This window comes from Trematomus bernacchii, unplaced genomic scaffold (assembly GCF_902827165.1).
Source record: "Trematomus bernacchii unplaced genomic scaffold, fTreBer1.1, whole genome shotgun sequence".
Lineage (NCBI taxonomy): Eukaryota > Metazoa > Chordata > Actinopteri > Perciformes > Nototheniidae > Trematomus > Trematomus bernacchii.
Genome location: NW_022987409.1, coordinates 1513027 through 1575629, shown reverse-complemented (window position 1 = coordinate 1575629; position 62603 = coordinate 1513027). Strand labels below are relative to the sequence as shown.

The window sequence follows — 62603 nt, the reverse complement described above, 5'->3', positions numbered from 1 at the left end:
AAAACTCTACTTGCCAGGGCCTGAAGGGAGACTGAAACACCTGCAGCAGCCCGAGTCGATGCTGTAGAGCTCAGGGTTGTCTGTCTGTTCCTCCTTATTTTGGAATAAAATTAATTAGTTAGATGGATACACATTATACAAATACACTGTTTCCATTGTACTGTGAAATACTCAATATGTGTTCAAGCTGGCCAAAAGGTGTCTCCACACAGTGCAGTAAATGTAACACTGTAGATGGTCCAGTAGGGGGCGCCCCTGACTCATTTCTGTGTCAGGATCTGGAAATACTTTCTTAGAGATATTTTATTGCCGTTACACATGATCTTCTGAATTACCTTTACTTTTTGATAGTGATAATGATAACTACATGTTGTCACAAACTGGCTCAGAATTATGTGAGGGAGAACACACATTGTGTTAATAATGTGTTAAATGTTTTAATTAAGTATATTATTCAACTATAAAACAGGGTTAACATTTCTGAAGAAAGACATAATGAAACAATGAAAAAAACCTGAAGCCATCACAATTTAGCGTCATTTCTTATTTCTTTGTCATAATAAACATCTGGCCTCTCCCACATTAGATCACAATACACCACTATTTAATAAAGCATAAATAATCCAATTATAGCGTGCATTTGCAAAGAAAATAGGGGAAACAAGAAAATGGGAAATACACCAGATTGTTACACACACACCTACACACCACACACACACACACACACACACACACACACACACACACACACACACACACACACACACACACACACACACACACACACACACACACACACACACACACACACACATTCTCATTTTGCATAATTCTCGCTAGCTGTGTCCTTTTTCTTGTGTTTGGAAACACACACACACACACACACACACACACACACACACACACACACACACACACACACACACACACACACACACACACACACACACACACACACACACACACACACACACACACACACACACACACACACACACAGTGAGTCACGTCCTTACAACACGAGTGATACATTATGTGTTCATGTTAGTAATAGAACATATCTCTCACTTGTGAGAGGACGTATCAGGTGGGAGGCTAAAAGTAGATGATTTTCTAGGGCAACCTTGAACCTGAATTACGAATGTTAAAAGGAAATTGTGCTGCAGAAGCTGATGGTCGTTTTTGGTTTTCATTTGAGACTGAAAATGCTCCCGTAAATATTTACAGTGTTTCAATGTATACTGTCATTGTACAACTATAGACCAAAGTGTGCACATATAATGTTGTCATTTTCAGTGGTGTAACTTGCACGAAGAAGAGGAACAGGTCTACTTCTAGTTTGTATTATCTTACATCCAGGGGCCTCCTCCAGGTCTTCAGGGGTTCAGGGAAAGAAGGAAGTGAAGTGATGTAAGGAAAAGTGATAAAACTGTGGTGATTTCTTCTGTTGTGTCAAACTGTTTTCCTTCCTGCTCGCTTCATGGCACTTCCTCGCTGATCTGCAAACAGGGAAGCAGATTGCTTTACACTGTTGCAATCATATACCGGGGCCCAGAGAAATGGAAACTCCAGATCACACATTTGTCATGTTGGCAAACTTTAAATCTGAATCTGATGATGAAAACATTCTTCTGAGGTAGAGGCGAGCTTGGGCCTCTGCTTTGTTGCAAACTTAAAGAAAAAACTTTAATTTAAGTCCCAGTCTTTAAACTGTTTTTTTGTACTTTTTTGTCCAAGCCAATTAACCAGAAGTACAGTACATACTAATCCTCTTACACTAAAAGTAATCTAGATTTAGTTCTCATACTTTTGGTCAGCCACTGATTTTTGATACTTTCAGTTCAGACTCAAAATGAAATTATGAATAGATTTGAGACTTACATTAGACAGTATCATAAAACAAGTTGGTCTTTAAGTCAACTCTAATGTCTTAAATGTCAGCGGTTTAACACATTTGTGTGAATACTTTATATAGGATACCAAATGACTGATTAAAAACATATTGATCAATAATGAAAACAGGTTCTCTGTGATGGATGAACTGCTTCAAAAAGTACAATAGTCTGTTACTGTATTTTTCAAGAACAAACTGACATCAAAGGCTGCTTTGAATGTAGCAAGAACTGCACTTCAGTCAGACAACTCACGTGTTTCTTTAACATGGTTATTAGAAGCAGCATATAGTTGAGTTTGGCGTCTAGGCTCGGGCATCATCACTCCACAGATATACATAGCACGATGAGTGATGATTAAATAACTAACCCCCGAGCCTACAGGTGGAAGCTGGGGTGGAAGCTGGGGTGGTGGTGGGGCAGCAAGCAGCAGCGACGTAGAGGTAGCTGCAGCAATAGCAGCAGCAAGCAATGCAGAGAGATATCTGGCAGGTTTAGAGAACCGCAGTGACGCGTCATAAAACCCGGAAGTAAGCTGCGCATGTGTTCCTTCGAGATAGGTAGAGATGGGTAGACATGTGGAGATTATCCGACTAAACAAAACGTGATCCGTCTCTTAAATGTGTCAACCACAGACCTTATTTCGAGCTATTTTCCAAAATCCTATGGAGAAATTGCATTGCATTTTTGTCGAAGGAACCGGAAGAAGTTTACTTCCGGGTTTTAAGACGCGTCACTGCGGTTCTCGGCATATTAAGGAGACTCTGTTTGGTTGGTTGTAGAGTGGCAAGGGGCGTTATGTATGAATGCAGCATAAGTGCTCGAGTTGACTGCCTGAACTAGCTCGCAGGCTTCGCCCCATTTAAATCTGAAAAAAATGAAGTAAATACAACATTTTCGGTTATTGATTAAATCCTGTAGAAGCGGCAGTTTGACCACCTGTGTTTCATACTTTTAATGTGATTTCTCTGTATTTGCTGCAGATACAAACCCAGCAGCTGATAGGTAATCGCTCGATCCCTTCTGCTGCCCAGTTTCATTTAGTTGGGATCATGTGTATTACCCAGTATTCAGTCGGAGCTGCATACAGGTGGTCTGTGTGTTTGTGAGATTACGGCTGGTGTGTTATTGTTTTCAGAGAGATAGAGAGTGATAGCCAGGCATGAGTGTGCTGCTGAAACGTCTCTGCCAACGCATGTCCTGTCCTCCAAACGAAACACCCCCCCCCCGCCGGAGACTTCCTACACCGATAATGAGGAGATAAAGGCAGCTCATGTTTTCATGTTTCACACACTGAGGCCCAACACAATACAGCTTTAAAGAAACAAGCAGGCACACACACTTTTTTTTCTTCTTACTGTTTCCCCTCATCACTTTATCCTTGGCTGCTAAAGTACTTGTTTTTCCTCTGTTTAACACGGCTACTTATTTGAACTCATAACAGAACAATCTTGGAGCAGAGTTGTTGATTGTTTCTGCAGGGAGGGCCGGGTGGAGGCAGATAAGTTACAATTACAGTCCAGGAACATTTTGGACAGATTAAAGACAGATGGGACAAAGGAAGAACAGAGAGAATGTTCTGGAAAAAGGGGAGAAAACTGAAGTAAAAAGAGAAAGCGCTACATCCTCTCCTGATATGAAATGAATAATTTGACAGGAAGCATTGCAATGAGAGGTGTTTCTCAAATGTCCAAATACAAAAACTTAAAAGCAAACTGGAAGCTGGAAGTGAAGTGTGTCCTGTTTCTGTTTTAAATAAATGACAGTGAAACCATTTAAAATTAATGTTTTATATAAACTCTAATAAAGCAGAATACAATCTTCTCCAACAATATACATCAACCATCAAACTTTATACATCCATCTGAAATATTTACACACGTTTTATCTAAAATGGTTTGCTCTGTAGCATAGCAAATACTGTTGCTCTGTTATAAAAAAGATACTATTTAATTCCTATATATAGACTAGATCCTTGTCAAAATGACATCAAACATGACTGTTTGCTAAGTAAATATAATAATCATATATAAATGGATCTTGTAAAAAGGTGGAAATGTAAACAAACATATGGCCTAATAGGAAATAGCCCAAACAAACAGCTACATGTCCTGTATAACTTAATTATGAAATGTTTCCAAATGAAACAAGGATATATTTTGCTACTAAAAAATGCTGCGTGGCCTCCAGGAGTTTACCGAGCGGTGTCAGCGCCCCTGCTGCGTGTCGCAACCCAGGACCTCCAGACGCAGGGCGATATCGTTGATCCAGCCACGCGGGTGGAGGCGGAGGTAGCGGCCAAACAGAGGAGGATCAAAAACATTTAGAGCTTCCTCTTCGAAATCGCTGTTCCCGGTGAATATCTGAGAAAAAGAAAATAAATAAAGAAACAGGAGGTAGATAAAACTGCGCTAAACTCAAACTGAAGACCATGTTTCACATCACACACTTTAATAGAATTCCTATGGTGGGTTGTCAGCTCCATGAGACAGTGAGGGGAACTATGAGTAGTCAAAAATGGATCATGGATTTTATCAGTAAACTGTCTGTGTACCTTTTCTCTCTGGGAGCTCTCCTCCAGCACACTGCTCCAGGAACGTTCATCATGACTGACGGTGACTGAGAACTCTGTCACCATCATTTTGGTCATAATTGATCGCGCTCCTTGCGTTATGACCCCTGTGATTCGTTTTACTCTCCCCAAGTCAACCTGCAGCCACTCGTGGGGGTTGTTGTTCTGGAGGGAAAAGGGCAGAGGAGATGTATGTAGATATCAGCAAGGAAAGTAATGAAAAAAAGCTTGATTCAGATTAAAAGATTGTCCGGACAAAGAAAACAGCAACACAATAACACAGTTTCAGATATACATCTACTTACGTACTTTGTTAACAGCATACTAAAAGTATGTTTACCATGAGTATACCAAATAAATCAAGATCACAAATAGCAAATATCTTGGTCAAAGCATCCACAAGCTAATGTACCTTCATCCAAATCCAATAAAAACAGATAGCAAGTATGTCTTGCATCTATGTCACAGAGCGTAGATGGTGTCTTCCAGCATTTTCAGATGTAAACATGTACATAGATTAGACTGAAGCAAGTTAAAAAACGACCTTTTAAATACGGAGTTGCCAGATGGACAATACAGGCCAACCAACCCTGGCATAGAGGGAGCAATGGGGACCTTAAGATTTGTAAGGAACTTTAATGCTCCATGGTAAATATTATCTAAAGGGGGAAGTCACTGAGAAGACTCATGCATGTATAAAATATTATTGTTGTCAAACTCCTTTTGCATGGCAAGAGAATCAGAACTGCATAAAGGAAATGTGATTATGAAGTAATGTGACAGTGAATTCAAAACCAATAAAATAATTAGGATTGTTCTTAACAGAAAGAAACAGCTACCGGCGGTTGAATTAAGTGCCTGATAAAGGAACGAGAAACAGAAACCAGATGTCGGGATGGCCGAAGGGAACACCACACCACTTCCTCTCCCATATTACTGTTAGGAAACTTAACAACTTGGAAAGTGTTTCTGGCAGTGCCCTATTTTTCCAATGACATGGTGTGGCACCACAGCAAAACCACAAACATTGACCTAATTTACCCCCCATTTTAAATAACTGAATCACCAATAAGGAAACTGTTGCGAGCTCCAGGCTGTGTTGGTACACTTTGACATCAGTGCTGGATGTGTTTACAGTTCTGAAAGAGCCCACTATTGATCCTATCTATCATTGTTATTTTAAATAATTATTCATAAAGGTAATCTCCTTGAGACACAGGGTCGCATTCTCAAGAGACCTGGTCAAGACATTGCAGACAGGAAGACTTTCAACTAGTAAGTTATACATGTTGTTTCCCCCTGCTGTCAGTCTTCATGATAAGCTAACTGTTTCCTGGTTGTACATTCATATGTATCAGACAGATATGAGATCAATCTTTCTCTTGGCAAGAAAGCTATTCATTTGCAAGTACTGGTAAGATGTTTTTAGATTCCTCTCAATCAGTCTCCGCTGACAGCATTGTTTGGAGTTGTTAAAGAAGCTCAACTTCCAAAATATAAATGAAATGCTATTGCGTTTGCATCTTTGATAGCTCGACGACTAATTCTTATTAAATGGAAGGATGAATCACCACCCACCCATACTCACTGGATAAGAGATCTGTTGCAGTTTTTGCATCTAGAGAAAATCCGGTCCACTCTGAAGCTGGATTGAACTCTTTGAAGATGATTGAGTATAGATTTCAGTGTTGCTGAATTACAATTTCTAAAGCAATATTGTAGGTGTTGTATATATTTTGTCTTTTTGTTTCTCGTTTTATTTTACATTTTTGTGTGTCTATTATGAGAACGTGTATACTTATCTCATTTACTCAGTTTTTTTATTTTATTTTATTTATATTTTTTTGTTGTTTTCTTTCATGCTGGGGTGGGGGTGGGGGGTTATATTGATCTGCTTTTTGTCAGTCTGGTTTAAATGTGCACTGTTGCATCTACAGTATGTATTTCACTGCTCAATGATATTCTGTATGATTTTTCTTTATAATGAAAACTTTAAAAAAGAAAGTGTTAAAAAAAAGAAAGCTATTCAGAGTTTTTTCTTAAATGTCAAAAGTCCTTTAGCTTACTCTATCACTCGGGGTGTAAATGACATGGCATTGGGTCAGTATGTGTGTTTTTGTTCACCTTTGGCCTCCAGGCGTTGGCGCTGCCTTCCCGGTGGAGCCGGGCGAGGCTGGGTCTCCAGCTGCGCAGCAGAGAGGAATAAAATGATGAAGCACTAAAGTTGGAGTCAGGAATCAGTCCCCACTGGAGCCCGAGAGGGAGGGAGCAGCCTGATCACAAACACACACAGATGAGTCATTCTCAACACTTAAATAAAGTAAAATGAACTCCATTAATTGCTACTGCTGTGAGAGCAACTCACTGTTGAGATCACAGCCCAGCAGCTCCAGGCGGAGAGCAGGCTTTTGCTCATAGTTTACAGGCTGAATCCTGACATAGCGAGCCACAAATGGGGGAATGAAGGGGTTGTTTTTCACCGTGGAGCTGTCCATGTTGCCATAAAATACCTAAAAACAACAATTAAACCATTAACATAAACAATTGACTGCCTTGACTTTATATATTAGAAAATGAAAAGCATGATATCATGGTTATGCAGCTGCTCAAATGGTCCCCTGCTGAACAGCAATATTTTTTTAATTGCACAATATGTATCAATAAAATGTCATGGGTTGAGTCCTTTTTTCAAAATCGTAACTTTTAACGCTTGCCTACCTGGTTTGATTTTCATGGATCAACGAAAAATAAATAAATCTACAATAAATCTTGTTTGCAAAGGCTAGGCAAGATAAAGTGTTTCAAGATCTTCCCTGAGTCAAGCAGGGGGAAGGAGTTTTTTTGTATTCACTTCAGCCTAATTTCAAAATGCTAAAAAATGAGAAAGGGTTAAACAGGAGAGAACGTACTTTGTTCTGTTTGGTTCTGTTTCCTCTGTAAGTGGTCCAAGTCTCCTGGTCGAGGCTGTAGGAGACGTTGAAGAGTACGATGTATTTGTCTCTCAGTTTGGAGCTGACTCCCTGCGTCTGCACACCGTGAACCAGAGTGGGCCTCTGCAGGTCAACCTAATAACACACACATTTCACTGTGTTCTCTTACTGTTTCACACATGGACATTACACAGAGGATATTCAATTAGGATGTAGCATCACAGAGTACTAAATGTAACGTTTAACTGTTACCTGTATCCATGACATTCGGTTTCTTCCTATCCAAGCATTGATATAACCCGACTGCTTCAGCCTCGCCAGCCTCGGCTCCCAGTCACCTGGACACATGTAAAGATGTTTTATTATCCAACTCAAGTGTGTGTTATCTACAGGGTTTCTGATTTAATTAAGTGGGTGTTTTCTCAGGTGCAGATATTGACACATGAACAGGGTCTCCTTTGTGTATTTGACCTTTAATATAAAAAGGCAGTATTACCTATGTGATCTGACGCTGTTATCTGGGAATCTTCAATCCTTCCAGATTTCATCCCCAGAGGGACAACACATACTGCATGTCAGTGCGAGAAAGGTTCCAGCTTAAAAAATGCATTCCCAAAATTCATTTCTGTGGACTAAATACATCTGGACAGTGAGAGTAGTTGTGGAAAAGTAAACAACAGCTTCCTGGATACAAGTTTCAGTCAGTGTTACAGTACTAAACTAAACATTGTCTATTTGGACAGTTCTGGAAATGATGACTTATGTGACTCCACAAGTTTACCTCAGATCTTCGACTTAGCAATATAGGAAATCCTCATTACACAATAGCAATTTACAGTAAGGAAATGTGTAGAAAGCTACTCAGGTAATTCATACAATGTGATATAACAATTCAAAGTGCAGTAACAAGAGTGTGGGCAAAACATACGACTGTGAGCAATAACAGTATCAAGTGTTTCCTATCAAGCTGGACTGAACTGGTGTGTTGGAGAAGGTTAGACTGATTGGTTGTCCTTAACAAAAGGTCAGGGGCACATCTAAATCAATTGATTTACTACACTACATCTTCGGCTCAGACCTACGTGGATCATAGACCAGGAGTTGGGCCCTCATGCCAGCCAGCTGGTGATCTGCTATAGTGCACTCCACCAGCCACGTGCCAACTGTGGGGGGTCTCATCTCCACCGTGCCAAACACTCCTGGTGATGAACAGCAATACATGGAAAAATCAGAGTCAAGAATATTGTTCTCAATGTTCAAATAAGCTAATAACTTAAATAGAGATAAGAAAGTGATGGCAGCTTTTTAATGTTTTTAAAAGTTTCTAAATATATATCAAGTACATACATGTGAAAAAATGTGTGTGTGTGTGTGTGTGTGTTTACCAGGGAAGAGGTTGTAGACCCCCATACGGTGTTCCTCCTTTGTGTGAACAGTGAAAGGCAAACCATGAAATTGCACAGCGTGGAATTCTCCGTCACTTCCCACATTGAGCAGGTGCCACCTGACACGCTTGTGCTGGGCGATCAACAGACCAGGAAGTGTCTCCGCCACATAACCATTTATTGCTAAGGAGAAACATAGGCATTACTTATGAGAAAGAAAAAAAAATGTGAGGCTACAGAAAGCTCATTATAACATAACACCCAACACTAAACCTTATTTTCCTCACCTGCAAACTTGTTGCTGATGTGGTACCAGGGGTCCTCAGTGTTGGCCTGACAGGGGGGGGCACAGTGCTGCCGCAGGCTCTCTTCCAGGTACCAGCTTTTAGTTTCATCAAAGGTGTGGAAGAGGAGAGCGAACTCCTGGACGTCCCGCTGCGTGTTCTGACGAGTCCGGAGAATACCGGACTTACAGATCACCAGCGGACCAATCAGACCCGAATGAAGGTCCCTCTCCTGGAGCAAAGTAAAGCAATACTTGTTTTCTCTTGATCAAATTACTATAAAATACGTTTTTGAGTCAATTTAAAAAGAAGTCAATTTCTGATAAGATTAAATACAAATGAATACATATATACATTACATGTTGGTTAACCGTGGAAGATAAGGTTCAAGTTAAAGAGTCATCAGACCTTGTCCACAGTGGAGTAGTAAGCCCCCGTCTTGCAGTCAAATTCATCGTCGGTGGGTCCTTGCTTCCTGGTTATCTTCCAGTTATAGGTCCGTGCCTCCCCAGGGGCCACAGGCTCTCCTGGGACCCCGAGGGGAGCCGAGGGGGCCGGGCTTTGGCCCATGCCGGCCCCCTGGCTGCGGTCATAGACCCCCTGAAGGTGAAAGGAGTAAGGCCTGGATGCCTTGTTCTTAAAGATCACCTGCAATAAGACAGAGGGCAAAAGTTGAGTCACCAAGCACAAATAAAAAGTGAGGATTTTGCAGCATAATTGTTTCATAATTGTTGGAATTTCATGAAAGAGAAAGAAAAAGAAAAAAGGTGGAATAGGAAAAAAAAGTTGTTTAATATTTTAATTTGATTGGCAACAGTATCACTCACAGTGAGGAGGTCATTAATCTCGGCTCTGATGAAAGGTCCCATGATTCCCAGGTGTTCGTGGGCCTCTCCTCTGCCTACAGGTCGTAGGAAGTCGATATCGCTGTAGGCTCTGAACACCACCTTCTTGTACTCTGGCAGGAACTTCCTCATCCCTCGACGCATCTCTCTAGAGAGGAGCTGAGTCAATAATGTCGATTGCCCTAAACCTAGTTGTCACAATCCTGGACATTGCTATCAAAAAACCAAAGCATTCACCACCTTCATTAGCATGCTAACGTACCAACATTAGCATGTCAGCATTCATATGAATAGCTGTTGCTTCTAACCTGTTAAGCACTGAGCCTGTTTTTCAGGTCTCAGGCTCGAAAATGACATTCCCAGAACAAATGACCATATCTTCCCTTCTAAAAGGGTTAAATTAATAATCTTTATTCTCAAAGTAATGAAAATCCTGTAAGTTGGATGTAGAAAAGTCAGAATCAATATAGATGTTTTTTATTTTAAAGAAAATTCAGATTTTACATAGTAAAAAACTGTAAATTATAGTGTCAGTCCAAAAATTATTTTTTACTTATAGTGAAAACTACCCTTGGATGATGCGTTAGTAGACTAAAAGCTTTAGGAATCCAAAGTACAACATATAATAAGTACCCTGTATCAAGATTGATGCAAAACAAGTGAAATGTGACCTTTTTAAGAGAGATTTAGCAAAAAAAAAACACTTCTGGGGTCATTTGGGTGGATTTGACCTATCTCTGGCCCCCCTTGCTCGATTTTGATGAATGAAATCTCTTTATAACCGCTAGAGCCAATGGAATCGAGGGAAAGTTCTATACACACCAACACGTTAACAAATAAGGAGTGAGAGTGACGCGTGACCAAAACCGGAAGCTGCATACACTCTGGTGGCTACCATTAGCAGCTAACTTTTTCGCTCCGATCTTTACATAAAAATGGAATTATGGATTATAAATACTTTTTTCAAAGGCACAGATACATTATTAACCTATGGATCAACAGTTGTAGCCTTTCGTTTTAATGCCATTGAACACGTCTTTTGATCAGATTGACAGCTACGGTGAGACGATCTCCCGTAAAAGCTCCGTAAAGGTACGTGTTGTGATGTCTGTGTTTGCTTCCCCTGTTGCAAGTTCGGATCGCTCAGTGATGATACTATACCTATATAATCTGTGGAGTCTCAGCTTTAATCGGATATATTGTATGTGCAGCTACGATAAGTAATAAGGGTATCTTTATCTTGAGTTGTGTGCTAAAGTGCGTTAGCATTTTTTCGCTTAGTGCTAATTCAGAGGCTTGGTATTACCCTTGTGTTTTGTTTTGGTAAAAATGGTTCATATCTTCAGTTAGCTGAGATTCTTCCCGTTAATCTGGTGCTACACATTAATAGTTACATAAATGTTAAGAAGCCCTGAGACATTGTCTCGAAAAAAAAAACGGTGGGAGGGGTCCAATGGGGGGACCGTCGTCCTTAAGAGGCTAAACATGTAGATTTATAGGTTTTTTTCACTCTAAAATTTGCAAATTGATACATCAAAACATTTAGCATTATAGTGTAATAAGGAGAGAAGAGAGGAACAAGTTAAACATAAAGAAAATGTTCTCGGAAAATGTGAAAATTGCTTATTTTTCTGTCTTGGATAGGATTGAAATATCTGTTAATTTGAGGATTTGTGTTTCATTATCTATAGCCATTGATCTTACTATGTTTGTTTTCCCATAGTAGTTATTTTCTCTTAACATCGTGAGTGTTGTCACAGTGGGCTATTGGCTCATTCACCATTGTGTCACCTCATTCTGCCATAAATAGGGACTCAAAATATATATTTGAATGAAAGCTGGGATGCTCCGATCGCCAATTTTGGGGCCGATCGCCGGAATCAGTATCGGCCGATACCGATCGGGGCCTATGGGGATCTTCCATTTAAAGTGATGTTTAAAACTCAGCTAATGGGGCTCATTCACTGGCGCTTCCACAAACAACAACCAACATAATTATTACATTCAAATTAAGTACATTATTCAAGTTTACATTAACTTTGGAAAATAACACGGGAGAAATGAGCGGAAGCACTCTCTTTTCCTCTCTTTCTCTCCTGACAGCCTGTCAGTATCTCATGCAGCTCACTGATCCAGTAATGAGTGACCCAACAGTGAAGAATAAATATATTTATAACTAGTTTAGGCGGCTGATCGATCGGAGCATCCCTAGTGCTGACAGTAGGATTTTTTATTTAACTTCAACAAGCAGATCAAAATTCCTCGTATGTGTAAACCGACTTGGTAATTATACCGATTCTGATTCTGAAAACCGTTTAATCTTTTCTTGGCAAAAGGGTAAGACAGTGAAATAACTCCCCAAAATGGAAAAATGATTTCCACAAAGGTCCAGCATAGAAACCTGGATGAGCTATTATTCCTACGTGAGTTTGATGAGCTGATGGGGCTTCCTGATGCCGTAGTCCCAGCTGATCTCCTCTGCTGCAATGTAGTAGTGGCGAAGTTTGGGCTGTCCGGAGCGCAGGTCCATGTTATCTGTGGCAGATGAATCTAAAGTGCCATTCACCTAAAATAAAAAATGTAGCATTTATTGTGGAAGAGGGAGAAAGCGTTTTACATTTGTGACACTTATGGAATAATATATACTTAATAAATGTAGAATATACGGGAAAGTTGGCTACCTCTTGGCTGTAGTCATCATACTCGAGGGACAGATTGATCATGTTGTGATCAGCAGTGTAGTTGTAATCCAGATCCAGCAGATCTGATGTAAGTCGCTCACGTTCAGCCTTAACGTGGTTTTGTGGTATTAGGTTTTGATGCATTTCTTCTGAAAGGCTTAGCTCTAAAGGTGAGATCTTCTCGTTCAGCTGTGGATTGCTTTTCAGGAAGATATCGTTACTCTCTTCAAGATCTTCCTTCGTCCCGTTACTCATGCTTGGTGTTTCACTTTTTTCCTCTGCTTTTACCTTGACTAGAGCGTCAGTCGTATTTTGCACTTCCTCTCCGATCTCTATCCCAGTTGCCCCATCTTCTGAGGAACCAGAACCGATATCTACATCCGTCCAGTTTCCCTCTGCATTTCTTTTAAACCTGCTGCCGCGTCCTTCAGCTTCAGTTTCATTCTGAGAAACCGTCCAGTCCCCGTCTCTTTCCAATTCCTCCAAAACATCCTGTGGGATTCCTCCCTCTGACACCATGTCAGGATTTTGGCCTTCAGCAGATGATACTATCACTTTCTTCAGCTGACATTCATTATCAGTAGTGACATTTTCACTTGAAGTGTTTACTGATTGAGTATTGTTACCAGCAAGAGGATTCCTACACACTCGAACCAACATTGTGCGATTTTCAGGTCTTCTGCCCCTCGGCTGTTGATCTAACTCATCGATATAGTCAGAGATATCGCCTTCAATCCCATCACGACTGACTAGGTCTCCATCGTCACTATGGACAACGGAGTAACTGATGCTCATCCCTCGGTTCTTCAGTCTGCCATCATAGGCACTGATCTCCCACTCACCTGAAAGAAGACATTAATATTACTGAAGAGCAAAACACAGTGGTGCTACTTGACACTTCAAAACACCTAAAATCAACTGTTTACTATGTTGGTCCACAAATTGTAGGTTTTGTATGATATAGAAGTACCTTTTGTGTCTTGTGTGTTCTAATGTCTAAGTTATTCTGATTATACTTTTTTTGAAAGCCACTTGGGCCACCAAAGCAGGCATTTAATATTCTAATGATCATTTTTTATCAGTGACAGTTAGATTGAACTTAATTCACTTTTTTGGAGGAAAGGACCTGTTTGTCTTTATAGAACCAAGACAAGTGCAACAACGAGGGAAAGAGATAAAGGGCTGAACATGGGACAAAGGTACCAAGACCAGATTCAAACCCAACTCGTTGCAGTTTTATGTAACACACTAAATCCACTCGGCTACTATAGCGCACATGTACTTGGCAATCCTATTGTATGAACTATTGGTGTCAAATGTCATTGCATCCTATCTGCAATTTCAATTAATTATTTGAAAGTCCTACATTATTGTTTACATTGCTGAACCTCCAAGGTACAACTAGCAAAAACTTCAGGCTAAAATTACTTCCATAGAGAGTCTGTGGCCTTTAAGGAAAAAACATTAACTAATGAGCTACTTAAAATTGGATTTCACCTGCCAATAAATTAGACTACAATCTTACCCATCAGCTCAGTCTCCATGGAAACAGTCATGCCTGTCATGGGGAAGAGGGTGAGCACGGACTGGTAGAGGCCTTTGTACTGGAAGAGGTTTCCCGTGAAGTAAACCGAGAGGAAGTCACTCTGGCTGCCCACGTTGGCCACATGCCAGAAGGCAACGTCTGTTTTAGACACCACGAACTGACGGCCGGAAAACATGATGCCGTTAATACCTGAAATTTAAAGGGAAATTCACATTTATTAACTTAATGATTTGATGGCACATTATATATAATGAAAAAAAAAAAAATCATACAATGAAAAACAAGTAATGTAATACAGGAATACCTCTTTGTGTGGACATAGCGGCAAGGGATTTATTTGATATAAACAATATAAAATACATACAACTATAAACAATATTTTTATGATCACAGTGTACAAAATGACAACAGGAAAGAGTGCCTTCAATTATCACTTGAATATGCCTCTTATGGCCAAATAAAGCAGTTGCTGCAGGTTAAAATGAGTCTTTCTTGATTATTCCACTAACAATGGCTTTAAGAAGTACATGTACGGATGTGAGGTGAACTTACTGTAAATGACATTAGAGTCGTAGAATTCAGGATCTGAAGTGTTAAGTGAGTTTTGGCTAGAGTTCTGCATGTTTTCATCGATGTACCAACTTCTGTTCTCATCAAACACAGCAAATATCAGGCTCCACTCTTTATCTGAGCCCAACTGCATGCAACAGTAGATTCAGAGAAAGAGAAATGGTATTACATTAGTGCAGGTTAGAGACAACATGGCAGTTTGCATCTTTTACATTTTGAAAGGATATTAGCAGATAATAATTTAACAGTGTATCCATTTTATTATTATTATTATTATTATTCTGTTCTTCTGACCAGTCGTCCTCTGGTGTCCATGGTCTCGTGCTTGCAGATGAGCAGTGTGCCCACCAGCCCCGAGGCCAGGTCCCTCTCTGGGGAGACGCTGCTCTGATACAGCTGATTCAGACACTGGGGGTCTCCCTCCAGGGGTCCGTCATCTATAGTTAGCCTCCAAACGTAGCCAAAGGTCCCGTTGGGGGGAACTCCCATGGAGCGCAAGTCCTTCTCTGTTTAATAGATCAGATCAGATTAAACTTGTTGAGAACTTTGGGTATTTGCAGCAACAAAAAATGAAGCGAGAATGAGACAACACAGAAGTAACAATCATGGTGCTCTAAAAACATTAGACATTCCCCTTTTTTTGCCAAAATTACAGGTTTTGAAGAGGGAATAAACACTTGCTGATTGAGGATAAAAAAATATTAAATTCCCAACAATCAGTAATACGGTTTCAATGAAGCATGATTTAGACTTTGGAATGGGGGGAAATGTCATGCTTTGTCCATCTAACTTACTAACAGCTTAATAATTTATCAACGTTAACCAAAGCTTTGGTGTGACCTACTCTTGTAAAAACACTACCTACATGTTGTTCTGCCGCTGTAAGCATCGATATCTGCAGACCCGTGACACAATAACATGCTCTGTAGATTTGTCAGTTTCTTATCTAGCTTTGAGTTTTATTGCGATCTTGTATTATTAATAATGATACAAAACATAATGAGTTTCCTCTGGTTCATGAATCATGTCATTGCTTAAGCTTACCAGTTGCATATCCTGGCAGTGGAGAGATGCTGGTGAGCCCATTGGGATAGATGTTGAAAGGGCGACTGGCCATGTTTTTGAGAGTGATCTGGAGATGCAATTCAAACAAGCAGGAGATTAGAAGAAAGCCATTCAAAGTTTACTTCTTTTTTTTCAATGATGGATAACTTTTAGTTTCTTAAATTTGTATTTATTTTAAAATCCAATCTGCATATTTTCTGTCTTCACTCACCTGGATTTGATCTTTGACTTTTCCTTTCAGAAGAGGACCAAGCAAAGATTTGGAAGGGTTCTTTTTCTGAGTGAAAGATCCATCTGTGTACTCCACAAACACCGCCTTTTTATACTTGTAACCCAGGTAATGGGGATGTGAAGGCAAATATCCAGACTGCAACTCACTATTATGTCAAAGAGAAAATAAACAATCAGTTAAAGTTTAACTTTCTGCTATTCTTCTTCTTCCCCTCTTTCTATCTTTCCTACCTATCTGTGGGTTTGAGATGACGGGTGTAGTCCCAGGTGATCTCTTCAATGGCGATGAAATGCTCCCAGGTTTTAGGAAGCTGTCCCCTGCTGGCTCTTGCTTGCAGTTTCGGTTTCTTAGGCTGAATGCTTATGGTGTTGAACCAATTCCCATCTTCATAACTGTAGTCATCACTGCCGTCACCGTAGTCCTGGTGTTTGACGTTACGCATATCCGGCCCCGGCAGCTTGACAGGCTCGGGGCATTTCTCCACCGTGAAGAGAGCGTTCATACCATCTGGGCAGGAAAACAGTGCACAAAAACAACAAGAATTTTTATTTGAAAAGAAAATGTTGAAACTAATTATACAAATTCTCAGAGACGTATCCGGCCTTCGTTACCGTAGCGGTGAGCATGTATCTGACAGCTCATAAGGAAGCGGCCTACAGTAGCGGGTCTCATTTCTGCTGTGATGAATGTCATAGGGGTCACCTCCATGCTGACTTTACGATGGTTCAAGACCTAAACAATAACAAATTGAGAGTTCATTTGTGAGCTATAGAGGTGCCTGCCGAGCTAGGCTAGCTGTTTACCCTTACTTTTAAATGAGTGTTTTTAAATGCCATTTTATAATATGTTTCTTAATGTTCTTAATGTCTTTCATTTTTGTAAAGCACTTTGAATTGCCTTGTGTTGAAAGGTGCTATATTAATAAACTTGCCTTGCCTTACTTTCACTCCTAACGCTAAGCTAAGCTAATCACCTCCTGGCTTCAATTCTTTACTTAACGTAGAGAGATTGTGCATTTGGTAGAAATATTCTTATCTAGCTCTCAGGGGGAAAGCTTATTTAAAAAAATGATAATACTATTCCTTCAAGCAAGCTACATACCATTAAACAAATAGTTTAATGTTGCTAGCATGTATGTAAACACCTTTTTACTGCTGTTGTGAAAGTCTTCTGCAACTCAATAACATTTTAATAAAACATGGAATTTTTTTTATTTTATATTTAAATATCTGGAGTTTAATGAATGTCCCCTTTATCCAGAAAAGCTATTTGCTTGGACTTTTATGTGAACACTTGAATTAATATTACCTGCAGAGTGTGTTCCTGAAACTGAATGGAGTGGATTTCTGGAGCTGTGCCCATCCCAATTACATGCCAGAACACATGATGACGGCTCTGACAGATTGTCAAACCTACACAGAAAATATATACAGAGAAAATTAGGTCAAAATACCTGTGCGGACCCCGTACAGCGCAACCTCCCCTGCTGAAAAAACCAGCATAGACCAGCTTAAGATGGTTGCTGGTTTTAGCTGGTTTTAGCTGGTTTTAGCTGGTTTTAGCTGGTTTTAGCTGGTTTTAGCTGTGTTAGGCTGGTTTAGTTGGTGTACCAGGCTGGACAAGCTGGCCAGGCTGTTCTTGCTGGTTCAAGACCAGCCTGGTCAGCTAAACCAGCATAGCCCAGCATGGATGTCATGTTGCTCTATGCTGGTTTTAGCTGGTAGTTAAGCTGGATGCTGGTGAAGCTGGTATTTATGCTGGTCTACCAGCAGTCTTGCTGGCGAAACTGAAACAGACACAGACAGACAGAGAGGGCGGGACACGGGGGAATGGCGAGACGGCAGTGGTTGAAACAAAGCGGTATGTTTTGAATGGCACTCGAGGAGTGAAGATCAGTTGAGCGTTTCTGTGACTCCGCCCAGCGGCTGCTCTTTGTAGGGACAGTTTTTTTCTACTCAATGATACAGACCATTGTTGAGGAGATGCAAAACATACTGTACATGAGTTGGGTCCGACATATACTTTGAGTAATGTTACTTTGCTGCTAAAAAATGAAACATTATCAGATGAGGACATCACCAAAGTGTGTGAGTCTGTCAGGGGATTTGATCTGTTCTTTGCATGTCGTACAGGGCCTATGTACACACTGCTCTGGTATTAATTAAAAATATAATTGTAAAATGTAAGTCTCCCGCTCTTGTCATCGTTCAGGCTTTGCATTTGAACTCCTATGACTGGTTGCGGACTTGAAGGGAACGACTTCCTGGCCTTCCTGACATCCAGGAAAATTGTGAGATTCTAATCCATTTCAATGGCAAAAGCAAGTTATTGTTTTTAACTTTTTTAATATGCGCCCCTCCAAGACAATGGTAGGGGAAACACTGACAGTGTAGAAATGTCAATTAAATTCTTCTGACCTGAGCTCCTCCAACAATGCAACATATATAATAAAATACAAAAATACAAAATAAAAAGTAGTGCAAAAAGTTTATATACATGTAATATAATAGAATATCATATTTACAAGAACAGAATATGAAATTAAATAATGTAAATTAAGAAAAAAGAAAATACGGTGTATTGCGTGGATAATAGACCCAATCACAGTGAATGTTCAAAACTAAATTTAATACATTTTTCTTTTTCATCTCACAGTGCACATATTTAAGTAATCATAAGACAAAGCTAAAAGTTAATCTGTTTTCCATTTCTCTTTTCAAGAGTGCTTCAGAGGATGGCTGAATTCACAAAACTTGGAGAAGACCGAGAGGGAGAAGTTGGCCGGTTACTACATTTCACAAAAAATACAGGACCTTGTGAAAAGCGGAAAGAAACAGTTGAAGGAAATTGCTTAAAAATATGAAGTAATGGGTGTTTTGAAAATGTTTTCAAATTTGTGTTAATGTTCATTGTGTGTAATAAATTATTCTCCTGCTTCTGATGTATGATAATTTATTTACAGACAATACATTCTATACATTCTGGTACCTTTCTGGTAAGGTAGGTGCTCTGATCTGAAATGATAGATGTTAATTGAGCTACTGCAATTGGGTGAGAGTGTTTCATCATCATATATGACCAGCTTAACCATCAAGTAATCCCAGCTAAAGTTCTACTCAAGATCATACCAGTCTGACCAGCTAATGGTGACCAGCTAGAACACTGTGACCACCAGCTTTTACCAGCTATCCTGACCAGCTAATTGTGACCAGCTATACCACTGTGACCAAACCAGCTATCCTGACCAGCTAGACCACTGTGACCACCAGCTTTTACCAGCTATCCCGACCAGCTAATGGTGACCAGCTAGACCACTGTGACCAAACCAGCTATCCTGACCAGCTAAAGTGTCCAAAACCCCTCTTAACCAGCAAACTAATCCAGCCTAATATTGACTGGTTGGTTTACCAGCCTGACCAGCCAGACCAGCCTTGTTGGTCTAAGCTGGTTTTTTCAGCAGGATCGATACACAGTGTTAGCAACACGACAACATGGAACAAACACCATGTCCACAGCCGGTCTGGTTCTTTACCGGGTAACGTAGAGTTGACGTATCCATTGATGGTGTGGTATTCCTTTCTGCCCATACTCCTCTTGAACATCTCTCTGCTCTTCCTCTCTCCCACCTCTCCATACCAGCTCTTGGTCTCATCAAACACGGCAAACAGCAGGACAAACGCAGGATTTCTCCTCTGGCCATCATCTGTGAAGGCACCTGGAAAAGACACACAACCATACACTCAAAATATGTGAGGACAAATATGAGAATATGCTTGGGATTCTAACGCACAGTTTAACATCACAAGAATATCACAGTAACTTCACTTATTTTCTAATATCCCTTTTCCAAAAACGTTGTGCAGAATGAAATATTCCAACAGTTTATGTATGGGTTGCCCAATATTTGTTTACTGTGATTACTTCACTTTTCCTTTAGGATGAAATGTGTAGTTTTGAGTTAAAAGTCTAAACAAGTAATGAAAAGGTATTATTGATATAGTTTAAATCAATAAAATAGTTTGTAACCAAATGTGAGTTTAATGAGTAAATTATATTAACACACAAGACATGAGTGTTTTTAGGTGAAAAGATATGCTGGGTATTTGCCCTTTGCCCTACTAACTTGATTTGCAGATGAGCAGAGCACCAATGAGTCCTGAGTTTACATCTCGGACCGTGTCCACCTGGGATGAGTAGGAGTAGGTGAGGCACTCGGGGTCACTGGAGGTGGGACCGTCATTTGGGCTGATGTCCCACACGTACTCATAGTATCCTCCAGGAGAGACGGCATCATCCTCCTTCTCCTGGCCTGCTGTGGAGTCATCGTACCCGACTCCTGGAAAGAAAGAGCCATAACAGCATGAATCCTCAGCAGTAAACGTACAAAGTTGGAAATCTGATGTCACTGCCTTTTGAAAATGAAGGACATTGAAAATAACATTTAAAAGAATACTGAAATACAGAAATTATTTAGTTACATTGCAGGAAACACAATTATTAGAAAATTAAATAAAGGTGGGAACATTTTACTGTTAAAACCATACTGTACAAAATCAAGGTGAAAGTAAGACCACATTTTACAATGCTGTAAAAACGGGGAAGCACTGACTCATGATAATGTGAGATAATGACGTAAACCGGACATGTGCACACAGACAGACATACACACACCCCACAGGAAGCATGACAGGTGCAGCTTTCCAGATTATAATGAACTCCATTATAGGAATTTACCCTGTGGCAGGAAGACATGAGGAGTTTACAGGAACTGACTGCTTTGGATCTACAAGAGCATTGGGATATATGCCAAATTGCCAATGCCTTCTGTAAAGGGTATTAACTTCCCAAAGCTTCTCAGATGAAGGATAGTTGTGTTTCAGCTGGATTTGGTTATTGAATGGCAGCTTAAATCTAGCCATGATGCTGTAAGACTGACCGTTGGGCTCCAACATGTTGCACAACACCTGCACACACAAGATAATGATAACGACGGCTCGCTGCCACTTCTCAAGAAAGAGGAGGCAACTTTGTTGGCCCAAAATGTACTTAAAAAAACCAAACATCATATGAGTAAGAGTAATTTGGTTTTCTCCTTAAAGCTTTTGAAGTCCAAGTAAGTGTTTTACCATTGACTCATCTAAGCTGTAACATGGATATCACATTAAAAAGCAATTATGAGTCAAAATGCTGAGTCAAGGGTTAGGGTTAAATATTGTTCAATGGATGAACTCAGCTCTTTTCATTCAGTTCTCTACCTTCAGAGTGTTTCCAGTAGGTGACCCCCACAGGGCTGATGCTGTAGGACTGAGACGCCAGGTTTTTGAAGTGGACCACCACCCTGCCCCCAGCACGGGCAACGATCACCGGGCCTAGAATACCTGCAACCAGACACAAGGTGCATACATTAGTCATCCATGACCTGCTAATTTAGGACAAAAGAAGCATCCTCTCTAACAGAACTGACAACTATAACGTGTTTTTTTTTGTGTTGAAAATGCAGGCAAACACTATATTTTTCCACAACATCCATATCTTAAAATGTGTGTCTTGACTGAAAAACTACATTTTGACCTTTTCAAAGCAGACCTACCTGTCCATGCTGGCCTTATCTTGGGGACAGTGTATGTGGAATCGGTATACTCCCTGTAGACGGCCTTGACGTATTTCTGAGGAATATCTTTAGATCTCCCCCTGAAAAAGTAAGGAAACCAAACTAATCAAATAACCACTTAAAAAACAGTCCATTGAATAATTACCATCCTAATGGATTTTGAGTTTTCTGTTTCAAATAAGTTATAAGCAAAACAGAAGCTTAAAGGGGACCTATCATGCAAAATGCACCTTTGTACGTCTTTTATACATGAATATGTGTCCCCGGTGTTCCAGGGAACTCACCAAGTGTCAGAAAACACAACCCTCTCTATTTTCCTCCATACCCAAATCTCTAAAAAAGGGGCTGCAACGGATCTGATAAAAACTGATCCAGATTTGAACACTGTCCTGACGTCAGGACGGTGGCGCTACGGCTATTGGGCCAACTCCACCAATCAGGAGGAGACAGCCACGGCCGTTGCCGTTCGAAAGCGCTGGAGACGCTGTAGTACATATGCCAGGCCTGTAGGTGGTGCTGTTCTCAAAGAATCAGCCCTTGCAAAAACAGGGCTAAAAAAGTGCAAATTAAGCGAAATGAGGCATGGCTAAAATGCATGATCTGTTTGGTATTTAAAAAAAAAAAAAGTATAAATATGCCTTATATAGGTATGGTCCTACACTATATTATTAAAATATAGCATGATAGGTCCACTTTAAATAGGAAAATAAGTTAGCCTAAAACTTATTGTCAGATTTTTATATACAAAAATAAGGTTTGGCTATGAAGTCATGAAACAAATTCAGGCTATCAATGAAACCAAACCATACCAATTTATTAACACAACCACTTAAAACCAGCCCTCATGATCAGTATATTTAAAAACGTGTACTTAAACCTATTGTCAGATTTTAGTGAATAAAATACATTTTGAATTGGATATGAGGTAATGACACAAATACAGGTTATCAATCATACCAAACGATACCAAAAATTCTAAAACACAATCTAAAAAGCCATCTTAATCAACATTTATTATAGATTGTAACTTGAGAGTTTATACAAAATATAATCAAAACACGACTTTGTATTGTAAGCAAAGTAAGATTTGAAAAAACTAAACGGGTTTACATGTAAATGACATAATAGAGTGAGATGCTTAAATTGGGATTACTCACCTTTGGTCGGCTGTTGGGTCAGCATCGTCAAGGTAAACGTAGTCCCAACCGATCTCTAACGCCGCTATGTAATAATGCTGCCCGGCGGAGGGGCTCTGCAGCCCGGCGGAGGGAGTCCGCTGCCCGGCGGAGGGGCTCAGCTGCGGCAACAGCAGGAGGAGGAGGGTCGCGGCTCTCATGGCGGTCATCTGCACCGAGTCTCTTCAGACACTGCCCCGGCTCTGCTGCTCCTCCTGCGGGCTGAAACATTTAAAGGGAGGGGGGGTGGAGAGAGGAAAGGACAAGTAGGGGAGCTGGGGTTGCACATGGGGGCGTGTGATGGTTGGAGACTGTGTGGGTGAAATTGCGCGCGCTCTGCTATGATAAATTCAAGTGTTACTTTATTGTCCCAGAGCAATCATTTAATCCTAACACACATAAAGCAAGAACAAATACCTACGAGTATGCCAATAATTTGGAAAAGTTGTTCCTATTTTGACCATCTTGAAAACAATCAATTAATTAGAAAGTTGTTAACATTTAAAATACTTGCATATACATTTATGTATTGCCATTGCCAATATGTCAAACGTTACATTTAAGCATTATTGCAAAAAAGACAAGAGTGAAATTATTGTTTATATTTGAGCGTTATAACTGGTATAACCAACCATTCATAAATACACAAATTACAATGTATGAATCTTATTTGAAAGCCATAGCCAAGCGTTGTTGGTATTAGACATATACTGCTTTGTCCCTGTTGAAAAAACACCTTATTGATTGTAAGATTTGGTTTAAAATGTGACTCTTTTTTATTATTATGCCAGATTGTGTGGTGTGCTGTAAATATTGTAATCAATAAAGATAATTAACCACATCACATTGAACAACTACAATGTAATGCCATAGGCCTATGTTCAAGGTTAACTGATGTCCTTTGCTAAAGTTTCTAGGAAAATTGTAGTCCAATTACAAAATATGAGACTTTCCAGAGTTGTCATAACTTAAACATTTTCCAAATGATGGTTCGAGAGAAGCACGTCTTCACTCTTAGTCTTCACTGCCACCTTGTGGTAAGTAAAAGCTACTGCATCATGTCTGCCTTTTGCATTGGATTGTTGAAAAGCACAGGTTGATAAACCTTTAAAATGAAGAGGCAGCATACAATAAATGGTTTCAGTATTTTAATGCAAATGTGAAACGTCTCTTTGGATGTTTGAACAAATCTAGAAAAAGCATGGCTTCATCTTGACTCCATGTGTATAAAACGTATTTAAATAGTCAGTAAAAACAGCAAAATAGCTAAAAATCACACTTTTAAAATAAAGACAGCATTTTTCATGAAAAGGCTAAAATTTCACAGCAATGGGGAAGAAAAAACCCTTCTAGAGGCAAACCATCTGCTTTGAGTTCCAAAATAATAACGTTTAAAATTGACAAGCAACAGAAACAGATTCAAAACGATGCATGTGAGCAAAACGAAAATGCCTCTCACTAGCAACATGTGTGTGCAAGCAGCAAAAGGGCGTGTATTATAACTCTAAACACTACGTCTTTCAATTAAAGGCCAAACTTTGCATAAAGTAAGAAAACATTATTCTCTGCTATCAAAAACGTGTTGGATTTAATGGAGTTCTGATGATAGTTTCAGCGAGTTGACTTCTATGATCTGCTGCAGGATGTTGTCCACGTCACTGGTCTCCAGGCTGATTCCCGCCAGGTCCAGCTGGGGCAGGAGGGCTGTGAGGAGCACCACCACGTTGTTACGCATAACACGCAGATTCTCCTGGGAAGATCTGATAAAAAAACAGCTTCATTATTAAAACCATTAATAATTTAAGATGTTCAGGTCAAACAAAGATCAAAAACAATGTGTGAATCAGTGTGAGAAGACATGACTCAAATGTTTTTGGAGTAGTAATAGTGGTAGAAACAGTGAAGCGCTGGTAGAGATAGAAGCTGACTTGTCTCGAACACACACCTGTTGTCTTCACAGGCCTCGCTGTCCCCGACTCTCACCCTGCCAGGAGGTCCTGTTTTGTCCTTTTTAGGTATGTTGTGCTCAGGCTGTTCTTTCGGCCCACACACAGATCTCTGACCAGCGAAGACCAGCTCCTGATGTCCTGGAGCCGGGTTCCTGGATGAAGTAGAGCTCTGATGCAGAGGAATGAGAGCACATGTTTGCTGTTAGTCTTTCATTTGAGATGAATAAGTCTGAGCAGATGGCCTAGAAAATAAACCTTTTTCCCTTGTCAAGCACAACGCTCATGTGTTGGTTTCTTCTTATATCCTGCCTAACTTTAATGGATTATAACATATTGGCTGTGTAATAATCTGTCATGAGACATTGTTTCTGAAATTCCGTTTTTTTACCGACAATAAAAAGGTCAAAATGTGGCCTGGAAGAGACTTTGTAAGGCTTGTTTTTAGTCAACTATTGCCAGAAATGTCTTTGTTACTTTAGCAATTGTTGATGACTTGTGACCCCTATCGGCCAGTTAGGAAAATGTACAAGTCTGCAATCAATGAAAGTTAAACAAAGTAAATAAAAATATTTTTTATCAATTCTGAATCACCAAAAACCACAAAAGGTTCTTAAGCATACATTCAAAAACATGCAAAAATAAATATTAGGCCTTTTGGTCTGGCAGTATGCAAGATTAGTTGCGGACAGTCAGATAGATAAACACACACAAGACTGAACACATAAATGAACCTAAACTATTGTGTAATAAACTCCTGACCTCAGCCGCGTCCGTCTGGCAGCCGACCGCTCGGCTGGCTGTGGATTCGGAACGAGTCGTCATGGTGCCTTGAGTTGTCTTGGAGATCTCCAGCCCAAGAAGCCTGCGCACCTTCTGGGCCTCTTTCTCCAACAAAGCCAGCTTCTGCACATGAGCTTCCAGGTCAATCCCTTCTGAGGGCAGGGGTCGGCTCCAAGGACCCTCGGTCCGACTCAGAGGAGAAACCATCACGGTCTGAGCAAGGGGGAGGGAGGGGTTCCAGGTGAGGCTGGTGGGGAGTCGCTGTGCCGCGTCAGATGGCTTCTCTACTTGGCTGCTGCTGCCCTTGGTCTTCTTTGAGGACAGTGTCTCAGGTCTCTGTGTTTGTTGTACAGGATTCATCTTTTCGGTCACGTCTCCAGGTTGCTGCTTCTCCATAATATATGGCTTATTTTTTACACAGTAAAATAACGATCCTGGTTTCCTTTTGAGGCTACAAAAGATAAAAGATAACCAATTAGTTTATTGACAATGTGAAAATGAACTTATTGAAACGTAAAACATTTTTTTAATAACACTGGATTTTATGTTTTCATGTTAGCTTTGACCAGAAAAATAATGAAAATGGCGGCCAATACAGCTGAAATTGTTGTGGCGGTGAACACCATGCTATATAACTGTAGTTATCACTTGAAATGTGTGAAAATGCTCCATCCGCTTGCAATATCCCTTGAAAACAACACTAACCCAAAGAAATTCATGTACAATGCAAGTGAGTATATAGTTTACTACTTGGAATTGTACTAACATAATTATTTTCAAATTAAAAAACAGCAATGGAGTCTCTTTCCTCAGGAACTTAAGATAATTGAAAAAGAATGGCTAAAAGGAGGGAAAAACGTGTAAATCGTAATGAAGATCACATGAGTCTGTCACACAGCACAGATATAACATACCTTAATGTGGGCTCCTCTTCTCTTTTCTCCATGTTCAATGGGCTCTCTTTATCTCCAAGCCTGAGGTCATGAGTCTCACTTTGTGTGACTTGTGTTTTGTCTTTAATAACTGTGCCTCTTCCAACAGGCCTGTGTTGTATGACTGTACTTTGTGTCTGTACATCGTCATGTTTGCCTGCATAATAATCTGCCAGGGGATCTGTGCCCGTCGGATCTTGCTCTGCTGTGTGTTGTGTGCGTTGGCCTGCTGCTCTAGTGTCATCAGGTGTGTGTGTGGACTGGAAGGTGGGCTGGCTCGGCTCTGATGAACTGCGTGAGAGGATTTGATGTTGAAGCGATTGGTCCTGAAACTCAGATACCTGTGACAAAAACAAGCAAACACACTTACAGTATACACAATATATCGAGACGTTGTATAGCAAACGGCTACTTTCATCAATGGGAAAGTTGCCCAAAAAGTTTTTACAAACCTCCAATGACTTTTCTCGTTTTCTTTTTTTTGGATGCTCTCTGCAGGGAAAGATAAGAGATGAATGAGTTGAGAGGGCAGATTATCTTCAAGTTATATACTGTATATATTTATTTGATTTTACATTTTTGCCCTAGCTCCAGTTGTGCTTACTGCTCCAAAACCTTTTGACACTTGAGATGTATAGGAAAGTTACAGTGTACCACAATAACAGCCAGAAAATATGAAAATATGACTAGCTTATTTCTGATTCGCTGTTTTGTCTCCACTTGCTAGGGCAGGGCTTCTCAAACTCCGGACCGAACTAAAAAAAAAAATCCGGACCGAACCCTGTCCCCCATTATATAAAAAAAAATGATAAAAAAAAAAAATCTGATGTAAATTAATGTATATTTTCTTGTGTCTGACGCGTTGTGAGAATGAACGTGCATATATATTTACAGTACGCATTGCAGACCGCAAGTTAACCGCGGGTGGGGGGGGGGGGGGGACTTTACTGGCATTTATCCGGACCAGTGATCTTGTATAAAATTCACAAGTGGACCTTTAATAAAATAGTTTGAGTACCCCTGTGCTAGGGTGATGATCTGTTACTAGGGAAGTGGTAATAGCACTGGACTAATAGCAAGTGGCACATCGCAGTAATACAAAAGTGTATAGTTTAGAACATTTTGTCAATCTTTTAATATTTTCAACCGTTAATTAACTTTAAATTCTGCTTGTAAGTCTATCCGGTAATAAGAAGCTATCTAAGTTAGTTAGCTAGTTGATGATTTCAGCCACTAATACATCAGTAACATCTAATAATTAATGTATTAGATGTAAAAAAAGATTTTGGATTTCAAATAGAAAAGTAGCTAGGAAGAATAACATGTATTTTAATTTACTGTAGTAAAGTAACAAGGCACAGTATTGTGAACTGACTGCTTTCTCATTTCAGTCCGTCTCCGTTGATCACTGTCAGAGCAACTCTATACCACACAGTCGCATGAACCGGAAATACGAGTGTGAAACCGCCAGAGGGAAACCACAAAATGGCACGTGAGAAAATATACACACATGCTTTCAGCAAGAGAAGCTCTGTTAAACATCTGACCATGTACAAGTTCATCTCACAATTTAGAGAGGTCTGCAGAAAAGAAATGAGAGTTTACTGTTTCTTGTGGTTTTTCTGGTAGCTAGGTGTTAACATCTCCTCGCTGTCTTCTGCTTCCTCTGGTGAAGAGCAGCTTCTGAAAGACCGAGAGACATGTATGAGCAAGACATGTATGAGAAACTCAAACACACACACACACACACACACACACACACACACACACACACACACACACACACACACACACACACACACACACACACACACACACACACACACACACACACACACACACACACACACACACACACACACACACACACACACACACACACACACACACACACACACACACACACACTTCCGTGTTTAGGTTAGACAGATTAAAGTAGGGAGGTTTTGCATCTTGTAAATGAAACAGAGCGATAAGCATGTTATCATCACTTATTTATTTTTGAGCATTTAAAGACTATATTCAGGGTTCTTACACCTTTTCCAAAGTCAAATTCAAGCACTTTTCAAGCATTTTCAAGGTGCATTTTCAAGCTTTTCAAGCATCTTACAGCTGTTGTAAATTACATATTTATATACACATACTTATACTCAAATGATTATTTCCCTACCTCACATTAAATCAGATGTTCTTTATGCTATAAACAACCAAATATGTGTTTCATAATAGCATTCTAAATGAGGATGAAAAATAAAAAATGTTAGAAAAGAAAACTAAGTTTAATATTTCAAAATGAGTGACCCATCTGTACGTAGACTGGGCATCCCATATAACCTGGCTGAGCCAATATAAAACAATCAGCCAAATAACTTTTCAATATATTATTGATTACTATTTTTGAGGTACTTTTAGGTTGGCAGTAAACACAAGTCAGAGGTAAATGGTGTACTTTGACTCCACTACATGTATTTAATACCTTTAGTTACTTCACAGATGTGGATGAATGATGTGAAATATAATCAAGTGTTAAATCAGACTTTAGTTCCACCTGGAGTAAATTCACAAGCTACTCTGTAGTATACAAAGTCATTCAAACTAGCTGCACCTTTACCAGCTTTGAGAACACTTTCATGATCAATCATTATAAAACATCATATACAATTATTAGGGATGCTCCGATCGCCAATTTTGGGGCCGATCGCCGGAATCAGTATCGGCCGATACTGCTCTCTTTTCCTCTCTCCCCCTCTCTCTCTCTCCCGACAGCCCGTCAGTATCTCCTGCAGCTCACTGATCCAGTAATGAGCGACCCGACAGTGAAGAATAAATATATTTATAACTAGTTTAGCTTGTTCCAGAGGTAGATAAAATAGCTAAGTGTGTTAGGTCTAACTCTTAATGTGTGTTCTGCTCCGCTCACCGGTCCGTCCCAGCGGGTGGAGCTGCAGGATTTCTGCTTCACACACACGTTGCATACCGCTATTTTATTGTCATTTTCGGACACTTAAAATACTGCCAGACTAGTGAAGCCATTTTGGCGAGCTTGTTTTGCCGCGCACAGAGAAAAGTGTCATGTATTTTACATGCAACGATAGCCTAATCTAAAATGCTCTACTCTGGCGTACCTTTCGTGTGGTGTGTGGCTCGTCAGCGCAGACTCTCGCATCGTTATTGTTGCACACTTTGCAGGAGGCTACTCTTGGGCTTCGCTTGACCCTCGTCTTAGCCATGGCTTGTATTTGTCTTCTGCTAGCCAACGCTCGTTGAAACGGCAACCTCCTGGCATACTGTCATCTATCACTCTCATCAGAATGCCCAGGTCACACACGTAACAAAAACACTTGCCGGTCACGCGCATAGCGCGGGAAGGCCGGAACGGAGCTGTTTTATGTAAAAGCGAAGCAATTAAGCGCGCTCCGACTTCTTTATTTTCTTTTAATCTAAAAAGCGAAGTAAAGCATTTACAATTTCAAGCACTTTATCCCAAATTCAAGCACCATTCCCAAAATTCAAGCACTTTTCAAACCTTGAAAACACCTCGTACAATTTCAAGCATTTTCAAGGATTTCCAGCACCCGTACACACCCTGTATATTATAGACAGTAGAGAACTGTACAGGTTTGAGAAGAGGATGCTTTTGCCTAAACATGTGACGCATCAAGCCCTGTCCTCATTTATACGGATATGTTTTAAAAGTCTCCTATTATGCTATTTTTAGGCATATATTATGGGTCTCAGATATATAAAAATATATAAAAAACATGTCTATGATGTGTTTTGCTCAAAATACAAACAGATCATGCATTTTAGACATCCCTCATAGCCCTTAGAGAATTGCTGATCTGGGTCCTTAGCTTCGAAAAAAGAGGAGGGGGAGCTTGTGCCTGCTCAGAATTCTACGAGATAAAGCTAAATGCTGCCGTGATTAAACGCCATATCATGTTCCAAACCACATCAAGGATTATTTCTGAAACAGTATGGAGCTCAAATTATTTCTCTCTTGCGGGTTTACCACAAGGTGAGTTCCTTTTTTTATTTCCTGCTTTTTTACACATACCCTCTCCAGTACAGGTTAGCTCTGAGTGTTAGCGATGCTAGCTAATGTAAACAAAGACCATATTACGTCCAAAACACGTTGGGCATTGTTTCTGATAGCAACGTTTCTGATAGTGCTGTGGGTCCACATTTCCGATATTACGTCATATCGGACGCAAATCTGCATCAGCTCCGCTGTACCCCCGTTTTTAGGGATTTGGGTACGGAGGAAAAGAGAGGGTTTTGTTTTCTTACACTTTGTGAGTTCCCTGACACACCGGGGACACATATTTATGTATAAAAGACATCAAAAAGTGCATTTTGCATGATAGGACACCTTTAAATAGATTTTCCTCTATGCTTCCACCTCTTCAACATGTAAATATAATTTAGGTCACTAAGAAATTATTTACTTTTGTGTCGACTTGTAAAACAGTTACTTTTGGAAATAATGATGTAATCTCCTTAATTTGTGATAAATAGAATGTCATATGTCCAATCAAAGGACAACAATAATGAGGAATACACACCTGTAGCGAGGGTCTGGGTTCTGGCTGCAGTTCCAGCTCTCAGGGATCGTGTTGTAATGACTTGACGGGACGCTTCTCCACTTCAGGCACTCTTCACACTGTAACCATATGGGACCCCTGCAAATACAGAAAGACAGGGATTTTTAATGCCAGTAGACAGAAGCTGGCATAAGAGGGTTAAGTTATGTCAGAACAAATTAATTTCAGCAAGTTTATATTATACAGGAAGGCATCTGTTCCAAAACTACATAAAAGATACACATATTTTCATAGTTCACATTGTTTTGTACGCTATATAAATAATGATCAATAACTATAAATAATCCTGAGGTTCCCTGCCTCAGCGTTTTTGTAGCTTGGAGCAGCTAAGGAAGCATTGTCTCTCTAGTTTCAAGCTTTGGAAAATACAACCTATTTTCACTTTCAGTTGAACAAGTTCCTACATGAGAAGATTATCTTCTGTATCGTCACTATTTACTGTATAGAGCTTGTAAAACTTGAACTCGTTATTTAACTCCCAGTGGCAGTAACAGTTTCAATTACAGATTTATAGCCGGATGAATCAAATGAACCAAATCCGCCCATAAGAAGCACAGCAGAAAATGTAATACTGTATGTTTTAAACGTTTGAAATAATACATTTTAAGTGCCTTTAATGTATTTTGGAAGACATAAGGACAAAGATTTTCTGTCAGATAAAAACAACACTCACTCGTCAGAGTCAGACTGGTCTTCATTTTCATTTCTTTCCACAGCCTGAAACTCTCGCTCTCTGGCTTTCTTCTCTGTCACCTCTTTCCAGTAGTCGTTCAGTTTTAGGCCCAAAGCACCTAGGGTGAGTCTTGAGAGGAGAAAATAAAAAAGGCAGTGACATTTTTTTAAATATTTCTCTCAATAACAAAAACACAACACACACAACACACACAACGTTCCCGTGTGAGTGGGGCCTGAGGCCCCACTCACACGGGAACGTTTGCGTTTATGCACAGTATGCGTATTAAAAAAAGTCTTCCGTTCACATGCATTCGTTTCATTTAACGTGTCTGTTCAAACGAGGCCGCTGGAAACGCTGTAGTACATATGCCGGGACTGTAAGTGGCGCTGTAACTTCCGCCAAAATACACCAAAAGCAGCGAAGAAGAGCAGCCCCGCAACAATGTTGCCATGGCTACCCTTCTGTTTAAGCCCCGCGGTGTATTTAGCAACATGTAGTTCATGTAATTCTCCATGTCCACTTGTTGCTGATGGTTGTGGTAGAGGAGCTGTAGATTTTGCACTAATATCTGTAGCATGGTCAGTAGCAGTAGCACTAGCAGTAGCTACTGACATGAGGAAGTGTGTGTGGCGATTGCTAGTATTCAGCGGGATATAGTAATTTCCTCAGCATATGGATAAATGCAACGGGGAAGTTAACTGAAAGAAACCGAATCTGTGGATATTGCATCGACCGACCAAGAAGCACGTCTCCGTGGAGAGGACACGCTCAGAAAGAGAGATATTCTCTACAAACACCGGGTGAGATCGCTCCTCTGTCAATATAATGGATCAATGCATGAAATCTGACTCTGTTTATTTTGTTTAAGGAGTATATTGGGCGTTAACAATTCTGGTTTGCCTTTTATAATATTATTTCATTCAAGAACCCCTTGTGCGTTTAATTAACACAGCTATTTTTGATAGTTGCTACAGCAGTGAGCAGGAGAGGTGGGGCTATCGCAATTTTTTCAGGAAATATTCGTATAGAGGTGATTACACGGACTCGGTTGACCCCCCAGAGCGTTTCGTTTGCAAATCTATCCACCTTGGGACCCGTTATCGTTTGTGGGGTCAGTTTCTATCGGCCTCGTGTAAATAATAGGGCTATACGCACGCGAAACTATGCAGATACAAGCAGTTTTCTCCTCGTGTAAACGGCGTGTAATATGCAAATGTTTCTCTTAAATAAAACGTGTCAAAATGTGCCTTTGAATATACTGTGATCATTTCCAGCCTCAAAACTAGGAAATGGAAGCAGCACCAGACAGAGCAGCATGAGTCGTTGTGGCTTTTTCCTCATAACTTTGTAAATACAGTCTGTAATCAAATGTTCTGCTCTAATCTGCCATATGGCAAGAATCAACCTAAGTAGCTATTTAATTCCATAATGCTTGCTGTATAAGCACAAAGCTTTTTATGCGTCTTTATTTTGTTTGTTTTGTACCTGTATTCTTTGGTGTATTCAAAGTCTTGCTTGTTGTGAGCAGGTTTGAGGAAGTTGCACTCAATGACACCGATGACCCCGACTCCTGCCCTTTGACCTGAAGCCTGGAGGGATGTGGGAAGTGAGATTTAAGCAGAGGCAGATATTCATAGAACTACATTTGGAGCAGAGAACTGCACCTGCCATGCGTGTAACTTATAGATTAATCCTTCTCCTCTACCTTCAGCTGGCAGCCCACTTTCTCGTAGGCTTTAATGAGTCTGTTCCTGTGATACATCATGATGCCACAGTGCTCTTTGTCTTTCGGGTTCAGCCCAAACGTCACCTTCACCTTGTCTTTCTGACACACACCAGTCAAGGTTAACAACACTGAGCGTTGGCAGGTTCCAGAATAAGGTCAATAAATACATTTCAAGCTAAAGATTTGAGTCAGGAGCAGAAGCAAATCATTTTCATTTATATACATAATATACTTATTCAGACAATTATTACCAGCTTTCAGTACTCAGTCCTAAGGAAAACTTGACTTTGTACCAAAAAAAGTGTTTATCTTTTAAGATGGATTTTAAATATAATATACTGTACAGTAGTTGTGTATTAGCATGGCCTATACTGCCTTATGTTTATTTGAGTGGATGAAATCAGTTTTAACCTTTTTTTGGTGGAAACTGTCAGACATATCTTACATTTTAAGTGTATCTGAACATTGAAATGATGTAGAAAAACTGTTTGAATTTAAATGTTCCTCTCTCAGACACCTTCCAGCAACATGGGAGGTGTTTTTCATCAAAAGCACCTAACTTGCAACTTCCTGTTTTCATATGAATAGAGCCACAGAAATAGATAACATGGCTTTATACCGTTACACAAATCTTGAATGGAAAGGATACGCTGAATTGGGGTTTGTACACGTCATGCTCGATAAATTTCAGCCTCTTCGACACCAGCTTAGCCAGAATCTTCTTCCCCCTCAGTAGGATCTGTGTCCTCGGCTTCAGATACAAGATACTGAGGTAGGCCTGAGACACAGACACAGGAACAGGGTGACAATAAGTTAGTCAGTCTTGAATAAGTTCAACAGAAAGCCAATAACATCTCAGAATAAAAACTCAAAGATTGTGCACTCTTCTTAAATGAATATCAACACCTCCCCTATGTCTGGCTCTGACATTTCAAATGTAAAACATACAATGTATTTCTTTTTTCTGACACCATCACTTAACACTCTATAATAACATTCTTATATAGGCCAATTAACGGTACATTATTTAAACTCTTAAAACGTTTATAATTGTTTTACACTACTTTTAATCTTACGCCCAGGCCAGGCTCTGCTAAAGCTCATCTAGAGATGTTCTTATTATTCCTGTGTTTCAAGCACGGTTTGCACGAATAACTCATACCTTTCACTTTCACTTTCAATGTCTAAATATATGTATGTTTTCTTTTTTTATTGAACATACTCTTTTTAACATCTGTAGGTCTGAACTAAATGTAAATGAATGGAAATATTCTAATAATGATGGCCATTATCTAAGGCAAATGTTAATGTGTAACGATAGGGCTGAGAGGCAGCGCTGCAGCAGCTTGTCTGGACGCCACAGAGTGCAAGCGGCCGCAATTCAGCAAGGAAGCTGTCGACGTATGCGTTGTGGCCTAAGCTTTAGAATATTTACACGATTTTAAAAATATACATAAGAATTTATGTACAACGATATTAATGTGGATTTAAACAGAAACTGGGGCAGTGTTACTACAAAACCACAAGTACTGAAGAACTCCCTTACGTGCTGACACACACACACACACACACACACACACACACACACACACACACACACACACACACACACACACACACACACACACACACACACACACACACACACACACACACACACACACACACACACACACACACACACACACACACACACACACACACACACAGTTTTCATGGCACTTGTATCTGCTGTAGACCCTAACCACAACCACTACATCTCTACCCTGAGTTTTACTCAAACCATCACCCTAACCACTGACTCTAAAACCATGCAGAACAGCTGCAAATGTCCTGACAAGCCCTATTATCAATGCTATGAATTAAAAACTGTGTATTTTTTTTTATTTGGTGAATACAAATCGAACAATTAAAGGTGGGGTATGTAATTTTGGAGAAACCAGCTCGAGTGCGCTAGAATTTGAAAGTACACAACCGGAAAAAATCTGCCTCTTCCTTCAGACTTCCTTACAGAGCCCCTCCTCCAACACACACGAACGCGCACATGACCAATGAGGGCACGAGATAAGTTTGTGCACAGATGGAAGGCTGACAGGCAGGTAGGCCGGGCCGGCTAAAATGATTGGTCGTGCTTTTTACAGCGCTACGGCTTCCACAGATGACATGTTTTTATGTATTTATTGTCAAAGCATTTAATATATTCATTGCTATCGGGATGTTAAGAGCATTCCATGGAATATAACAAAAAGTGTTTCTGAAATAAATTACATACCCCACCTTTAAGTCTTCCTTTATGAGTTTTAAACTGTTGTTCATGTTACACTTGCACATCCTTGAATAATTTTTACACTGAGTATTTACTATAATCATACTGTATTTAATTGCTGCACTTTTAAACTATGCCACAATATAACTGTAATGAATACAACCATAAATACCAGCCTTTAAATCAGTTGTACCGGACTGAAGGGACATAGTGGTACAAAACAGGAAGAGGATCTTTATCAGAAGAACCACTTCAACAAGCTGCTCTGTGTTTGTAGAGATGGACCCACCCTGAGGCTGTAGTGCATGTCAGGAATGTTGTGTTCTGCTTTCAGGGAGCTGCTGTTCCTCACACCCTTCTTCATCTCCGTGATATCAATCTCGGGCAAACGGAAGTCGGTCACATCGCTCTCAAAGTCGATCTGTGTCTTGCCATCTTTGCCTCTACAAGATAACACAAAGGAAGCTGGTATTAGAACAAGCAATGAAACATTTCACATCACTGCTAGCAGTCAGATTTTGAAGCCGTAAAACACAAAAGCATTTAAATGTGTTGAGAGGTTTGTCAGAGTGCATCTCCTCACAATGAAGTTCAACCAGCACTCTTCCCAGTCATGATAAGTGCAGTACTAATACCTCATTCACACCAACGCAACTCCGGTTCAAGCTCCGTGCTAGAGCTTTTCAGGTTCAGAACCGGTTCTTCGGTTTAGCTCCGGCTCTTTTCACACTGCCCAGAGTCCGACTGGTGCTGTGTCATTGCGTCATCGTTTGCGTCATGACGTAACCGTTTGCGTGCCTGCTTCATAAAGCCAAACCGCGCGGAAACCCCTCACAGCTCACACCGACAACAACAACAATGGCCGATTGTGTTGAAGCGTTCTATTTCGTATATGGCTTCGCCCTCTAAGGCTATCGCTATTGGGTAATCCCCTCGGGCTCCCTTCCGGTATAAATAGGAAGGAGGCCTGACAATCTGCTCCCTCTTTTCTTCAGCACCCCGGTACTGAAGCACTGTAGAGAGACACTAAAGAGTAAAGGCTCTTTTAAGAGACCTGGCCCGTCTGCGGGACCCGTGGTCCCTCTTTCCGCCATCACGGCTCTGCCGTCGATAGGCGGGATCCATCAGGAACTGCCGGAGATCATCGAAAAGGCAGCCGCCTGGAGAGGTCTCCTCGTTCCCCCGGCTCAGGAGAGCTCTCTTGCCGGTGGCAGGAGTGTTTCTCCCGGGTACAGACCGTCAGGAGTGACCCGGTCTGGCCGCGCTTCAAGGAAGTGCTGCTGGATGCTTCAAGGAAAGTGCTGCTGGATGCTCCAATCAGCCCGGACGGGCTGTTCGGACCCCAGTTCCACGCCATGGTGGAGTCCATGAAAACTGCCGCGGAACAGGGCAGCATGTCAACTGGCTCCAGCCTGCTGAGCGCCCCCAGCGCCCGCAGCACCCGCCACGGCGTCAGGGCTCGCTGCAGAAGCCTGCTGGTTTTAACCTATCGGTTAATAAACTGCAGAACTCGCTAACTAAGCCAGCTGTCACTAACCTGTCGTTAGCAGGGCTCGCTGCAAAAGCCTGCAGTTTTTAATCTATCGGTTAATAAACTGCAGAGCTCGCTAATTAAGCCGGCTGCCACTAATCTGTTGATTAGTAGACAGCAGGGCTCGCTGCAGAAGCCTGCCGGTTTTAACCTTGGTTAATAACCTGCAGAGCTCGCGGCATTCCTCTGTCCGAGATACGCCTCCTACACACGGTCATAATAAACCCATGAGCGCCGTTATAACGCCTCATGTGGACAGCACTGCACACACCTCCATTCATCCCCTGAGCGTGTACGCGCCTCATGATGAGAGCCGGAGTGAAACGCAGCGTGTGGAGGCTTCCTCGCAGGCCTTTCGGTCCAGGCCCACCTTGGGTTGCCTCACGGGCAGCGGCGGCGAGGGCTCTGGCATGACGACCACAGAACATCTCGAGCATGTGCGCCCGCTCTCAGAGTGTTTCTCAGAGTGAGCGCGTGTGTCTGATGGACAGATGGATGAGCAGGCTGATCAGCAGAGGGTACACCCTGCAGTTTGCCTCTCCCCCCACAGTTCAATGGGATACAGGAAATACTCCTGTCATCCCAAGAACAGTGTCTTGCACTCCATTCAGAGCTCCATTCATCGACCCCGTGCATCAGAGGTAAATGTGCTGGAGCTGCTCTCCGTTTTGGGGAGTATTCCAGCACTTCGCCCCGTTGCTGTACAATCAAACATGTGTTGATTCGCACAGACAACAGGCCACGGCAGCCTACCTCAATCGCCAGGGAGGAGTACGATCTGCGCAGCTTCTGAACGCAGCCAGGCGGCTGCTGTTCTGGGCGCGCACACACGTTGCTCTCCATCAGAGCAATGTATATTCCCGACAAATTGAACAGAGGGGCTCGCAGAGCGCAGGATCACCCCCCTCTGGGGGTAGACGCGTTTGCACATCGGCCGTGGCCCAGGGTGCTGTTATACGGTTTTTCCCACCAGTTCCGCTGACCCCTCGGTTCCCGGACCGAGTGCGGGAGAAGCGACTATCAGCGGTCCTGATAGCCCCGGAGCGTACGGGAGCGTCCTGGTACGGAGACTCAGACCTGTGTCACGCACACTGGCGGGTCACGCGCACTGGCGGGTCACGCGCACTGGCGCCTCAGTGGGATTTGGCTTTGGTGTTACGCGCACCAAGCAAAGCCCCATTTCAACCTTTAGATCAGGTTCCCCTTAAACTGTTATCAGCCAAAGTAGTAGGCTATTACTTTTGGCTCTATCAGCGAAAAGGGTGAGTGATTTGTCTGCTCTCTGTGGCTCCGTCATGTCTCCGGATCCAAGGAGATGGGAGTTCAGCTGTTTTACGCCCTAACCCGGCTTTTATGCCAAAGGTCATCACAAGCTCTTTTAGGTCAAGAGTGATCACCTTGGATGGCTTCTTTCCTCCCCCTCACAGGTCGAAGGAGGAAGCCACATCTCATCTCCTCTGTCCCGTGCGCGCGCTGTCCTGCTACAGATGAAGCGTCTTATTTTGGACAGTTTAAAGTGCGAGGGTCGTGATCGGTTCATGCACGTTCCGTGATGGCCGGCCGGCCCCCAGTCAGACTTGATACCGCCCCCATGATAAATACATTTAATTATTGTGAAGCCAGCTGCAATGGATCATTGATCCACCAGGGGGTGCAGTGGGGTTCCACACTGGAGTCATGTGAAATCAACTTCTAAATAATAGATGTTTAGTCGGAAAAAACGAACGAGCCGGCTCTCCCGATTTTTAATCCTAATTTAATCATCATCATTGATGTTTATGTTCGCCGAATTGACATGAAATCACTGACAAATATGAATATTCTGTATTCAACTTCATTGAAACGATCAGGATGGGTGTTATTTTTCCCCACAATGACCAAGTCGCTGCAAATGATCCCATGTATTACATGTACATGGCCACATTCTCAACAAAGTTACGTAACGAAACATTCTGTATTCCTTGCTTACTTTTTATTTAATGCTTTATAACAGCTGGAATAGTTCGTTTAGAACAGGCACCTCACTCGCAATCTGCTCCTCCGCAACGCCTACCACCTACCTCCGGCTGAAATTATGAATGTACAGTAACGGGCCGTCTCCACGGCAGCGTTAAAAAATCTTGAAACGCTTCTGCCCATTCACTTTGAATGGGGTGACGTCACTTTTTTTCGCTTTCGCCGAAATGCATTGTGGGCAGGCGAGCGGAGATTCTCAGGATTTTCAAGATCCAAAGTTGAACAATGTTCAACTTTTGAAGCTGAGGAGGAAGCGTCAGCCAATCAAATCCCGTGTACGCAAATCTGACAGTTCAAGCTCTAGCCAATCAAACGGCGTGTATGCTGGGAGAGACATACCGCAGATCATTTCCTCATATTCCAAAAAATGGAGGAGAAATTAGCGGTAGCGAATCAATCACCCGGTGCTTTATGACCAGACCTACCGGGATATAAACCGGAGGAGCCAGGCATGGAGGGAGGTGGCAGAGACAGTGGTATGTTTTCGCCTGTTTTGGGGAGTTTATATCCAGTTTACTTCGGGCTTTTTGGCTTCGTATGTCGCGGGCGGGAGATTCATGTGATTGGTTGATCGCAAAAAAATCCCCAAGCTTCAGATACGCCCACCTCCAAGATTTTTTTAACGCTGCCGTGGAGACGGCCCGTAAGGCATAGTAATCATAGATAACACGGCAGGGTCCGTTACAGTTTGTTTTCATCTGATTTCAAATATTTCAAATGTCTGAAGTTAATAAATACATTCTCAGTGTTCAAGTCAATAATAGTCATATAAGAAAAGTACTGATCTAATAACAGAGATTTTATAAGGACTTTTCAATGTTCGACATCGCTCATGTGAAATACAGTAAACTGGATGTTGTGGTGCCGAGAGGCGGGGTATCAAAAGTACAAGCTAAACTTTTATTTAGCATCTGAACACACTTGTAAACAACGTGATGCCCGGGAAGCGAAGACCCGGCGGAAACAGCTGGTCTGGTTCACTAAAATGTCCGTGTACAGTATATCTGGTACTAATGTATAGCGGATCTTTGTTAAGATCCATATGTCACGGATAGAACTATATATTGAGCTTTAAAACAAATGATATATATTATAATAAAATAAACACCGGCTGTTGTTATGCCTGCTGTAACGTTTACTTTCTCCGTTCTCCGCTTAAGTAATTATTACTTCCTGGTTAGCTTTCCGCTCGAAATTTAAATCTGAAAATGGCAAAAATAACGGAGAAAAAAACGTTCACAGAGAAGACGACAACAATTGTCACTTGCACTTGTCATTTAGCATCTGAACACACTTGTAAACAACGTGATGCCCGGGAAGCGAAGACCCGGCGGAAACAGCTGGTCTGGTTCACTAAAATGTCCGTGTACAGTATATCTGGTACTAATGTATAGCGGATCTTTGTTAAGATCCATATGTCAGTAGAGATGGGATGGCAGAAGGTGCTATATATATATATATATATATATAATTCCAAAGCTGGTAAAGACCTTTCAAATTTAGCAATAATAGTCATATAAGAAAAGTACTGATTTGTTCTTGAATCAACTTTTTTATGGAAAATGTTTTATGTAATTTTATTTCATTTTAAATAAAATGAAAGACATTCACAGTTAATGTAATTAGATATACATTATTAATGCCATACATTTTTAAATGTAATTAGATATACATTATTAATGCCATACATTTTTGCATAAATATTTATTCAGTATGATAGCTGTCTAACAGAAGTTAAATCCATTTCTCACTTATTCTGACAATGTACTTAACCCCAAATAAAAGAACCCAATAAAAATAGTTGTTAAATAATAGTGAAGTCACGTTGTAATAACAATAACTCATCTCTCTCGGTTTTTTTTGTTTTCTTTGTGTGCTTTGCCAAAAGCCACTGTGTCAACTGTCCTAGTTGGGTTACCGTAACGAACAGCAGCCGGCTCTCGATTTTTAATCCTAATTTAATCGTTTATGTTTGCCTTGCCGAATTGACATGAAATCACTGACAAATATGAATATACTGTATTCAACTTCATTAAAATGTTATTAACGTGCCTAAACTCAGTAATTCACTAAAAATTACTGATCCCTCTGCGTCGCGGAGGGATCTTGATCCCTGGGTGTTATTTTTCCCCATAATGACCAAGTCGCTGCAAATTATCCCGCTTATTACATGGCCACATTCTCAACAAAGTAACGACATGACTCCCAATATTAATTAAAATGCTTTTATGGATTTAGAAAATATTTTTATTGATTTAAAACATAGTTCTATGTATTGATTTAAATTTACATGCATCCGCTAAGAAAAATAGTCCGTTGTTACCGTTTTTTAAACAGTCAGAATGAAACGGCAGCTCTCAGCTGTGTGTTCACACTCCTAACTCTGATCTTTCTTTTCCAACAGTTAAGTTAACTGTAGGTTACTCTGAGTGACAAGCTTACAGTTAGTGAAGTAACACTTTTTTTTTGTGAGTCACGACCTCGCTGTTTCATTCTAACATAACGCTCCAAATATGACTGTTTCCACTCGGACTTCAATACAGCAACACCATTGTTTGGTTTCTATGGTAGCGTGTCTCTTTAGTAGCGTGCACTCCTTTCCTGTAAATTACAGGTCCAGCCAGGCAAAACAGTAATATGAAATATGAACGTTAGTTTTTAACTGAAATGATCAAATAAAGTCAAAATGTCACAGTGTTTACAAACATTGACCATACCGTTCACCAGCCCCCACCCCACTCTTTGTTTAAAACGAATTGGCCATCGGAATGTGTGTGTCCCAACCCCCCCCTGTGATATCTCTTCACAGGGGGGAGAGAGTTAGACGCTCGTGAATTGTCAGCCGCGGAGAAGTGAATCACAGTGATCTGCTATTTTAAAGTAAATTCAACACATATCGACCCTAAATATAGCATATATTAAGAACGAGAAAGTGTTAACATCGTTTTTTGTAAACATATGACCAATGTGCGAGGGTGATGACATCAGAGCATCGTCCTATGGGCTTAGCCCCGGACAGGTACAACAGGTATTCACTCAGAGGGGGGTAGTTAACCATTTACATGTCAAAAAGCAACATACAGTAGGCGGGTGGGGGATGGTGAACGTTTACATTTCTCTACAGCAGTGGTTCCCAAACTTTTTATGCCCAAGGCACACCAAAGGACAAGTAAAAATCTCAAGGCACACCTATTGTGCGAAATAGCCCTTATAACACGTGTTATCACTCATATCATGTAAAATATCTGTAAATGTGCATAATTATTTACTAATGCCAAATAAAATGTATAGATAGAACAATCAGTGGTTCAAGTTAGTATATTCCTCAGTGTAACATATCCACTAGTTGCAAAGCTTAAACATTTTTATATATTTTTTTATTTTAAGGGAAAGGATGTTTTCACTACTCAGTTTGTCAACTATGTTACGGACAAACTTGATGTCATTACAATCATTTGATTAAGTCCTGCACTTCAAGTAAAATCAAATTTGAAAGGCTCTTGAGTCTATTCTACCATATATCCAAAGATTTTTTAAAGTTTAAAAAATAATTGTATTAAAGTTTTGTTTTTTCATGTGATATGTTCAGCACTGTCATTAAGTTTAGGGATATTTTGTATTATAAAACTACCATACAGGTCATTTTGATAGTTTTAAGAGATGTCATGTAAAACTCCAACCTGTGTAGATATACATTATACTATAAAGGATATCAGAAGCACTATTTTAGATATTTTAAATTTGAAAAAATGAGGTGCAACATAGTTGACAATGAAAGTCAAACATTTGACGCAGATAACATAGTTGACTGGACACATTATTAACCATCAGCACTATGTTAATTTCAAGGCAGAAGTGCAAAATTCCATTGATAATGATGTGTAATGACGTCTACATGTCGTACAAATTGTCAACTAGGTTACCTGTCAACTAAGTTACTACAGTTATTACAGTACTGGGTAACTCAGTTGACAGGTAACCTAGTTGACAATTTCCCTATTTTGACCCATCATTTCAATGGTAGGCCTTGCCTGGATGACCACATGTCATTTTCTTGAACAGGTTAACATCACATTTGCACATATAATTGAATTAAAATCATTAAACAATTGTAAACCATAACAATGTACGTAACATTGTTGATTGTCAATGAGTATATTAATTGACCATGTGCTATTATACATAAAATATTGTAAAAATGTAGAGGACAATCACCACAGTGTGTTCAAAATGTCTGCCAAAGAGGAACATGGCATCATGTGATGCTGGTGACATAGTATTGGGACAAACAATTTTTGAGTTAAAGGGGGAAGTTCTGTTAGTAACATAGTTGACAGAACTTTTGCGGACATTCATATATTAAGATATTTAAATTATTTAAAGGGGGAAATCAATTAAAAATATGTTATTATTCTTTAGTATTTAGACTTTTGAAATAAATGAATCATTTTTTAAATTTACTTTAATGGTTTTTATTCATTATTTTGAATCCAAGACACCCTCAACTGAAAAACGGACATAGCAAAAACTGACAATTTAAGAACATCATGACACATTTCAAGCTAAATAAAGCATAGGATGCACATAATGTTTGTGTGATATTATAACATGCTTTCCAATAATAGGCAAAATATGATATTTTTGAAGAAAATAGTTAGAATAATTATAATTATCATCAATGGACATCAATGGACATGGAATGTACCCTAAATTGTAGAATCACTCAGCAGTTACATACACCAAACCTTCCAGTTATATTCCTATCAATATTATGAAGGCTTTTACAGAAGGGTTTGGTCATATATAATTCATAGCCTGAATTATATAACATTTTATACCTAAAAACATGGTGAAAATTGATATTTTAGGGCTGTTGACAGTATTTTCTGATTTATGGAGTGATACAAAGAGATATCCAAAATCCCTTCTGTAAAAGCCTTAGATACTAATATGACTACAAAATGAAACAATAATTTTTATCCTGGCTTTATCCAAAGTTCAGATTTCGGTTCCTGAAATGTGTTAAAATATGCGCATATTTCATGAGATAATGGTTCATTTGGATATTTAAACATGCTATTTCAGAAAACTTGTAATACAAAAAACAATTGCCTTATTGTAAGTAATTAACTGGAGAAATATTTAGCTGATATCTTTAAGTTAAAAATACCCTATTCACCTGGGGTGTCTCGCCTTAATTAGATGTTTGATAAGTGCAGATCACATAGTAAAACACGTACACAGATACATTATTTTGTATTTTTATTAAATTCGACAATGTCAATTTCACTTTCCACTATGTCCACCGTTGTTTTTCACAACCAATGGCAGAACTTTATTGAGGCCTGTAATTAGTCAACTACAGGTCTCTTGAGTCAGTCTTTTTCTTCCAAAAAGCTTGTGACAAGATGTTATTGCTCTTGGGGCATTAAAAACAAGATTTTAACTTTAGTTTTTTATATAATATCTGCATTTTCTATTGTGAAAAACGAAGTCTTAGTTATTTAATATATAGCGCCATCTCCTGGTTAAACCCTGAAATTGGAGAATAGTGGGAGGGCCTAACATTCCTGAATACTGGTCTTTGGCAGGCAACTGGCTGGCAACTGGCTGGCAGTCGGCAGGAAGCTGTATGCTGGGGTCCAAAATAAGAGGCTCCATCTGTATGTGGCGCGCACGGCTGCTTTGCGCCAGACTACATCTTGCTTCGCCCTTAACCCAATAGCGATAGCCTTAGAGGGCGAAGCCATATACGAAATAGAACTGAAGTTACCTACTGTAACTCCAGCTTCTATGAGTATTGGCGTAGCCCTCTAAGTTCTGGGCCCCACTGGCTCCACGAATAGCTGAAGAAAAGTTGTTTGTGTGGGAGCAGATTGTCGGGCCTCCTTCCTATTTATACCGGAAGGGAGCCCGAGGGTGGGTGTGGACTACAAGTGTTTCAGTGCTGCGCGGGTGTGCAGGGGATTACCCAATAGCGATAGCCTTAGAGGGCTACGCCTATACTCATAGAAGCTGGAGTTACAGTAGGTAACTTCAGCTACTCGTTTTGGTTTTCTGCAATTGTTGGAGAATTGCTTTGGACCGCGTGCTCCCCTCCAGCTTCCTCTGTACCTCTTCGGAAGACCAGATTCCCAGTAGGTAGCTGGTCTCTTCAGTGGACCACTGCTGCTTGTTAAGTTTCTCCATCGTTGTGTACAAACTGGATAAAACGCGGGCTTTTTGTTGTTGTTCAGGAGTTGATCCCACCCCTGCCCCCGCCTCGACGTAAGCGTGACGTATGCGGTGCTTTTGCTCTAGCCGGACAATTTTTTGGTGCTTGAAACGAACCGGATTCCGGAGCTAAGAGGCTGCTCCGCTGCGGTGTGAACAGGAAAACCCGGTGCTTTTCAAGCTCCAGCTCCGAACCGGCCCTGAAACACCGTTGGTGTGAATGAGGTTAGCTAATGATAATGATTATGGTTGCAGACGGAATTTTCTGCACACTTACTCTATTCGAGAATAGTTTCTCAGGTCAGCTGATCACCTGCTCCTGAATGTACCCAGAACATATCAAAGCTGCTGCGGCCCCTCCTCATTAGACAGGGTCCTACACTGTCCGTTTTTAAATCCCGCTTTAAAACCCACCTTTATTCTTGTTTATTTTGTGTTCTAACCTTTATTTAGTTTTTTGTGTGGGCTTTGCTATGAGATTTTTGATTTCTCTGTACAGCACTTTGGCCTGAACGTTTTAAAGTACATCGCATAACTAATTAAATTGTAAATTGTTGTATAACTCTGGGTGTTCTGGATGAACGACACCTGCCGGCAAAGAGCTCTTCTGGCAGACTGTTGTGCATGATGTATTAATGCGGGTGTGCTTCTCACTCTTCAAAAAATAGATGTTAATTAATTTTTTGAATCATGGAGTGTAACCTTTTTCTTTATTTAAACTGTTTTTTTGACAGCTTTGCTGCCGCTTGATATGAATATAACTCTTTTTTTTTTAATTAAATACTGGAGTTCAATCAGCCCCATTTTACTCACAATGGCCACTCTTGATAAGTGCAGAGTGCAAAAAGAGGAAGTTAAACAGAAGAACATCTGAGGAAGTGAACATGAACTGTTTCTCTATAACTACACAACATTTCTTAAGAAAGCAAACGAGGAAATATACATTCAAATAATTAAATTCAAATGTTCTCTGCTGTTCAGGAGATGACGATGATATGCCTCTTTGTTTCTGAACGTGCTGTTTTGTATGTTTTTTTCTAAAAGAATGCTTAAACAAATTTCATGTATGAGTTCATGCTTATTTGCATGATTCTGTCTGAGTCTGTGTTTGCATACTCATCAATCTCTACATAAGAGCTACCCTCACGGCATCGAGCAACAAACTCAACAACAGGTGTTTGGTGAGAACTCAAACTACTAAAAGAATAGTTTCAACATTTGTGGATGTGTTCTTCTTGGCTATTTGAGAGGAATGAGATCCTTGATTCCACTCTCATGTCTGTCTGGTAAATATGAGGCTACAGCCAGGAGAGTTACCTTAGACATTTACTTTTACATAATTGTATCTGCCTATTTTATTGTATTCAGGTCACTAAATGTTTTTCTATATTATTGTAATTGTATGTAATTATTTAGTTTATAGTTTACACTGTTCTACTACTATTGTTATTGTAACTTTCAATTCCGTTTTATACATTTTTTTATCTTTGTATTGATTTGCATGCATTTGTCTGTTTTTTAATATTTTTAGTGTGTCTGTCAGTTTAGTTTAGTTTAGTTTATTTATTTATAGTGTCGTGGACAGTCCCCATCGATGAACTGTCACAAAAACAGTAAATGGAGCAGCTTTAGCTGACATGCCTAATTTCCAGCTGTTGTCCCCGGCCAGATGGTAATAGACATCCTTAAAATCACAATATATCAACAGCATCAGAGAATTTACTTCAAAATACTGCTGCTGGTTTATAAAGCACTGAATGCTTTAGGGCAAAAATACATTTCTGATCTTCTGCTACATCATGAACCATCCAGAAGTCAAAACTAAACATGGATAGGCAGCGTTCAGTTATTATGCTCCATTTATCTAGAACAAACTACCAGAAAACTGCAGGTCCGCAGCACTATATCTAAATACTCTTAATGTTTTTCGTTTTTGCAAAGCACTTTGATTGGCTTGTACAAAAAGGTGCTATATAAATACTGTAAACTTGCCTTGTTTTACTTTCCACCTAAATTCAGCATGAGCAGTTGAATGATTCTAACCTGCGGATGTTCCAGATTAATATCTTGGTGCCTTTTTTGGAGAGAATGGAGTCGAAGTGTTCCTGTATCTCCTCCTGGGTGCTGACGATGGAGTGTTTGAGGATGGCTGCCAGGCTGGCCTCCGAGTCCTCCGTCACCACCAGAGACTGTAGCACCGAGTTAAGGTCAAGAGATAAAAAAGGTTTTGAAAGTGACAAACATGAGAAGAAATCTCTACCAACCACTGTGATTGACCAACTGTTTCATAAAGGATATTGGTTTGTTGGTTGAAGGGGACGATGGGGACAATGACGGCTTGGGCCTTGATGTTTTCCAGGTAGGTCTGAGACAGCATTCCCATTGTCTGGCAGCCGCCGTTCTTGGTGAAAATGAGAGCGTCGCGGCCGAGACGCATGGAGCCGGACTTGAAACCGTTCCCATACACACCGATGGCCTGATGACCGGCTCTCCCTGAACCCTTCTCTGTAAAACCAAAGCTGGAAAAAAAGGATGAAAGGGAGAGAGAGAGGATATAAGGATGCATGTTTGTCGATAAAATGATAGAATAAACAATCATTATTAATCCATACATGAGAGAAATGTGCAAAGGTGTCTTAATATTTCTGTTTTTGTCTAACCAGCTGTCTAAAACCAAGCAAAAATGCAGCAACTCTTCAAGTTTGCCAAGTTGAAACAACAATTGTTTAGCATTTAGGTTATTTACATACTTTAAGGATTAATAGATTATCATACTTATATCTGTCCTTATGTATGTACGTGTCGGTTGTGTGTTTATGGGTTTTTACTAATGTGCTTTTCATTGTGTTCATGTGTGTGCTTACAGAATAATTGTATCTACTGTTTAATGTTTTCTTGTAATGACATCATCAACCTGCAAGGGACTCCAGATGAAAATGTGTCTCTATGGCTAATTCATGGGACATTTCATGATGGGTGGTGCTCATGTTAATTAATGAGCATTGTCCCATCTTAAATGAATAGATACAAATACGTGTGCTCTGTGTATCTGCGTGTAGTTTACTGTGAGATGTAAGTCTGTGGGAAAATGTATGCCTGTTACAAAATGTGGTCTAAAAACAATGGTGAGTCACTCTCTGTGGTTTAAATACAGAAAAGAGGAACTCTATCAGTGTGTGTGAATACATGCAATACAATGTTTAAGATGCTTCAGGTTATTAAACCGTATTTACATGTCAGCTTCATGTCTTACCTGAGCATCTTGTGCAGTTTGTTGGGAGTCATGCCGCTACCATTATCAGTGAAGGTAAAGCACAGTTGATCCTCTCTTTTAACTACATCTATCCAGATCTGTTTAGCGGACACCCCGGGATCAGATGCATTGTCTGGATCATGAGAGTAAGAAAGGAGATTAACAAGAGAGAAGAGACTGTCATTTAATCTGTGATGACATCCTAATAACACGATCAGCTGACAGTGAATAACCCCTCATTGCATAGGAAAAAAATGTGTGGACACAGTAACAACGAGGAGGTAGCTTGCTAAAAGTCACAAGAGAAAGTTGGATATTTAATTGTAATGGTGGTAGTAATAAATCTACGGTGGCCCGGAAGTGCAAGACACCACAGCATTTCACAAAACACCACAGCATTTCAGAAAACACAACAGCATTTCAGAAAACACCACAGTATTTCAGAAAACACTACAGCATCTCAGAAAACACAACAGCATTTCAGAAAACACCACAGTATTTCAGAAAACACTACAGCATTTCAGAAAACGCCGCCGCATTTCAGAAAACGCTACAGCATTTCAGAAAACGCAACAGCATTTCAGAAAACGCTACACCATTTCAAAAAACACAACAGCATTTCAGAAAACACCACACCGCATCGCTCTAATCGCTCGAGTTTCACCGCAGCTGTCAGTGTTTACTCCTGTCATTCAAACAAGACGCGCTGGAGAGGGGGCGGATCGATCAGGCTAAACTAACCTGTAGCTGCTCCGTCCACACTCACAACAGCGTCATACAGACATAAATAAAGCAGCGACTGTATTCGCCATGACATAGACAGTCTGTGGTTTGTACTTGTTTAACTTTTGTCCAGTTTCTGAACAGATATGAGGAGCTGTGAGCTCTGAGTGTGTGCTAACAGCTAACGGTTGATGTGTTGGGACATGTTGCGCTGTCGGGTGCTGACCAATCACGAAGCGTCATTTCTTGACTGGCAGCAAAAACAACCAATCACAGCAGTGCTTCTCTGGCTGGCTCTGTCCAATCACAAACAAGAAGTGTTCTCCCTAAAGGAATACCCTTTCCATCCAATGTGAAATGCTGCGGTCTTTTATTAAATGCTGTTGTGTTTTCTGAAATGGTGTAGCGTTTTCTGAAATGCTGTTGCGTTTTCTGAAATGCTGTAGCGTTTTCTGAAATGCTGTTGCGTTTTCTGAAATGCTGTTGTGTTTTCTGAAATGCTGTGATGTTTTGTGAAATGCTGTGGTGTCTTGCACTTCCGGGCCACCGTATAAACCACTGGGTTAGCTCCGACATCCTTAGCTACCCGTCAAGCATTGCTTTGGATCAACACATTAACAAAAATAATATCCTAATTTCCTAAGAACTTTTTACAATACCACCAAAAATATGTCATAATTCCTGCAGGAATAGTGAAATGTATTAAGGCAAATGTATATTTAAATATGATAATGCGACCTTAAACCTGCCCATGAGAGTTAGAATTACACTAGGACAATTGTTATAGTATATTACAGGGAGAGTATGCTGATTACACACAGTGTTTCTGTTATTTTTCAAAAAGTTCATGATAAAATATAAACATCTAGTTCAAACCTACAGCAATACAAACACAGTTTTATGTGAAATACTGTATCGTGAATCTATTGCTATGTTCATGCAATATACTGTAAATGATAACAGTTTAAGTTTAATCCTCCATGCAGCTGTTTTTAAACGTTGCTGTTGTGACTTTTTGTATTGCTCACCTAACATGTTGATTTTATTGCTAATCTCATATCTATGACACCTCCCTAAAACCTTTCATGATACAACTTTTTGTGGATTTTCTAATCTCTATTCTGAGAACCAGAGCTTCCCCTTTCCAAACGTCATTGTTTTAAATATATTATAATGTCCACGTATACTGCCACTGACTCTTCCCTTGTTGTATCTTTCGAGTAGAGAAAGCAATGATGTCATTTAGCAGAGTAAATCAGTCTTACTGCTCTTCCTGTTGAAACCCAGCAGCCAACAGACTGTCAGCACGTCTGCAGGAGGCATGTCAGTGTTGACAGCTCATAAACAGAACTTTGGAGATACAAGTAATCTATAATTCATGTGCACACTATTTGTCCTTTTGGCACAGACAAACATAACAACTATGCAAATGACCACTGTGCAAGTTATTTCATTTTAAGGAAGATTATGACCATTGCATTGTTATAACACACATTATAAATAGCTCACTCAATACTTAATTACATTATTATTACCATGCCACTCCTCTATACAGCCAACCGACACTGACAGCAACAACAGCACTAAAGTCGTTGAGGTTGTGAAAGAGGAAGTCCATTAGGTCCGTTTTAGCACAAACGCATATCTCACTCAGTGCACTGTGCGTGCGACGGCGTTACCGTGTTTGATATGAAACCATGAAAAGTTTCAGCAGTAACAAATACAAAGGCACCAGAGCAGCAGGTGCATGACACTTCAGTGAAATCCTAAGAGACATACCTATTAACTCTGCCACCGCGCTGAAGGGCCCGGTGTGACTGGTAGAGTTGCTGTTCAGGAAGGAAGGACTCATCTTGAAAATAAATACAAAAAATAGTCAGTGAGTTGGTTCCACTTTCAATTATTCTCCAAAGCAAAGTAAGGTTGTGTTCAAGTAAATATTGCACATAATGATAATACATAAATAATATATAATTACGTACGGAACTCAGGCGAATCCCATGCTCGCTTAACCTCGCCATTTTTGCGACAGGACGGTGTTTGCCTCGCGCCTGTGTGTTTTCTGCTCGCATGCACGCAGCCTGTCACAAGCTGTGGGCGTTTCGTGCTCGGGGTTTAGTCTGTCAAAAGAAGTCAACTCAAAGTTAAGAGGTGAGAAAGAAAAAAAACCCCGTCTTACTGGAACTAAACGCATACATGCCAACCTTTCCAAATCCAAAAGAAGTAGGTTTGCGCATGGCAAATGTGCACGCCCAAATTAGGTAATCAGAAGAAATGGAACCACAGTAATTACAGGTATAAACCATGAATTTAATATATTGCATCACTTTTTGCATTTTTCACAAAAATGTGTCATACAATGTTCAGTCACTTTAGTGCTTGGTATGTAGCAGACTTGGCTTTCTTGAGAAGTTCAGGGTCTGGTTTCCAGTTGCAGCAGGTGAATTTGTTTATCTTCCCTGCAAACAGACCTTCGTGTGCTTCTCTCCTCTCCGCGATACCTTGATAAACTCGTGATCTGCTGTCCACTTGGCTTTAAACACATTGTCCCACCGCTTGGTCGGCTTCTTCTTCTCGGGGGTTCTATTCATCGCGGAATTTCCATATAAAACCTGTAGCTGTGTGTATTGTTGAACATCTCTGATGTGAATAAACAACACTGGGGCGCCAAGACCGAACACTAATCACGTGATGAGCAAATCCAATTTCATTGGATAGGAGCCAACGTCGAGTCCATTGTCTATGGTGCGCCAAGGGGCATTTTTATTTTTTATAATTTGGGAAGATTGAAATCGGTAGGGAAAGCCAGCTAAATCGGTAGGCGGTAGAAACATGTCAAAAGCGGTAGACTACCGCCCAAATCGGTAGGGTTGGCAGGTACGTAAACGTAACATATGATTAATGTAGACTGATTCTATAATTTAGGGTGCATTTCACATCAACAAAACAGTACAAAAAAAGTGTTCTTTCTCAATAGAACAATCAGTGGTTCAAGTTAGTACATTATATTCTCAGTGTAACATATCCACTAGTTGCAAAGCTTAAACATTTTTTTATTTTATTTTATTTTAAGGGAAAGGATGTTTTCACTACTCAGTTTGTCAACTATGTTACGGACAAACTTGATGTCATACACAATCATTTGATTAAGTCCTGCACTTCAAGTAAAATCAAATTTGAAAGGCTCTTGAGTCTATTCTACCATATATCCAAAGATTTTTTAAAGTTTAAAAAATAATTGTATTAAAGTTTTGTTTTTTCATGTGATATGTTCTGTCATTAAGGATAGGGATATTTTGTATTATAAAACTACCATACAGGTCATTTTGATAGTTTTAAGAGATGCCATGTAAAACTCCAACCTGTGTAGATATACATTATACTATAAAGGATATCAGAAGCACTATTTTAGATATTTAAAATTTGAAAAAATGAGGTGCAACATAGTTGACAATGAAAGTCAAACATTTGACGCAAATAACATAGTTGACTGGACACATTATTAACCATCAGCACTATGTTCATTTCAAGGCAGAAGTGCAAAATTCAATTGATAATGATGTGTAATGATGTCTACATGTCATATAAATTGTCAACTAGGTTACCTGTCAACTAAGTTACTACAGTTATTACAGTACTGGGTAACTTAGTTGACAGGTAACCTAGTTGACAATTTCCCTATTTTGACCATAGACTGTATATATAAATGGACGTAGGGTCCGTGACGTCACCCATAGGATTCTGCAGAGTTGCCGAGAAGCCCTTATGCTGCGTTCACACCGGACGCGATGCGATGTTTGGGGGCGGCGCGATTACATGTAAAGTCAATGCAGAGACGCGGACAGATGCGAATTCGCTCCGACGGCGCGCATGAAGCGGTGGATGCGACGCGAATCACGCGATTGAGGCGATTGAACGGTGCCGCGTTAAACGCGAGAGTTCAATTTTTTCAACTCGAGCGTCAAATTCACGTGACGCGTTCTCGCGGAAGCCAATCAGCGGTGAGGATCTCAGCTGCCGTCACTGACGTTCAACCACACAACATCAGCTGTTAGCTGTTAGCAGTTAGCACACAGAGCTCACAGCTCCTCATATATGTTCAGAAACTGGACAAAAGTTAAACAAGTACAAACCACAGACTGTCTGTGTCATGGCGAATACAGTCGCTGCTTTATTTATGTCTGTAGGCCGTTGTTATGAGTGTGGAATGAGCATATACAACGTTAGCTTAGCCTGGTCGACCCGATCTTCATTCAGAAAACAAGCATTTTAAAAGGTGTTTTGCCTGCCGTCTTGTCTGCAGACTTGTTAAAGCATTAATTCACGGTTGTTACTAACCGGTATCAGTATGTTGTTACTTCGGCATCATTTAGAAACGTGTATTACAATTTAATCACGGTAAAATATGTTCATTTGTTGTAGTTGTAGCTCCCGAGCCAGCGCGTCTTGTTTGAATGATGCGAGTAAACACAGCTGGCAGCCGCGGTGAAACTCCAGCGTTTAGAGCGATGCGATAGGAGCGATTAGAGCGAAGCGAATAGTCGCATCGCGTCCGGTGTGAACGCAGCTTTAGTAGGCGGAGTCGGCCACTAACGGCTCGACAGTGGCGTCAGAGTTCCACTCCCGCCTGCTCCAGCCTGCTCCAAATAAGGGCAAAGAGGCGGAGCCGAGGCGGGACCTGCTGCCACCGGGCTGGAAGTTCCAGAGCTAGCTGAAGCTACCAAGCTAAGCTAACATGCTCCCCATTTGCACACTGCCGTCGCATTTTACGTTTCTAAGGTAAGCGGACATGAGACTATTCAGCAAAACTATAAATAATAATCTAAGTTGAGTTTTTAGCATAATACTTCAGAATCTTAAAATCCCTTAACGTTTGTATGCAATTGTGCCAAATTAAACACTGGAATCAAGCAAATATTAATATGTTTGCATGACATTAGTTATTTATATTTTGCCATCACTTAATTATACGTTTAATACATTTAAGTTAAGCTAAGGTACATGTGATGATAGCTAGTTAGTGCTCTTACCTGTGAGGCCTCCTCCAAACAGCATTATAACCAGACTGTATCATTAAAACTACAAGTACCAGTTCTAGATCCTTGACTTTAGACAAACAATTCAAAAGACAAAATGTATTTAAAGACCAATCTTTATTTGAAGGTGCCTCTTAAACTGAGATATTAGTTATACAGTAATAGTATTGACAATCTAAAAAAACTGAGCAACTCAGTCAACTTTATATTTCTTATTGTCTAAAGCATTTATTATTTTCATTTTTCCCCTCTCATATTCAGTGTGGATGGATTGAGACAGTGTGGTGTCCAGAGAGCTGCAGAGACTTCAGAGAGAAACCTCCGTGTGATGGACGTCCTGTCTGTTGGTTTGGCCGGAGAGGACTGAGGGTCTTTACTCTGTGAGGAGGACCAGACCTGATGGAGGAGCCCATGCTGGGCATAGCTGATACCACCTGATCAGGCCTAGTCTGTCACTTTATTTGACTAAATGTGTTTACTTATACATTTAATAGGTTTACACCTTCTGTCCATATGTGCTTTTTATTTAAAACATGTTTGATTAACTTTTGGTTCACATTTCAATAAATTTAATTTGTATTTGCACTCCTTTTGTCCATTATTCTTACTGAAAATGTTAGATTACACATTCACATCCGACTGAAGATTGGCCCCATTTATTTGCGTTGCAAACTCTGCGGTACAAGGTACATGTTGTGAAGCTCATGAAGTGAGGCAAATAGAAATAATCAGCTGATGGAGTGTAGATGTGGAAATAGGTGCATTCGATCAGCTGACTGTGTTTTCACAATAAAAATAGTTTCTTAGTGAATGTCCTGTACTGGTCTTAACATCTCATAACATCAGCTTTTAATTTTCCTATTGGATATTTTTCTTGACCCTCGGAGAAAGAGGAGATGCTGAGTCGTGTCTTTCAGGCATGTCCTTTCCTAACAAAAATTACAGGAAACATAAAACATATTATTGCAGAACAAGTGTGTTATTTATGAAAGAGGTGTGTTTGTGTTTAGGGGCTGTAGATATAATTATTTTGTAATTGTAATGTTTTTTTTTATTTCAACAGTGAGCTACAAAGACAATCAGATTATGAATGAACAGTATGAAATTCATCAACATTGAAATGTATTTTATTATCAAAATAATATTTAACTGTTATTAAAACAAGCTTGCTCTGTTGTCTCACTGAAAGAATCACTTTTACCACGTTTTTACAGACAATATTGAGAGATAAATAGTAGCAGTTCTCACTATGCGTTAAATATCTTTGCCTTCAATACATTAAATTAGAAAGCTGACAGTCATATTGCTTGTTAACATCTAAATGTAACCCTTTGCATGGAGAAAACCCTCAACTTCACTGATGTGTAGGTGATCTAGTATTTAGTATTGTTTAATGGAATGTATAGCAGTGTATTAAAGTCAATACTTCATTTATTTAAACCAATATCTTTCTTGATTCTTTGTACAGTATGAAAAAAGAGTATTTGTACCTGTGCTGAAGTTCACTGCTGTGAGGAGTCCAGTTCTGTCTCTCACTCTCTGGTCCAGCCTGTCTGCATCACCTGGACACTTTAAACAAACAGATATATATGTAAAGAACCATGTGTACAAACAATATAACTTATTATCTTCTGTTGAACATGTTGGATTGTGTATTGTCCGAGTCAGGGTCCTTTTTATTTTACTGTAACTTTGGAAGTTGTGTTACCAATGCTTACTGTTTATTTGATACCAATTTGGTAATGCAATTAATAAAAACAACAAGGTTTGGGTTCGTTCTTCAGATGACTGTGATGTTAACGTGTAAGCTCAATAATGAACTCCAGCTCAACCAACCATATTGTAATATCTAAGTAATCATCTTGAAATATGACATTAATAATTGTAATATACACACATCTTATTGTGAGGTTGATTTCACATACACTACTTCGACGTTAGCTTGTCTACATACTTGAGCATAGCCAATTTAAATTAACCTTAGCGATGCATACAGTTCCTACCTACATAATAAAATATCTCTCTAAGTTACAAGGATGACCTTATTTTATCAACCTCAAACAGAAGCCTTTTGTTCTACAGTATTATCCCACTTAACGCTTAACACTTGTCTATTTCGTTTTAACCTTTATATATACAGTCTATGGTTTTAAGTTAACTTGGAGGCTAAGATTAGCATCGTTAGCACCGATGTAGCTACTACTCGCTTACACGCAAACCCAAGCCTTAACATTCATTACGTAGCTGATTGAAATCATAAACACATAAATAAAGTACTCGAATTTCACTTACCGCAAAACGGCATTCATGCACCGTCTGTTTTAACCGCAGAGCGAGTCACAATAGTCCGATATATAAGCATGACGAACAAACAAACACGGCCGGGGTCAAGTTGTGTTCCCTGGATGAACTGAGCAGGCAGAGTCCCTGTAGCTTCACGGAGACGGAGCAGCTAGCAGAGAGACAAGAAGCTAACAGCAGCAGTCACTTGACAGAGCTGTCACTCAATGTGACCACGCCCTAATTTATGCAAAAACGTTAAGACCTAATATAAATAAAAGGGTCATGTTAGAAAACAATTCACTCACAGATTCATAATCATGAAGGTGGAATCTAACTATATACATAATAATATTTTTTGCATCCAGGGCTAGAAACGTTTTTTTTCTGCTGTGAAATTGGGCATTTTAACATGGGGGTCTATGGAAATTGCTCCTTTCTGCAGTCATCGCCTATCGGCCAATATATGAACTGCAGTTTGTGGCACTTCCGTATTGGCGTCCCGGCTCTTCCCCAGAATTTGCCGCTTGATTTTGACCCATAATTTCAATGGTAGGCAGGAGCGGACTGGCCATTGGGAATACTGGGAGTTTTCCCGGTGGGCCGGTGCCGTGCGTGGGCCGGAGGGCCAAACAAAACAAAAACAAAAATAAATAAATAATAATAATAATTTCTTTTTTTTTTTGCCTAAATCGTACCGGCCCACATTTGTAAGTGTTCCGGCCACTCCCTGGCAGGGAAACGGGGTTCAGGGGGAGTGGCTGTACCCGTAGGATAGAAAAGGGGGAAGTGACGTCTGACTCAGAGGTCGCGCGGCTGTGGAGAAGAACGTGTTGCCCACATTCTGTTACTGAGTTTAGACTAGTTGGCTAGCAGGTTTATTGTTTTGGGTGCAGTCACTTTTGCCTCCACTTGCTGTTCAAATAAATGTTGAAAGAAAAAGTAAATCTGTTTACAGTTCTGTTTCATATGGGTGTTGAGAGATGTATCCATAGATTTAGTCCCTAATTTGCACCAGATTGATGCATTTAACTTCAACATTTAAAACAAAATCTTCCCGGGGGAGCATGCCCCCGGACCCCCCTAGAGGAGGTGAGGTCCACCACCTGCCCACACCCCCTGTTAAATTGTCTCACCCACTTTGAGGATGCTTCCTACGCCCATGTTTTATTCCATGTGTCAAGTCAGGCAAATTGGGTCCAAATGTTATTGCATCAATGATCTGTTCACATTAAAATCACTAAATATATGCTGTAACTATTTTTGCTCTAGGCAACTCAAGGGCTCAGGTAATGTGATTACTATATGATTAATGGTCCAAAAGAACATTAAATGCATAGGTTTTTTTGTTAAGTAACATACTTTCGTCGCCGGCCGGCCGATACATGCCGCGCATTAAGTGGGCCTGTCTGTCAATTAATCCCCGGGCCTCTTTTTCCCCCCAGTCCGCCCCTGATGGTAGACCTTGCCTGGATGACCACATGTCATTTTCTTGAACAGGTTAACCTGTTAAGCCCTGAGCCTGTTTTTCAGGTCTCAGGCTCGAAAATGACATTCCCAGAACAAATGACCATATTTTCCCTTCTAAAAGGGTTAAATTAATAATCTTTTTTCTCAAAGTAATGATAAACCTGTGAGTTGGATGTAGAAAAGTCAGAATCAATATAGATGTTTTTTATTTTAAAGGGCCCATGTCATGGCCATTTCCACTGATCATAATTACATTGTTGAGGTATACTCAAATAGATTTATACTGTGCAATTTTCCAAACTCACATTGGTTTCGCATACAGTATCTCTGTCAAGCATGTGTATTCAGCAGTATTCACTCTCTCCACTAAACGACTCGTTGGAGCTCTTGCCCCCCCCCTCCCTGTGAGCCTAGTGTGCTCCGATTGGTCAGCTCGGCCACTCTGTTCTGATTAGTCAACCACCAGAGAGGCTCCGCCCGCTTTTTTCGGGGAACATCAGTGTAATAATGGCGTCGGTACAGCTGATATTTTATACGCTAACTAACCGAACTGAACCTACAACTGTTGTTATAGAAGAGTGTGACGACCCCAGGGCCTTTGTGCAGGTGTGTTGCAGGTCTTACAGTGGGGTGGAGCTGAAGAGGCTAATCAGCGTGATCACGGACACCTCCGTAGCCGGTGCTATTAATCCCAGCGGCCCAGCGGCTCTCTCCCCGACCACCTATCTCTGCATTTACCACAATAAATGTGCCGTGGTTTTGTAAACTCGTGTATGTCTCCTTGCCTTTCCGTTGTGGCCTACGAGCCGGTCATAACAAAGAGTAAGTTATTTTTACCTGTAATAAACTACTACTGTTTGATGAGAAATCAAATCATGGTTTGCTATATATGAATGATAAGTTATAGGAGCAAATAATTCAGGGAAGAAAGGATAGGCCTACTAAGTATTTCCATTCAACTTTATTTTTAGAAATGTACAAAATGAACATAAATATACATATATACACACGGTATATCATCCATTCCTCCCCGCATCTTGCCTGGGCGCAGCCGGTGCCTTTTAGCACGAGGCCTCAGTGTGGTAATCCCATCCCCGTGATGTATTGTCCGCCAGGATCTGGCTGGACGAAATCAAATGCAAATCACAAAATATTAGAGAAACTTAGTTGTTTTAGATTCGTTAGTAGTAGTTGTGGTAGGAGTGTGGATCTATCTAATGAACAGCTTGCCTGCTAATATGCTAACCTAGCTTTGTTTACCTTGGTAGCTAACACGATATGAACGTTAGCTTGGAGGAACGGCAACTATAATGGAGTGTAATAAAACTACTATGAACAAAAGCTAGTGGTTCATATTAGGCTAGCAATAACGTGTTTATAATTGCAATATTATACGGGTATTCTGCTACGTTCGGTCATACATTGTAACTTGCATGAATACATTGTTTTGCGCTAGCATACAGCTAGCCTCGTTAGCTATACATGCAGTATGTACATGTACTGTCACAATGTACGGTAAATCACCCGGAGTATACTGTATGAGTATTCCGTGTGTGTGACTGCAGACATTCTCCTGCCATGACAAACATGTAAGGCCATCTGCTGACATTGTAATTGATATATTTAAACGCTAGCAACGTAGCACAGGGTTGCCAACTCTCACGCATCTGGCGTGTGACACACGCTTTCACTCTCAATCTCACGCTCTCACCCTGCCCAAACTATTCTCACGCCAAAAACAAGAATACCGAAGACTAGAAACGGTTTTGAAAACTTTTGTCACGTAGTGATCGTCTTCTCAATAGAACATCTTTGATAATGTCTTCTGGCCAATCAGAATCACGATAACGGCGTGATGTTGTTGCAGGAAGTCCCGACGGAGAATACTTTTGCGGTAGTACGGCCCAATCCCAAACCACTCCCTCGACCCTACCCCTCCGTGACGGAGTGAACTCCGTCTGTAGCATCACTCGCAGCTGAATGAGGCTCCCTCCTGTCAGATGGAGGGAGTAAATACAGCGGCAAGCTTTGGGACAAACTCCCCTCTCTCCGGCAGAAACAGGAAATGCCGTAACTGTAGGCCTATGTAACAACGGTTTCAAATCAGCATCTCTTAGACAAAAAATGTAAATTAAGAACTCAAATAAAACTCCAAACATCTTTCATTGTGTTACTTATTTGTAAAGCTCTTTTAGTTTTAAACCTGATGTTTATAAGCTTCTTAGTTTTTGCAACAGTCTGTAAATATACACAACTTTATAATAAAATGCACACATTTACCTTTTTCTAGACTAAACACAGGTACGATCCTAAGTTAAAAAAATATGAGGTTATCATGAGGTTGTTAACATCGCAATTTATCAGTGGATGTTTGCTGGAACTACTTGTAAACAGCGTGTTTCCTGACGGACACACACAGCGTGACTCCGGTCAGGTAGAGACCAGTCTCAAGTCAGCACCGATGCAGACTCGCTGTTTGAGGGCTTGATAGCCCACTCCCCCTCCACACCTCTCCACACTCGTTGGTTTGGAACAGCACTAATGTGGCGGACCCTCCGCGCGAACGCGCAAACCGAGGGGTAGTGTGTAGGGGTAGGGTGTAGGGCGTGGTTTGGGATTGGGCCTACATCTCTATACATCGATACAACATTACGTGTTGATAGAAATCAACGCGTAATGAAATAAGACCCCACGGTTTGATGATTGATAGGTGTGTGGGCTGTCTTTCATTTTGACACACAGAACAATGGGGGCTATCCACCCTTATCCACAATGTAAAGTAATTCACACAGCCTCTTCCCTCTTCTCTGAGGAGCAGCAGGTTCAGCTTTCAGAACAAAGTAACAAAAAACTAAAATGGCATTAATTTTTTTTTAAATATGTCGTGTAGTAATAGATGTATTTATTTTTCTTCTCAAGAGAGTACCAGAATGTGTATTTTATGTTAGTATTTCAAAAAATCTCCTGGGGGTGAATCCCCCCAGATCCCCCTGCAGGGGTTGGGTCTTCAGCATCTCAACTCTTTCACCTGTGGGGAAATTGCAGGATTGGCTCCAGGTCGCCCTTTTTATTTACTACAAGACAAATGTGCCTTTTTATTTCATACAGTTCAATTTGGATTGAGACAGGGAAATCATCTAAACCTCACGCGTGGCGTTTCACTGTCGGGGGGAGCGTGTATGTAATTACATTGCAAATACTGACTTGAGCCCCACCACTGTATGGGTTAGCCCTACCATAGATTACCCAACAAAAATACTCTGGAGCCGCAACTGCCGACCCGTATTGCGCATGCGCAGATCTAAGATCCAGTAGAAATGATAAAAAAGTAAAAGTCTGCTGCTTATTGTTCTACTAGGCCAAAATAGAGTCAAAGAGTATATGGGAGTGAGAGTGTGTTAATTAATATATTTGGCAGTTTGGAGTAAGTCTATAGATTTGTTTGTGTGTGTGTGTTTCATGTATAGGCCTCTCACGATAATTCATTTTGTTAGATACATTTTCCCGGAAATTATTGCGATAAACGATAATATTGTCGGCACCGTTGTATGACCATTTTAGACCACTGACATAATGATAATATATAATAATAATTCAAGTACATCCTTTCAAACTGCTAGTCACATCCTCATGTAAATGGCAATTTATCGAGGTCAGAAAAGTTATCGAGTTCATTTTTATTTATCGTACGATAAGTCAATTAATTGCTTATCGCGACAGGCACACAATAAAACAGTGGAAACAAACATGTTTGACTTTCATTAGTGAATGAAACTGTGTGCCCTTTATAGTCTGTGTCAAATATTGTGTATTTGTATATATTGTATATATATCCTATATGCCAAGGTCCTGCTGCTGACACGATCGCAGTCATTTCGTGCGCATATGTGTAATTAAACCGAATTAAACCCATGATATCAAAATCTCACTCCAGCCAGGTACCCAAAGTTGGCAACCCTGCGTAGCATAACAAAAATGTTTTTCCGACCAAACTAAGGTCTAGCTCCGTCGGCTACGCCAGCTATAATGTAATTACGTTTCGCGACTGACCGTACGGTAAATCACCAGGAGTATACGGTCTATGACTATTTCGTGTGTGAATGCAGACATTATCCAGCTATGAGGAACATGTATGTAAGGCGATCTGCTAATATTGGAGTTGATATATGGAAACGCTAGCAACTTAGTTAGCCCAGTTAGCACTATGTCAATGAGTCCGGTTTACACATTTAACCAGTCGTGGTAGATACCTTGTTTGATAAATACACAAATAACAATGCAAACTTACAGGTTGTGTACCCGAATCTTCCCCTGCTCCAAACGGTCCAAACAAGCTGTGCATATCCGGCCTCAAACTGGG

General features: G+C 40.4%; 2 protein-coding genes across 4 annotated transcripts; both read right to left on the bottom strand.

Annotated features, from left to right (window-relative positions):
* Positions 1 to 3666: 3666 nt before the first annotated feature.
* On the bottom strand, positions 3667 to 23018 carry f8 (coagulation factor VIII, procoagulant component). 2 transcript variants are annotated; one of them, XM_034136987.1, is made up of 27 exons: positions 22771 to 23017; positions 21593 to 21693; positions 21258 to 21380; positions 20126 to 20338; positions 19535 to 19717; positions 17311 to 17414; positions 16614 to 16734; positions 16233 to 16509; positions 15982 to 16147; positions 15750 to 15837; positions 15000 to 15211; positions 14688 to 14832; positions 14115 to 14324; positions 12590 to 13431; positions 12332 to 12474; positions 9891 to 10056; positions 9472 to 9711; positions 9067 to 9295; positions 8780 to 8962; positions 8477 to 8593; positions 7891 to 7962; positions 7647 to 7732; positions 7374 to 7529; positions 6830 to 6974; positions 6589 to 6737; positions 4447 to 4629; positions 3667 to 4255 (listed from the first exon to the last, which is right to left on the bottom strand). In XM_034136987.1, the coding sequence occupies exons 1-27, from the start codon at positions 22956 to 22958 to the stop codon at positions 4100 to 4102; spliced, it is 4998 nt and encodes a 1665-aa protein (XP_033992878.1). In that variant the 5' UTR covers positions 22959 to 23017; the 3' UTR covers positions 3667 to 4099. The 2 variants fall into 2 exon arrangements, 1 of the variants encoding a protein (XP_033992878.1); XR_004556512.1 differs by lacking the exons at positions 3667 to 4255; positions 4447 to 4629; positions 6589 to 6737 and having other exon boundaries at positions 6955 to 6974; positions 7891 to 7990; positions 22771 to 23018.
* Positions 23019 to 23921: 903 nt separating this feature from the next.
* zgc:152774 (uncharacterized protein LOC553526 homolog) lies at positions 23922 to 52110 on the bottom strand. 2 transcript variants are annotated; one of them, XM_034137026.1, is made up of 18 exons: positions 51816 to 52110; positions 51440 to 51577; positions 51237 to 51309; positions 48735 to 48867; positions 47780 to 48000; positions 47525 to 47672; positions 36011 to 36164; positions 34105 to 34233; positions 33435 to 33554; positions 33215 to 33318; positions 31727 to 31855; positions 31015 to 31131; positions 28055 to 28132; positions 26902 to 26941; positions 26432 to 26790; positions 25497 to 25968; positions 24734 to 24906; positions 23922 to 24548 (listed from the first exon to the last, which is right to left on the bottom strand). In XM_034137026.1, exons 2-18 carry the CDS (start codon positions 51527 to 51529, stop codon positions 24377 to 24379), a joined length of 2712 nt encoding a protein of 903 aa, XP_033992917.1. In that variant the 5' UTR covers positions 51530 to 51577; positions 51816 to 52110; the 3' UTR covers positions 23922 to 24376. The 2 variants fall into 2 exon arrangements, with proteins under 2 accessions (XP_033992917.1, XP_033992912.1); XM_034137021.1 differs by having other exon boundaries at positions 51440 to 52110.
* Positions 52111 to 62603: the final 10493 nt, after the last annotated feature.

Coding starts and splice junctions, on each gene's coding strand:
- f8 (XM_034136987.1), bottom strand. CDS start 22,958: ATGACCGCCATGAGAGCCGCGACCCTCCTCCTCCTGCTGTTGCCGCAG. Junction 20,339..21,257: donor CTACTGGAAACACTCTGAAG/GTAGAGAACTGA, acceptor CTTTCTTTCCAG/GAGTCGGGTACGATGACTCC. Junction 16,735..17,310: donor TTCAGGAACACACTCTGCAG/GTAATATTAATT, acceptor GTTATTGTTTAG/GTCTTGAACCATCGTAAAGT.
- zgc:152774 (XM_034137021.1), bottom strand. CDS start 51,529: ATGCGAGCAGAAAACACACAGGCGCGAGGCAAACACCGTCCTGTCGCA. Junction 31,856..33,214: donor GAATACACCAAAGAATACAG/GTACAAAACAAA, acceptor TCTCCTCTCAAG/ACTCACCCTAGGTGCTTTGG. Junction 26,942..28,054: donor CAGAAAAACCACAAGAAACA/GTAAACTCTCAT, acceptor CTTTCCCTGCAG/AGAGCATCCAAAAAAAAGAA.